The sequence below is a fragment of the Sparus aurata genome, chromosome 3, assembly GCF_900880675.1.
Source record: "Sparus aurata chromosome 3, fSpaAur1.1, whole genome shotgun sequence".
NCBI lineage: Eukaryota > Metazoa > Chordata > Actinopteri > Spariformes > Sparidae > Sparus > Sparus aurata.
The window spans coordinates 19,879,278-19,934,476 of record NC_044189.1 but is presented as its reverse complement, the minus strand read 5'-3'; the positions used below and the strand labels follow the sequence as shown (position 1 = coordinate 19,934,476).

General features: G+C 44.2%; 6 protein-coding genes across 7 annotated transcripts; all 6 read right to left on the bottom strand.

Annotated features, from left to right (window-relative positions):
- Positions 1 to 5,291: 5,291 nt before the first annotated feature.
- twist1a (twist family bHLH transcription factor 1a) lies at positions 5,292 to 7,271 on the bottom strand. The gene is made up of 2 exons (XM_030411414.1): positions 6,132 to 7,271; positions 5,292 to 5,759 (listed from the first exon to the last, which is right to left on the bottom strand). The coding sequence occupies exon 1, from the start codon at positions 6,700 to 6,702 to the stop codon at positions 6,160 to 6,162; it is 543 nt and encodes a 180-aa protein (XP_030267274.1). The 5' UTR covers positions 6,703 to 7,271; the 3' UTR covers positions 5,292 to 5,759; positions 6,132 to 6,159.
- A 2,244-nt stretch (positions 7,272 to 9,515) lies between these two features.
- Positions 9,516 to 10,612, bottom strand: LOC115579388 (protein Fer3). The gene has a single exon (XM_030412899.1). It carries the CDS (start codon positions 10,345 to 10,347, stop codon positions 9,883 to 9,885), a length of 465 nt encoding a protein of 154 aa, XP_030268759.1. The 5' UTR covers positions 10,348 to 10,612; the 3' UTR covers positions 9,516 to 9,882.
- Positions 10,613 to 22,745: 12,133 nt separating this feature from the next.
- polr1f (RNA polymerase I subunit F) lies at positions 22,746 to 25,589 on the bottom strand. Its single transcript, XM_030410006.1, has 4 exons — positions 25,266 to 25,589; positions 24,343 to 24,484; positions 24,040 to 24,248; positions 22,746 to 23,868 (listed from the first exon to the last, which is right to left on the bottom strand). The coding sequence occupies exons 1-4, from the start codon at positions 25,565 to 25,567 to the stop codon at positions 23,370 to 23,372; spliced, it is 1,152 nt and encodes a 383-aa protein (XP_030265866.1). The 5' UTR covers positions 25,568 to 25,589; the 3' UTR covers positions 22,746 to 23,369.
- A 3,875-nt stretch (positions 25,590 to 29,464) lies between these two features.
- tmem196 (transmembrane protein 196) lies at positions 29,465 to 36,725 on the bottom strand. Its single transcript, XM_030411494.1, has 5 exons — positions 36,308 to 36,725; positions 33,620 to 33,676; positions 31,856 to 31,991; positions 30,795 to 30,913; positions 29,465 to 30,178 (listed from the first exon to the last, which is right to left on the bottom strand). The coding sequence occupies exons 1-5, from the start codon at positions 36,470 to 36,472 to the stop codon at positions 30,107 to 30,109; spliced, it is 549 nt and encodes a 182-aa protein (XP_030267354.1). The 5' UTR covers positions 36,473 to 36,725; the 3' UTR covers positions 29,465 to 30,106.
- A 2,250-nt stretch (positions 36,726 to 38,975) lies between these two features.
- On the bottom strand, positions 38,976 to 43,805 carry LOC115578407 (alpha-(1,3)-fucosyltransferase 9-like). 2 transcript variants are annotated; one of them, XM_030411354.1, is made up of 2 exons: positions 43,622 to 43,805; positions 38,976 to 40,760 (listed from the first exon to the last, which is right to left on the bottom strand). In XM_030411354.1, the coding sequence occupies exon 2, from the start codon at positions 40,751 to 40,753 to the stop codon at positions 39,695 to 39,697; it is 1,059 nt and encodes a 352-aa protein (XP_030267214.1). In that variant the 5' UTR covers positions 40,754 to 40,760; positions 43,622 to 43,805; the 3' UTR covers positions 38,976 to 39,694. The 2 variants fall into 2 exon arrangements, with proteins under 2 accessions (XP_030267214.1, XP_030267213.1); XM_030411353.1 differs by lacking the exon at positions 43,622 to 43,805 and adding an exon at positions 41,105 to 41,193.
- Positions 43,806 to 47,601: 3,796 nt separating this feature from the next.
- On the bottom strand, positions 47,602 to 51,124 carry LOC115578482 (alpha-(1,3)-fucosyltransferase 9-like). Its single transcript, XM_030411466.1, has 2 exons — positions 51,085 to 51,124; positions 47,602 to 49,171 (listed from the first exon to the last, which is right to left on the bottom strand). Exon 2 carries the CDS (start codon positions 49,169 to 49,171, stop codon positions 48,086 to 48,088), a length of 1,086 nt encoding a protein of 361 aa, XP_030267326.1. The 5' UTR covers positions 51,085 to 51,124; the 3' UTR covers positions 47,602 to 48,085.
- Between the last annotated feature and the right edge of the window lie 4,075 nt (positions 51,125 to 55,199).

Below are 55,199 nucleotides of genomic sequence, written 5' to 3'. Positions count from 1 at the left end.
TATTTCTCTGACTCTGGAGAGCTCCATGACATTAAAAACCGACCTCACAGGCTGACTGGTTCTTCTCATAATGAGTAAGCTTGCATTTATATGTAATAACTGGCCGCTTTAAAACAACACCTAAAGTGAACAAGTGAAATCACATCTTTACATCGAATTTGCCAAATTTTGGCACTGCAGCGCAGAGAATCTGAACCCTTCGTAGACAAAGAAAACTTCCTCTTCACCCTCAGGTAGTTCATTAACACGTTGGATTAGATGCTGATGGAAATAACAGGTCTGTCTTCACGGCCATGCTCGATGCTAGCTTAGCATTTTGAGATGAGATGGCTCCTATAAGGCGTTCATATTCAGTATCTTGAACATTATAGACTGAAAGGCAAAAAACTGAAGGACATGTTTGCACTAATATAACTCTCATATGAAAAGCAACATTACATTTCAGTTCAGAGGAGGCGCTCAGGTATGATTGTCTTTATTTGAGATCTATGAAACTCTAGCACTCACAAATACCCATAAACATAAACCAACCGCCTGAGGTGGAGATGAAACAGATGATTAGCTCTAATTGAAAGCAGACTTGCAAATCTAGTGTGTGTGTGTGTGTGTGTGTGTGTGTGTGTGTGCGTGTGTGTGTGTGTGTGTGTGTGTGCGTGTGTGTGTGTGTGTGTGTGTGTGTGTGTGTGTATGTGTGTGTGTCAGTCCAGCTTCCTCTCTCCTTCTCTTCTTCTGGTGTTGAGGGTAAATGTAAACTGGCTCGTTTCCTCATACTGGGCGACTTCACAGAGAGATTGCAGCGAGGGAGACGGAGAGCTGAAGGAAGTGGAAAACATGTCGGCCTCTGCTCGAGTGTGTAAAAACCCAAACAGACAGCACCGTGTTCTGATGCAGAGGAGCAAGAAATCCATTTTTACAAAGATTTACAGCTCCTGCTGTGATTTAAACCCGCTCACCGGCCTGCACCTTTGACTTTCAGATCAGTTTAAGGGCTGCAGAGCGAGGAGATATAAACTGTGATAAATGAGCGGGAGAGAGTGTGTGTCAGTCATCAAAGAGTCCATCACAGCACACTTAAATCCAGAGGACCAGATGCCTTCACACTGATAACAAGCGGTCATCCCATTACCTCCAAACATCAAAGTGTGGGTAGCAGGAGCCAAGGAGCAGGAGCCCTCCTCCTCCTCCTCCTCCTCCTCCTCCTCCTCCTCTGTGGAATGTATTTCCCTGTTTGGTAGGCGTGAGAAATCTCCCTGTGTGTGTGTAACCTATATGTGTGTGTGTGTGTGTGTGTCTCAGAGGTGACATTCCTCCGTGTCAGTGCAACGGCCTCAAGTTTAAGATAACATGGCCACGGTGATCAGAGGGTGGGAATCGATTCCTCGGGTCAGAGCTGATGGCTTTACCTTCCGCACGCACGCACGCCGTGATGCAAAAACACTGTAATGCTCCTTTAACCATCCCTCAACAACCCTACAGAGACACACAGAGATCAGTCAGCTTTCAGATTACTGTAGTGCTCCTGAAGTATCTTATTGCTTTAGGAACTTGACATTTGAACAAAACATTAGTAGTCTTAAGTGTTTATTAAGGGAAGGAAAGTACAGTGACGTAAAATGAATGGTAACACCGTCGTGTCCTCCCGTGCTGCTCTGATCTATAAAGTCTTACTTCATAAACACATCCGACAATCTAATTCAGTCCAGACAGACACAAGTTTAAAAGATTTCTGAGGTGGGAAGTTTGCAAACACACAACCATCGAGATGATGAGGTGTTCTAACTCTGCTGAAGAGGACTTGTCATGTTCCGTCTCTGATTAAACGTTTTTATTCCTTGAAGAAAAAGAAAAAGCAGACATGGCAGAAGGCACGGCAGTCCCTAAGACCCTCGCCAAATCTTTTAGAAGATATCTTAAGGTTCATCAGCACCTTGATTACTGCTTAAGATTCAACAGGAAAACTTTGGAAAACAGAAACACAGATATTTTTTGTGTACACGGATATATCAGTCTAAAAGAAACCACAGTAATGGTCGGACAGAGCAACATAAAAAAATCCACTTTTACTGACCTGATTTTCATTCAAATTCTGAATTTTAACCCTTTAAATGTCTATCAGGTCACGTAATGCTGATGATTTATAAGGGAGAAAAGCATAAAATCACATTGTTTTTACCAAATAATACATGCTACCTGAATTAATCTTTAACCATCATTGCAGCTTAATGTGTCTCTGTAATAAGCAGTATCAATGATTTTTATGCTTCATTAGTTTTTTTGTGCAGTGACAGAAAAACAGATAAAACTCCCTCTCAACTTGCTCGTGGCCAAAAATGTCCACTTCCTGTTTGCTTCTGCAAAACACTTTATTCTGTGAGCTCACCTTCCACCGTCAGTTCACCGTCAGTTCACCGTGAGTCCGAGAAATGACCGAGTTCGAGCCGTTTTCCCGTTTCAGAATATGAATGAAAATCAGGTCAGTAAAATTGGATTTATATATATATATATATATTATATTTATAAATATACAGAGACAAATATCTGTCTGCTGTGATTAATGTACTCTGTGTTTTTTACACTTCATCAGTAATCAATGACTTGTTAACATATGACTGAGGGAGGTGATGATGGAGCAGTTAACTGAGTTTCACTGTACGTGTGAGTCATCAGAGAAGACTGCTCTCCACTTCATTTACATGCATGAGAGTCGATGGGTTGGGCTCACCTGTAAGTAGCTCCACCCAGAAACATTCATGTTGCCCACCTACCTCCTCTCTCTGTTGGTATAAATATCAGCCCAGGACAACTCTCCTCACTGACCCTGAGTTTCCCTCTCCAGACTGTGTCAGAGACCTGCAGACCACCTGAAGCCACAAAAGCAATTTTAATTGCTACTTGAACGCTTTTATTCCTTGAAGAAGAAAGAAAAAGCAGACATGGCAGAAGGCACGGCAGTCCCTAAGACCCTCGCCAAATCTTTTAGAAGATATCTTAAGGTTCATCAGCACCTTGATTACTGCTTAAGATTCAACAGGAAAACTTTGGAAAACAGAAACATTAAAGAAGCGTACAAACGTCTGAGGCTGGCTGTGCAAACCAAACCATCAGATGGGAACGTGCACGCACAAGTTAACACAGCCTGCAGCGACTGGACTGAGGACACAGTTGCAGTTATCACTAGACATTTTGAGGGTGTATTGGCAGATTTCCACTTCACTGATAGCACAAACTGGCAGGAGGCCTGGACCATGGCAGTGAACTGGGTGAAGAAAGAGATGGTTGATTTTAATTTGGATGTGGCAGTGAGAGTTGAAGTAAAGCTGAGGGAAACATTCCATCAACTGGCAGAGGACGACGCCCTGTTTTAAGGCTCCAGCCTTTCAATGACACTTTACCAAAAGCAATGTTTCAAACCGTACGTGACCAAGTACACTGGTCTCCACGAACGGCAGCACACATGTTGTCTCACTGGAGAGATATGTTGCAATTTTAATTAGCCATGGTAAAATGTATGTTTTCTCCTGTGGACAGAGTTCTTCAGCTAATTCTAAAGTCTTGCAATGGCTTCTGGTCATTCTGCATGTAAGTGTCCCTGCTCCGGGAAACTTACTAAAGGCATACATGTCTCATTTTCGGGCCAAAGCAGACATGTCTGAATTATTCCCTTTTTTCAGTTTAAATGATTTGTATTTTGTGGCTGATCTGAGGGGGGATGCGTCCCCCTTGTCAACCTGCCGTCACTCTCCATCAGCAAGCAGCAGATAGTGTGTGACAGATCAGCTCCGGCGCACTGTGGAGTCCAGCCGGGCACGGCTGCTGTACGATCCGGCTGCCCGGTTTGTTTTTGATGAACGCTGCAACAAGCTGCACAGAGCAGATCGCGCCAACAGGAAGTCAGAGACACAGGAAAGGTGTAGAGCATCCGGGCAATTTTCAAAATAAAACGCCATGTACAGACTCCCGATTGTATAAAGACTAAAAATGACCAGATCAACAAAAGTTTGCTATCTATGTTCTAAAAACAAAACGTTACTTTTTTGTTAGCATTTCTAAGTGTGTCTGTTCAGAACATGGTGGCTCACGTTATGTTGCCAGATGTCATTTGTGTGCTTGTTAGTAGTTAGTGAGGCAGCTGTTACATTTCCTGAATTTAGACGGTAAAAAATGCCAAGGAGTCATGTGAGTCATGTAAGTTAAAAGAATCCTGCTTGTAGTGTGTTGTGAGAAACATGAGAAAACCTGCCTGAATAAACTCAGTCCACTGCTACAATTTAAAGGTGTATTTACTCATTAATTTAATACAGTTATAAAAAGACCATTGTAGTGGGGAGAGAAGGAAGATAACTGGATAAAATGGAGTTGTAGAAATAGAAATGTCACAGTTATGGTTAAGGCGTCCTGCAACAATGTCCTCTGGGAGGCGTACAGAGGTGTGTCAGGGCAGGTGGTGCTCCCATTGGACCATCCCCCTGTTAAACATTAACAAATCACCTACTATATATATATATATATATATATAGTATATATATATGTACAGTAGGTGTACCTGTAGGTACCTGAAACCTGAATCCACAAAAGCAATTTTGATTGCTACTAAAGAGATGATTAATGTAGACTCAGATCTGAATGTCTCCATTCACTGTTGATTTGAGGGACATCAGTCACTTCTGCTGCCTCTTTCTCTCTGTGAATTATACATCATTGTGGGTTTTGTGTGGAATAACTATCTTGTGTTGATCATTTGAGAAACACATTCCTTTACTCCAGAATTCCAGGTACACCTTCAAGGAGCCTCACAGGCTGTTATTCAGTTTGCATCTTGACTCCGTCCGCCCCTCTTCTCAGTCGGAGCTCTGGGGGTTCGGCTGCTGCAGCACCTGCAGGAGACTCCCCTGCTGACCTGTGGCTCGGAGGACATCTGGGAATATCATGCATGCCTCCCACAGCTCCACATTCACCCTGTTCAAACAGACCACCAGCTAATTATGGCTTTCCCAGATCCCTGAGCTCAAGGAATCACTACAGAATGAGCCAGGAGTATGAGATGTTGTCTTTGCCCCCCCCTCGGTTTAGTTAACTGGGGATTCAGCAGCGACTAAAGAAAATAAACTGCCTGTAGGCTCAAAGTGCTGAGAGTCTGGGAAATGAGTTTGTTTCAAAAAATGTCAGGTATTTAAAACTGTTTTTGTGATTCAAATGAGCCCTCGTTCCTTCAGACAGCAGTCTTTAACACGACCAGTTCATCGCCTCCTGTTAATAGAGCTTCAGCTGAGCTCTATAATGAAAAACAATGATACTTTCCATCTTTTTAATTCAAGATATTGCCAAATATTTACAAAACTCACAATGTGCAGACACCAGACCCATTCAGCATTTTGAGATATTCCAAAAATAAATAACTTTTATTTGAGCAAGCAGGGAAAAGGAATTTCGCACATGTATAGAAAAATAAATACAGGATACTTCATTTGCTGTGAAACGCTGTCACAGGGAATGTGGAATGAAATGTCATTTTTCTCTCCTGTTTCAAAACTGAGCAGTCCCTCAGAGCTCATCTGGCCTTCACAACATTCGTAGTCGCAGTGGTCTTTGTTTCTTCATCTCCGTCCTGTCTGTCCTAAGTGCTCCCCATGCAAACATTACAGTCCGTGCAATGGGAAATATGAAAAGCCCGCTCTCCTCTGCAGCCAGTGGCTGAGCCCGTGTCAGTGCTGAGTCTGAAGAAGGGCCCGCCTGATCCACACGTTCTTCAGTCAGACAATCTGTGAGAGAAACATTATTTTGATTTAGACAAACATCCATTTTATAGAAATGTATCAAGACATGTATCATGTGTATGATAGACTGTAAGATAAGACGTCGTGTTGGGCTCTAACAGGAACACGAGTCTATGTTTGGTTACAGCTCTGTTGTGTAGCCTAGTGGATGGTCAAATCTTGCACTCCCCTTTCAAGAAGAAGTAAAATAGACTACATTCATTTGAGAGACGTTTTGGGGAGTTTTTCAAACAAACACTGCAGCAAAAGTCTCCCTGTTTGAACTCTACCGCTCGGAGTCTGTGCGTAAATGCGCACGGGAACATTTGGAACCGCTCGTCTCCCTGCAGGATGTGATGTGAAAGCCGCTCAGCCTACCTGCTGCTCCATCCAATCCATCCTCCATCTAGTGGGACGTGGTGGACAAGGACCACGTGCCCCCCATCCTCCAGACCGAGAACGCGTAGCTCAGCCGCTCGTGCGCCACGTAGCTGCAGCTGGCCCCTCGCGCGTCCAGCTCGTCGCTCTGCAGAACTTGGCACAGGAAGTCGATGTACCGGGCCGCGAGCTTCAGCGTCTGGATTTTGCTCAGCTTGTCCGACGGGAGGGTGGGAATGATCTTACGTAACGACGTGAAAGCCTCGTTGAGGGACTGCGTCCGTTGCCGCTCGCGGATGTTGGCCATTACGCGCTGCGTCTGGAGGTCATCGAAGGAAGGCTCCGGGCTGCTGCTGCCTTCGCTCCCCGCGCTTCCGCCTCCTCCTAAGTCGCAGTTCTTTCTGCACTTCTTCTCGGGGCTCGGACTCTCCACGTCTCTCTCCTCGTCGTCGTCCGCGCTCCTCCTTGTCGCCCGCCGCTTCCTCGCGCCTCTCCGCGGCAGCTGACGGTCAGTCTCCTCCTCGCTGTTCCCCGCGCTGTCCATTATTGGGGAGGAGTCCTCTTCCCGCATCGTCTCTTCCAACACTTTCCCGTTATAACCCCTGACCTCAATCCACCGAGCCCTCTACAGCATCAACAAACACGGCAGGTAACACGAGCGCGGCCTGAGGAGAAGGTGTGAGCTGGTGTGACGGTAAATCTCGTGCGCCACAGAGAAGGAGAGGTGACTGCCAGAGTGGGACGACGGGCTCTTATAGGGGGGAGCGGGCAGGAGGATTTTGGGGAGCGCTGTGATTGGGTGAGGAAGGGTGTAATATAATACTGCAGCAGTGGGAGAGTTCTAGCTATAATATCAGGAATGGTGTTTAAGACATGCAGGCTCCTTCAGACAAGACTGTGGACGGGGCTGTAGTCAGCTGTTGAATCATAGGTGAAGATTTGTGAAAGAACTGAAGTTATTTCTACCCGGACTGAAGCAGTTTCCCGCAGCACGGAGATCTCTGCTTTAAGGTGTCTGTGTGGTTTTAATCAGAAGAACAACAAACTGTCGTCATGACAGATAACCTGAATAAACAGACTGACCTGAGAGGACAAAAACAGTTTACACTGTTTCACTTCGTTTAAATGTGGCGGACCCTGCCACCTTCATCTTCCCCCGAGAACAGCTCGTTTATTCACTGATGGAGACAATTAATATTTCTGAGTTTGTATTATTACCTCATTAATATTGTGATAATAAAAACTACACAGTGCTCCTTCAAAGTCTGATGAGTGAAGTTTGCTTCTGTCCAGACTCATTTTGTCCCTTTTTAACGTCAGAGTACAAAGTTCTGCTTGTGCTTCTCAGTTGCATAGAAATAAATCAGAGACACAGAGATTCCTCCTCTCTGCTGTTTGGTTGGAGGCCTCGAGTCTCCCTGTTGCAGGTCTAGACGCTGCCCGAGATGGGAGCAGTGGCGGCGGTGAAAACACATCAGACCTACTGAAACTCAGGAGGTTGTCACAGCAGGAGGTCTGCGCTCGTAAGCAGACCGTGCTGTTTATTTTCCCGCCAGCGGCCCCGCGCTGAGGTATGCACTTAAACGGGTCTGACTCCCGCAGGGATCTGGACACCGCGGCTCAGGTTTAAAGGCGGCCCGTCCCAGGGAGCTCTCAGGGCGGATCCGAGCTCACAGCGGGGTCGCTGAAAGGCGGCGTACTGCTGGAGAGCCATGCAAACACTGGAGGTGATAAAGATGGAGAGGGAGGGAGGGGGAGGAGAAGGAGGGAGAGAGGGAGGGAGAGAGAGAGAGGGAGGGAGGGAGGGAGAGAGGGAGGGAGAGAGAGAGAGAGGGAGGGAGAGAGAGAGAGGGAGGGAGGGAGGGAGAGAGGGAGGAGAGAGAGAGGGAGAGAGGGAGGGAGAGAGGAGAAGGAGGGAGAGAGGGAGGGAGAGAGGAGGGAGGGAGGAGAGGGAGGGAGAGAGGGAGGGAGGAGGAGAGGGAGGGAGAGAGGGAGGGAGAGAGGAGAAGGAGGGAGAGAGGGAGGGAGGGAGGAGAGGGAGGGAGAGAGGAGAAGGAGGGAGAGAGGGAGGGAGGGAGAGAGGAGAAGGAGGGAGAGAGGGAGGGAGAGAGGAGAGAGGGAGAGAGGGAGGGAGAGAGGGGGAGGGAGAGAGAGAGAGAGGGAGAGAGGGAGGGAGGAGAGAGGGAGGGAGAGAGAGAGAGGCCACCCAGCTCTGAGGCCGACCCTTGACACAGTATCAGATCCAGCAGATCCCTCCGCGGTTGGCTGGAACCAGATCTGGTACCGTTCGGAGGTGGTCTGTGGTGAACTGTCCACAGGGAGGCTTCACCTCTGATGCGGGACGGTGACGCACAGCGGGCTCGGTCCCGTTTTATTAGGAGGCTCCGCCACAGGCGCCTTTGGGTCCTGGATGTCTCAGTCCATCAGGCCGAGACGGAGAGCAGGTCGTCACCTGGTCCCGCCTCCTTCGTCACACCTCTGACCCAGTTCACACCTCGGTGTCAGAGATAATACTCAGTCTCATTAGTGATTCAGACCCGCGGGACCTGAACTCATTAGCACTGACACTGTTGATAAGAACCAATACATATAGTTGATCTTTATTCTTTCAAAGGATCTGATCCCAGCATCACCTGTTCACAGGCTCACCTGTTCACAGCATCACCTGGTGACAGTCTCACCTGTTCACAGTCTCACCTGTTCACAGCATCACCTGGTGACAGTCTCACCTGTTCACAGGCTCACCTGTTCACAGCATCACCTGGTGACAGTCTCACCTGTTCACAGGCTCACCTGCTCACAGCATCACCTGGTGACAGTCTCACCTGCTCACAGGCTCACCTGCTCACAGCATCACCTGATCCCAGCATCACCTGTTCACAGTCTCACCTGGTCACAGCATCACCTGTTCACAGTCTCACCTGTTCACAGCATCACCTGGTGACAGTCTCACCTGCTCACAGTCTCACCTGCTCACAGCATCACCTGGTGACAGTCTCACCTGCTCGCTGTCCAAGGTGCTGAAACAACACACCTGAGATCACATCTGCCACTGAAGACCAACATGTGCACAAAGGAGCACTGTGTAGTTCTGGAGAAGAATCTTAGTATTTACAATATTAATGAGGTTATTACACAAACTCAGAAATATATAATTATATTTCCCATAACTGAATAAACCAGCTGTTCTCAGAGGACGATTCGGTCCCAGAACACTGTTTGAAGCTGGAGAGGTGGCAGGGTCCGCCACATATCAACAGTGTACAACAGTGTGAAACTGGGTTTCCTTTAAGGTCAGTTCTTTTATTCAGTCATAAAAACAGGAACAGTTTATGAATTTAGTTTGTTAGGTCATTAAAAAAGACCTTTAGAACAGACGGGCCTTCTGATACTACAAAATAAAAGTATTTGGGTAATAAAACCGTCATGGCATTAATCACAGTGTACTCCTCCACTGGCCTGTGTGACTGTGACGCAGAGCAGAACGTGCGGACCATTTTAAAGCATCATAAGTCTGTTTAAGGTAAATATCAGGTGCTATCAGCTGATTCAGGGTCAGGTCTCAGAATGCATGTCATTATAACATTATCCGAGCCAGAGGAGGTTCTGAGAAGTCTGGTGTCTCGTTCTGAGATCGTTTCATAAATTGTCTCATCTCAGAGTTTATATAAAGATAAATATAACGCATTCAGCCATTTCAGTGTCTTTGCCCTCAGTCCGGTCCGGTCCGGTCCAGTCCAGTCTCCACGGATCAGGCCGGACTGTTCTGACTGTTCTGCTCCAGCAGGTCCGTCATGAACGAGATGTAGACGATGGCCAGCCGCAGCGTGTCGATACGGGACAGTCTCTTCTCGTAGGCGAATGTGGGAACTTTCCTCCTCAGCTCGTCGAACGCCTCGTTCAGGCTGAACATCCGCTTCCTCTCCCGCACGTTGGCCGCCTGCCGCTGCACCACGTTGATGATCCTCCTCCGTTTGCTCTTGCCGGGATGTCCGTGCGCTCCGCGGCTGTAGCACCGCGGCGCGCCCATCACCAGAAGCTCGGTGCGCGCCTCGTCTTGCAGGTCCCGACTCCAGGGCCGCAGCTGGTCTGACGGACTGGAGGGGTCGTTATCCACCTGCTGCATGGGCTCCAGAGTGCACCTTTGAGGAAACTCCATCAGGTTCATGTCAGTGACGAAACTGATCAAGGCGGAGTCCCCTAAGCGGCCCTGCATCTCCACATCCAGCCTCACAGAGAGTATGCCACGTTTATATGTCTGCTGCTCAGTCAAAGCTTCGAGGACTGACTGGACTCATTGACCAGACTCTCAGAGCATCTCAACAAGTAAATCCAAACTTCTTCAAATCCGGCCGGAGCACGACAGGGTCAGATCCTCTTTGGCTCGAGTCCAAGCGCTGTTCCTGCTGTTTTAATAAGCCGCCTGCGCCTCCACACAGCGCCGCACCTTTCAGTCCCACTCGGGCTCTAAGTTGAGTCCATTTCTAGCGATAGTCTGCCGGTGAGTGGGCTGAATCCAAGCAGAGGGGGTTTAAAAAGGGCGAGAGGAAGCTGCAGGGCTCTGCCAATAGATGCGCAATCCTCCTGGAGGCCTTTAATGAGCTTCTGGAGAACGGAGGCTCTTGACAGAGGGTCACACAGTCCTGTTTGCTCTCTCCTCTCTGCTCCAGAGGCTAAATAATGACACTTTTATCACTTAAACAGGCCAGGGGAAGACCAAACAGAACATTCCCCAACAGTCGCTATACACCACAAGCTTTTCTGTTGCAAATGAAAGCAAATAAGTGGTTCCCATGGCAGAGTCCAGCCTGCAGGCCGCAGAGAGACACGCTGCTGGACTGTGAGCTGCACACAGGGATGCGCATCAGCTGCTGTTTCTACTGACGACAGCTGTGATAAAAATATCAGGGGTGTGGAGTCTGATCATGTGAAGGTGCAGTATTCACAGTAACAGTGTGCAACAACTGTTAAAAAACTAAAAACTTTAGATACAGATGTGTTTGTGTTGCAGAGATAAAGCTTTTCAAATCTAATGTTAGTATTGATTAGTCAGCCAGCCTGATGACTCAACAGGCAGCAACACGAGTTACATATCCGACACATGTTCAACATGTACGACACAGGAACCGTCCAGAACAGAACCAGTCCAATGAGTTCTGGTTTCTCCAAGTTAAACAACTGACTCATCTCAGCTACGGCGGTTTAAGGAGAAAGAAAGTGCTGTTTGAAGAAAAGTTGCTGAATTCAGCTGGTGGTTTTAAAGCCCACTCACCATGACAAACTGTTCCAGAGGCATGAAAACACAAACGTTCAGACCCACTGGGTCACGGGTCGCCCTGAGACACAACCAGGTTCAGTTCTCACTCTCGTCTGTTTGTTGGCTGGACCGTCAGCAGGATAACTCAGAAACTGCAGATTTCAACAGAACTTGGATGGAGGAGAGGTCTTGACCCAAAATAGACCCCATTCACTTTGAAGCAGATCAGAATAAAGAGATGGATCCAAAAGTTTCTTCTCACTTACTTTGACATTGTTGATTTGTTTGGATGTTTCATTTATTTCTCATGTGGGAATGAAATCAGGTATATTTTTGTGACTGAGTACAAGTTGATGCAGTTCCAAATAAAAATCTGAATGTAGCTGATTCAAATGAGTGTTGGATTTAGGTGGGCTTGAATTAAAGCGGTCTGCTGGGTGGAGGTATGCACTCTACTGCCTGACTGTCAAGTGTTTCTTAATTAACTATAACTCCAAAATGAGGCAATCTGAACTGTGCATAAACAGCTGACAGATGCTTTATAACAAGCTGTAAGAATGTAATTACATATGAGTAAACATCTGTGATGTCAACGATACAAAATACTGTTGTTAAAGATGATTAATTGCAATTGTTGCAGACAAATATCTTCATAATTGCCTCTATATTTCCGTACAACAACATGTTATTGTGCTATAAACAGTTATTTGTTCATATTCTGGATCAGGTGAAGCAGCAGGTGACAGAAGGAGAGTTTGTCCTGTTTGATGAAAATGAAGATGTGACAAACCAACATGACTCTGAGTGTTTCTGTGATTTCAGCCTCACGGCCTCGCGTGTGTGTGTGTGTGTGTGTGTGTGTGTGCAGGAGTGTCCGTCCTGCACACACACACACACACACACACACACACACACACACACACACACACACTCCAACCGCAGTGTGTCTTCTCCATCTCCGTCCGCTGCGTCTTCCTTTTCTGGGCGGGCGGATAAACATGATGGGACATTCCGCCGGTTGTCGTGGAAACGCTGAGAAAGCACAGCTGGGCGGGAGAATATGAGGTAATCTCACCCTGGGGCTGCTGGGTAAATATTGGTCTTAAATAAGGAGTAAAACCCCAAAAGAAGCACACAAACACACACAGAGGGACACACACACACACACACACACACACACACACACACACACACCTTTAGTTTGGGTTTATTCCCAGTTTCATTCAGAGTGGAAACACGCGGGGCCGACCGTCACACAGACATTAATAACGGTCAGTTTCCGGCTCTGCTCTGTTATTTTTGGTTACACAGAGTGAAACTAATGGTAGTTTGACTAAATGTTTGTGGAAGTGAACAGCAGAGGTTTGACAGAAACAACCTCAGTGTGAAACTGACACTGGATCAGTCTGGATGATCAAATCGTTGAAGCGGATCTTCTTCAGTTAAGCGCACGACTTCCAGCCTGACACATGCAGTCTGTCACTGAGAGCTGCAGGTGAGAAGAAACAACCTGAGCGATGCATAAAGGTTCTCCCAGCTAACATTTGTAGCCTCTCGCTGTGGCTAACACGAATTTTGATTCAGCTGATGATGGTGCTAGATGAAGGCTTCATCCTCTGGGGACCATGAATTTATACAAACTTTCATAGAAAGTCATTCAAATAGAAACTGCATATTTGGTGGAGACAGGTTGTTACAGTATATTATTTCTTTTAATATAACACTCAGTTTATCATTGTAGTGACAGAACCGACCCGAATATATCCAAATGCTCCGGCAGCCCCTCAGTTCTCTGTGTATGCACGATCCTAAACACATGCTGTAGCAGAGAGACCATCTTGATTCTTAACCCCTGCTGGATTTGAGGTTAATACATCTTTTTAATTCCACAGTAAAATCTGAGTGGGCAGCTTAGGAGGAGCCGACTTGGAGCACAGTGTGCTGGGAAACATGACGTCTCACATGATGATGATGTATGGAAGGAGAGCGTGGATTTCCAGGATGTGAGCTTGGTGTTTTCACGCTGCAGCAGTTGTCATATAGTAGATTGTTTTAATATAGAGATCACTGGAGACCAGTACGTGTCCAGTGAGTGCTGGTGAGAGCAGCCAGAGCTGTTCTCACCATGTAAATCTGTCTCTGCTCCTCCTCTGGCTCCGTCCTCAGTGTGCTGTAAGAACACAGCCAAATCTCTCCCACCACCGCTGTAAATCTGAAACTAGACACTTCTCTCTCGTTCTGTTTCTTTCTCAGCTTCTCTCCTCCAGTTTTCCCTGTTACCGAGCTCTTTCTCTCCACTCACAGCACAGCCTCCGCTCATGATGCAGGATACTTTTGTGTATGAATATGCAGGAACTGTTTCGGGGTCTCTGGAGCCTGAAAGTTTAAGAGGGAGGGAGTCAGAGGGAGACGGGGGGAGTGCGGGAGATGAGTTTAACTCCTGACCTCTGTCGCTCTGTCTTTCTTTCCTCCTGTCTCTCTCCACACCCAGGAGCTGACTCATTGGCTCACTCGTCCCACCTTCCCCACACCTCGCCCTCTGATTGGCCGGGTGCTTTCGCCGACAGCCAGTCACGATGTGTTTACACGGCTGGGTGGCCAGTGAAATGTAGGGTTCATGCATGCCTGTGTGTGTGTGTGTGTGTGTGTGGAAGTTGGAAGAACCCCAATACCACATCATATATCAGCTCCCCCCTCCCCCTCCCTCCCCCTCCCCCAACTCCTCCACCGACTCCTCCACTCTTCCTCCCCTCGCCAAACCGCTGCATGCCCTCAGCTCCTCCTCTCTCAGTTATCCGTCCCTCTCTTAATCCAACCACTCAAACCTCTTAGCTCGCCCTCGCCACTGCCACACTGAAAACACACACCCACCATGTCAACACCTTGCCCCCTCCCCCTCCTCCTCCTCCTCCTCCTCCTTCTGCTGTCTGAGTAATGTCTGTGTTTATTTTCTGAAAAGAGGTCGCCCTTCTTTACTGTGTATTTTAAGGGTGCCATGTTTCATTTGTTTAAACAGTCATATTCTCAACTCGGGTGTATGGTGAGATGCTTGATGGGTAACGGGGAGACGAATGCCGCTCCTGATGATGATGATGGTGATGATGAATGATGCCGTGTGTGTTTGTCTTGTGTATGGGTGCAAGTTGTGATCTGTTAAATCAGTAGTTTTTCCTTTTTGCACTGTGATCACTGACATGATATATGATAGGTTAGACCTTGTTTTACTCACTACACTGCCAGAACTGCTTCTGAACTGAAGGGAAACGTTAACAAGCAATGAAAAATAAAACTGAAGTTTTGAAGGACTCAGTGTTTGTCTTCCCAGCTGGACTCCTGATCAAACGCTGGGCTGGAAGGAAACCCAGAATAAATGTTCCCACTGTACGTTTCTGCAAACCATGTATATGTTGAAGCTTTACATTTCTTTGTGTTGCTGCACCATACTTCAAAAAGTGAGCTTTAATGAGCTGATGTCCCAAAAAGGCAGGCTAAGGAAAATACCAAAGCAGTACAAAAACTGAGGACAAACAAGAAAACCATGAGGAACAAATCTGGAATAAGGGAACACCCGGGGAGCAGGGATACACAGGAGATGCACAGACGGAAAACAGACGAACATACAAAGAGCGAGGGAACAACAGAGGCTCAAATACAACGAGGGGATGAGGTGCAGGTGGAGAGGGGAGGGGAGGAGAAGGGGAGGAGAAGGGGAGGAGAAGGGGAGGAGAAGGGGAGGAGGAGCACAGGAGCACAGGAGGCAAACAGCACACAGGTGAGCAGGAAGTAGAAAGTGACAACAAGGCACAACTACAAAATAAAACAGGATGTAACTATCAAAAAACCCAAACCATGTCAGTATCCACTTGTTTCACACCATGTGGCTCCATGTTATCTGGACATTTTATGTCCCACCCATGAAATTTCAAATAATACATTTACAAAATACAAAATCATGCAGTTGTTGTGTAACTTAACTTGTCCAGAGACCAACTCTAAATAGAGAAAAAATGATTTGAAAATATTTTTATAAATACCACATAAGTCTGGAGTACACCCTAATATGCTACGTCTCTCTTGTCTCACACTCTTGGTGCCCAAATTGAACTCCAATAAAAACTGTCAAAATGACATTTAAATCTACTTTCTTTTGTATAATTCTGTTCATAGATGTCTCTTGTAGATGGGGAAACATGTTTTTAATGAAACATAATGTTTTAAATAAGTATTATTATGTAAGAATCCCATGTCCCACAACTTGCATGCAACCCTGATACCTTAAACTTTTTAGCATGATAAAAGAAGAAGAAAAGGGTTCGCCGCATGATAGACAGGAAGTGACATCATCAAACAGTTTCCCAACAGCATAGGTAGAGCAAAGGTGTGTCCTCTCTCATATTTCTTTTCATATTTCAAAACATTGTCAGCCTTGTTTGAATGTCTCACTTCACCTCACACAACCCTGTTATGCATATTTTCAGAATGATATAAATACTTAAAAACTTTACTCTATTTATTTACTTATGTAAGTTTGTCATCTTGGTAAATGCTAACAGCTAGCTAAACAGCTAGCATAGATTTGTGAGAAAAAGCTAAGATTAGCATGTATTAGCAACCCTGTTACTGAGTGTTGGTATCAGGGTTGCACACATATCAAATGAAACATGTAATACAAAAACAATCTTTTTATGTCTGAGATGAGCCAATAAAGCCTTTTTGTAGTTTAATACCTATTATTGATGAATATGTGACAGAAAATTGTCAAATAGAAGGTTCATTTTTTGAAAATTCCGAAGCCCAAAAGTCCTCCAGTACTGGAAGGACTCGCCTGGCTCGGCAGCCGCGTCAGTGTGACACTGCGATCAGCGACTCCTGACACGAGCGTCAGCTCACGATCAGACACAATATGGTGGTTTGCAGAAACACAACATGGCTCTTAAAGTCGTCACTGCACCTAAAGGCATCTAATCGTCTTTACTAAGACACAACACAGTGTTTGGGCATCCTGCTGCATATTTTGTAGAAAAATGCTTTATATCCACTTCCTGTCCCAGAGAAGTATTTCTACCTGAGGTGTGGACGACGACTAACCCTCTCATAGACTTATGCTTCTGGCTCAACTTCTGAATCCCACTAAACCTTCCAGAATTAGTGCAAAGTCCTTTAATGCAAAAGGACTTGAAAACAAAATGAGGTTTCAGCAGCTCTTCTCTGAAGATGTTTTCTTGTGTGTTGTTGCTTTATGTGTCCTGCCACGTTGTAAACTCCATGAACCTCCATTAAAGTCTGTCTATGTCTTAATTTAATCAAATGAACTAGACTGAGGTTGCTGATTGCCTTTAACCACAGTGTGTAATGGAGGTAGAGACACATTTACTTTAGTGTGTCGAGTCCAGTGAATGGAAATATATTTGTCAGAGTCCAGGCGTCGCAGACATCAGAGCGCTGAGCTGTTCTGGACAACAAGCCCAAGAATTCCACTGTTTCACAAATACTGGAGAAATTCTTGGGAAATGTCATCTTTAAAAAGTGAAAGTGAATAAAGAGATAAACACGTCAACACAGGAATTTGGGAAAATACAAGATTGAACTTTAGGTGACATGCGTTACCAGAACACATGCAGATGTTTACAGTTGTTATTATGGATTATAGGTGTTTTATAGTTACTCATGTGGCTGTAATGTAACTACACTCTTGAGTCTTATTTGAATGTTCAGATAAATTTGCTTCTGTCTTTTGCAAAGATCCTTAAACTGACCAGGAAGATCTCTGTGTCTCTCCTCTGATGCTAAACATATTCCTCATTTGAAGAACGCTCTAATTTAAATCAGCCTGCCTGCCAGAGTCAGTGGACGGCTGGATGAGCAGGAGAGTTTCTTTCGTCTCAGCATCAGTGGCTTTACAAGTGCTTTTCCAGCAATCAGCTCTAATGTACACATCATCAGCAGCAATTTGGCCACCCAGGTTTCACTTTCCCTTCAATACTCCCTTTGCTTCTTGCCATCTTTCCTCTACCTTCAGCTCTGCTCCGCAGTGTCACGGGGTTGTCATAAAAATATAATAATAAAATATTTAGTTGTGTCCTGGGTATTGTCCTGCAAAGCCACATGACTAAACATGAGCTCATTTTTTCCAGACCCAGAAGGTTTTTTTCCTCCTTTTGGCATATTTATTCTTCTGTGGTTTTGGGAGGTTGTGGCTGAACGTCTGATGATATGCTGTGTGTGTTCCTCTTCTTACCCCTCCTCTCATTAGTCCTCCACACATCTCTGCCTCGATTTATATGCAAAAGGTAAAGGGAGAGATAAAAATACATTATTTTACATTAGCTTGATGTTCCACAATAAATCACTTTCACATTTACTTGTACTTCCACATGATTTGACTTCATTCTTTGAATATTAGCTTTGTCTCTGGGGATGAAGTTACTATTATTAATACTGTAGCTGCTTAGTTAAGATTAAAACTTTATTCCATATTTACCTTTTGTCATTTCCCTGCCGTCTTCCTCCACTGCTTTGGGTGTAGGAGTTTCAGTTTGGTCTGAACACTGTCTAGACGCCTATGAGCCTCCCATTACCTCCTGATTACACTGAGCCCGATTAATCTCACTGGACTGGCTGGCCGGGGCAGAGTGCAAACACACACACACACACACACACACACACACACACACACACACACACACACACACACACATACACACACACACACACACACACACACACAGACACACACACACACACACACACACACATAATTAATCAATGTTCAAAACAACGGAAAAAGCAAGATATGAACCATGTGAAAACTTAATATATTAGTGATTCGAAGTGCGTTCGTTGCAGATGCAGTGTTGAACCTTTTGTGTGAGAACAGAGATGAACTCTGGTGGATTTTGTTCAGCCTACAGAGTGACGACCAAACGGCTTCATGGTGTCACAGTGGGCAGTAAAGACTGATTGTCCTCTACACAATGTTAACGTTACATTTTGGCACAATTTACTACACAACTGAAGAAGCTGGATAATATAGATCACCATTTTTAGATGGATAGGAAATATATCAAAATGTTCAATAACAAATAACTGGGGATCCCTCAGGGCTCATTGTCAGGCCCCAGATTATTATTTCATATAAAAGATAGAATTACTGTATGGATTCTGTTTCTTTATTGAATTCACTGATGATACTTGATTATTACATTCAGTTGAACAATGAGGGAGTAGGAAAGGAACTAATAGCTGCAGATGATAGCAGATAATAATATTACCAAACTGTTTAATTAGAGCAAATAATAATTTATAATAAGAGTCAGGTTAGCCCCCAGTGTTCAAGATAGGCTAATCAAGCTAATCAGCTGTTGGCTGTAGCTTCTTATTAAAAGCAACTCATGGAACTTTCTTTCCTTAAATAACAGCTTCAAAATCATCAGACATCACATCTGACAAATTGTTAAAGTCCCTGGATTGTATTTGCACTCAGAAACTGCAGGAGGCGCCAAATCGTACAAATTCCACTTTCCGCATATTGTTGCTTTAAGGGGCATCACGTTCAATCTGACCAGCTTGTCAAGAGGCCAGAAAGCTTCAGGAACCTCCCACCAACGCCTGCATTACTTCAGGTTTCAGGCTGCATCCAACAATTTTTGGAACTTCCCAAACAGCTAATCTGAGAATTCCCGCTCAGGCAGCGAGTTTCCAGCTGTGCTGAGGTGAGTAAGTCTGTAAACTTCTCTCTCTTGGTCTCCTTGTTCATTCCTCATACAACTGCTTTTGCTTTTGATTTGACAACCCAAGTTCAAGTATTTGAATGTCTTCCAGGAGAGACTGAGTGAAAATATTGTCTTTACCCTCTCTTACTTCTAGTTTTTCTCACATAAACCGAACAAACTATTGCTTTAACTTCAAAAATGATGCGGTTGCACAAAATGGAAAACTTAGTTGTAAGATTCTAAAACTTGGATTTATGTAGCTGACGCTCCTCTAGAGAACGTACTTTGTTAGTTTCTACCTCTGTTCACCTCCACAGTGTGACAGCACACAGAAGAAGATGTCAGTTAACATAAGTATTAATAATAATTAGTGTTATTGGTGTTATCAGCTCTCATTGGACTAACCTGGAGGCAACACACTCCTCTACTATCATCTTCATTTCATTTAATCAGTTGTTTCATCAACACGTTCACTGATGGCTCCCCGGGACATCTCAAAGCTAATATGTGTTCAAATTGGACACACACACACACACACACACACACACACACACACACACACACACAGAACCAAACACAACTCCCTGTCACAAGAAACACCCGTCTGTCGTCTCCAGGGTTACTGAGGGCAGGACGGTGGGTGTCGGGTGCCGAGGAAACAAACTGAACTATGGGAATCCAACTCACCAACCAGCAGTGATGTTTACTTTTGGGGTTAACAGTGTGTGTGCATGTGCTCTTGCATACGTGTGCTTGGACATTGATCCCCTGGGGAAAGTTTAAAGCTTGAGCCCGTCTGTGTTAGTTGGGCTATTTGCCTACCTGAGGGAGCATAAAAAACTGAGATGCAAAGCAGAAGTGCCAAAAATCTCTCAGAAATGCCTTTGAAAACACCATAAAGGGATTTCACGGATGTCAGTAGGCCTGTGAGAGATGGGCTTTGATACGACTCGGCCCTGGCTGGGCCGTGTTGGAGGATATATGGCCGCAGTTGCACAGCTCTGACTGGTGGAACACTTAACGTTTTATGACCTGCTGCCATTTGGGGCTCTGGAATGGAGCAGAGTGCCGACCACATAACTAATTAGGCCTGGCCAATGGGGGTGTGCAAGGATGGGGATTTGTGGATTGTGGGTTTGTGGATGTGGTGTGTCTGCATGAGTGAGCCAGTGAGTGTGTGGCATGGGTTGTTGTGTGTGTGTGTGTGTGTGTGTGTGTGTGTCCTGAACCTGGAGGATTGCGTCAGGGAGCCGTTTGTTCTCCGTAAAGACTTCAGGGGCTCTTTCAAGTTGGAGCCGCCAGGCCTGGAAACTCTGACACGGGAGATAGAGACACTGCCAGTCCACACACACACACACACACACACACACACACACACACACACACACCAGAGACCACTCCCTGAGAGCAGAAGGAGACGGAGGTGTATGAAAAGATAGTCTGGCCTGCTCAACAAAAACAACACTCCTCCTATTGTCTCATCTCACTCGCTCACTCGCTCTCTTCTTCTCTCCAGCCGAGGATCATGAAGACAAACGACCGAGCCTCGATATGAGAGTCCAGTGGCAAGACGGGCGGGGGTGTCAGAAGTGGAATGTGTGTGAACTGCACACCGCCTCCTATAAATCAGGGAGACGAGGAGGAGGAGGAGGAGGAAGAAGGATGGGGGAGGAGGGGGAGTCCATGTGAGGGAGTGATAGCTGGAATGACAAGATAAATGAGCGGTGATGGGGGGGGGGGGGGCACACAGGTGCAGGAGAGGTGCACCAATGATAACGCAGACGAGGTCGAGGGAGGACAAATGACAATGAACCAAAAGTCCACTTGAACTTTACAGGAGTTTAAAAAAAAACAAAACCTCTGTTAATGTTACGATTGCAGGTCTGAAGTGTTTTTTGTGTGTTTGTAGAGTTGAAACACTCGAGGCCGCTCAATCTGAGGTCACAGAGAGCATTCTGGGAAAACCAGGACCGGTTTGTAATGACTGTGTTCTGTGTGATTACATTACAGCACATTAAGTTTTATTTCATGTTAACGTCCTTCTGCTCAAGGCTAAAATCTGGTAACATGAGCTTGTGACTGTTTATTTTGTGTGTGTGTGAGTGTGTGTGTGAGAGTGTGTGTGTGTGTGTGTGTGTGTGAGTGTGTGTGTGTGTGTGTGTGAGTGTGTGTGTTCTACTTGAAGCAGGTTTTGCACATTTCAATGACTCTGCAACATTAACAGCACTATTCTTATTTTAGTACCACTCTGCAGAATGGTTTATTAGTTGTAATTATCTTTGTCCTCCTTACAAATCAAACTTAAAGATCAGTTATAAAACATTATGAGACACACTATGAAGTTTTGAGGCATTCATTTGAATCAGAAGAGAAAGATCTTCATTCACTGTTTTTTATTTTATGTCAAAACAAACTGAACACACACAGTTTCTTTCTGTTTTACTTTGTTTATATGTGGCGGACCCTGCCACCTTTCTAGCACCAAACACTGTTCTGGGACCTTATTTTCCTCTGAGAGCAGCTCGTTGAATTCAATTAAAGAGAAGGTAAGAGTTTGTATTATTGCCTCACTAATATCTTTGTTTTATTCATTTATTTTGTAGTTCTTCTCCGGAGCTACACGGCGCCTCTTTAAGACAAACGTCTGGGTTGTCAAGTTGTAAAAACCCTGTTGGTGATGATGCAGATATGAATGTAGGTATCCATTAAAGGAATAGTTCAACATTTAAGGAACTATCCGCTCTCTTGTTACATGAGAAGCTTGATGCAGCTCTCACGTCCTTTCCCGTAAGAATATAAACAATTTCTTGGGCTGAGAATGCAGGAAGTAGCTGCTCCCGGCACATAACACCCAGTGTTGTATCTACACTTACTCTCAATATTACACGTTATTAAATGGGCTTTAGAGGCGCTGCTGGGCATGTTTTTTTAAACTTTGGACAGAGCCAGGCTGCCTGTTTACAGTCTTTATGCTAAGCTAAGCTAACTGACAACAGCTTTATATGTTTTGTACAGACATGAGAGATTTAACTCTGCAATAAAGAGATGAGCTAAAACATAAAATATATTGCCTTATATGTCTTTTCAGCTAACGATTAGGAAATGATCACATTCTGTTGTCCTTATGGGTTTCTCCCTTTATAATAATCCTTCCAGCCGTGATTTATACATGTTAATAAGCTATTATTAAAGGCCTTTAATTAAAAAGAACAGATGTATATTTTCAGGTGTGACAGATGAAGATGAGCCGAGTTAATTGCAGCTCCTTATCTCTCCTCGTTAGGCAGCTCCAGATAAGCTGTCAGCTCTCAGCACCCCACGAAGAGACTCCCCGCTGGAAGACAGGGTGGAGGGGTGGAGGAGTGGAGGGGTGGAGGAGTAGAGGGGTGGAGGAGTGGAGGGGTGGAGGGGTGGAGGAGTGGAGAGGTGGAGGGGTAAAGAAAACACACGGATCTTTAGGCCGTCTCTCAGCGCTTCATCACTTGACACCCACTCATCGGCATGAAAGAGTTTGTTGTGGAGGGAATTTACATGAAAAACACTAAATGTTGCTGTTAATAATCGAAGAAATGTTACAGATTTCTCAAACTCTCTATGTGAGCAGGATATTTCAGATGATTCTGAATGAAAGATGGAAGCAGCAACTTTTCAAAATACAGAACTCTTTAATTCTTAATATGCACTTTCTGTGGGTTTCAGCTGAAAACAGACGCAACACTGAACAGTGAAGCAGCACAAACACTTCAGGACTGCTTCTGACTCAAACAACTCATTTGTAGGACGCCGAGTAAATACTGCAAACGTCTGGCTGGTGACAACTTTCTCTGTCAGTAGCAGTGTAGACTGCAGAGGCACGCGAGGCGAGAGAGACAAGAGATGTTTCTCAGACTGAGCTAAACGTTCTTCAGTATCTCTGAAGTAGGTACAGAGGATTCATATCAATTCATAGTTTTTCCTCATTTGGCTCCATAATTTAATGCCAGTCGGCGTATTCTGTTCAGCACCATGTTCAACAGGTGAAGTTGTCATGACAGGAGTGAAATCTGTGTCTGTGTCCCCGTGTGATTGTATGAGGCAGTTGTGCTCCCTCATCAGGCCGTACGAGGGAACTGCAGGTGGATGAGCCGAGTCGACCCTGACAGAATCTTACTTTATTAAAAGTTGTGTTGTTGTTGTTGTTGTTGTTGTCTGATCCTTAAGGCACGTCAGGACAGTCCTAAATAATTCAACACAATGAACCTGATTTTCAAACCAGATATGATCATTCTTTTAGGCAAACTGCTCAATGCCACTTTTCCTCTTCTTCTTGGACTTTGGTGTTTCAGTATCGTCGCTAACACCAGATGTGACGTCAGTTTCGTGTTTCCTCTTTTTGTTTGGCTTGTCACTAAGGTAACCGCTGGAGTCGCTGCCGTGGATGTCCGTGGGGGAGACCTCGACCTCCTCCTCCTCTTCTTTGGGATGTTTATCCTTCTTCTTTTTCTTCTTCTTCTTTTTCTCACCGGCTTCATTTCCATTTGCTTCGTCCATTGTTCCGTTCAGCTCTTGAGTCGTGTTGCCATCCAGTTGGCAGGAGGATTCATTCGTGACCTCCGTGTCCGTCTCCGCCTCTTTGACTTTGTCTTTCTTCTTTTTCTTCTTTTTCTTGGGGGTGTCGATAGGAGACTCCTCCATTGGTTCTGGGGTCGGTTCAGTTTCTGGTGGTTCTGGCTCGTCTGCTGTGGCGCCGGACTCTGAGCTCTCACCCAAAGCCAACAGCTCCTGCACCCTGAGGAACACACAGAGAAAACATGGTTATCAATCAGGGGTCAAACGAACCTTGAAAATATAACTTCTAAAACGTTATACAACCAGTTTCTACTGCGAGGAGTCGAGAAAAGAACAAAGAAACGAAGAAGAAAAAGAAGACACGCATCATGTGCAGGTGTGTGTCACTTGCCTGGTCCTGTCCATCCGTCCTCGGATCAGCAGCACCCCCACAGTGTCGGCGTCGAGCGCAGTCACCTCAAACTCCAGCTCTGCTCCGATCCTCGGCCCCGCGTCCCGCCAGGTCTCCACCGAGACCAGGTTGGGTTTGGGGATGCTGGCGTTAAAGCAGCCGTGCACCAGGCAGCCCACGTGGCTCACTCCCAGTTTATTCACCTTACCCTGTCAGAACACAGCCGGAATAAGATAACATGCTCCAAAGAGAGCACAGACTCTCCATCACATCATCAGCTGAGTGCTGGAACTGTAATCTCACCAGCAGCATCTGTCCTTTTATAGGCTGAAAGACAACAAAGTTGGCCTCTATGTCCATGTGGATGTAGCCGCTGTCGTCGTAGATGTGTCCGTGCTGGCCCACGATCCTGATGTTGTCGTAGGCCAAGGGCACTCCCTTCAGACTGCATCGGGTCGAGACAGAACAATACACGGTCAGATTTCATTTCATTGCATTTCTTTATTCACATCAGTTAAAACCATATACAACATACTTTTTTAAATCTGTAATAATCTTATATGAAATGGGACACCCTAGGAAGCTAAATAAGCTTATTAAGAGGGGACCAGGCACAAAGTAGATACAAGTAATAAACAATAATAAAAGATGAAACACAACACAAACAGCTGTCTGTCTGCAAGATGCATAAAGCACTTACACCAACAGTTACTCAGTTACTCTCCACCGGACGCTTTAGTTACCAGCTAGTTCCAAGATTTGAGTCAAAAACTAAAACCAAAACTACAATCAGCTTCTCTTTGGTTAAAACTACAATCAGCTTCTCTTTGGTTAAATAAAGGACGGTTGTGTTAATCTCATAAAATAGTTTGAGGTGGTTAATTGAGCTTTACTTTGACCAGCTGTGACATCACATTACACGTTACACCCTAACATGAACTATTGTGACGATCGATTGTTTGGGTTGTGGACAGAACATGGACACACACTCTCTGACAGGACCGGGCCTGCTGCTGGATCTGGACTTCTGACTCTTTAAGTTCACTTTCCTGTTTATATACATCAAACACTTAAAGTAAACCTGTAATCAGTAAATACAGCATTACACTGTGTTAACTCTGCCACTGTGACGTCACTGTGTTCATCAGCTGTTTACCACAACTGACCGACGCGACTAACTACGTCAGAGCAGCTCGTGTGAGACAGAAGAAGCCCGGTTCTGTTACCTCTGGGAGAACCGGAGCAGTTCGGCCTCCAGCTCCTCCCGGATACCTGTCCGCTTCTTGTTCAGGTACACGGGCGGAAGGCTGATGTGTCTCCGGTGCGCGTTCATCACCAGGCACGAGTACGGCGCTGACAGCAGCTCGGAGGCGGCCGCGAACGACGGGACCGCGCACGGGACCGCGCCCGCGTCTCCGCCCGGTGCAGAGGACACTTCGGCCGGTTGGACCGGAACACCGGCGGTGGAGACCTCCACGGACATGTTCACATGTTTCGGGTCGTCTTCAGCATGCTCGAGGTTCGCCATACTGTTTGAGAAGACCGGAAGAGTGACGACAGAACACTTCCGGTTTGAAGAAGGCTCGACACAGCCTGTCGTCATGTCGTCATGTCGCCGCCTGCCGGTCAGGAGGAGAACGACAGGCAGGATAAGCTCAATAACACATCTGACCATACAGGGAGTAATATTCACATTCACAAACAAACTAAAATACTTTATATCCACTATAAGATTTTATTATTCTGTATTAAAAGTTAGCAAACCCTTTTATAGTAACAAAAATATATATTTTTAATATACTCTCATATTTAAGAGCACATGAATGACCTCATAACCATTTAATTTGTTTTACTGTTCCCTTAATAGTGGTAGAAAATAAGTACGGCATAGATGTGAAGCAAAAACTATTTAATACACAATATCATGACAGCATTATATTTAGTTTAGCTGTTGTGTATGAAAATAAAATAAGCAAAGTCTTGGAAATATGTATAACAAATCAGTTATATTAACATATATAGACAGAAATATCTTTTTATCACAATATCATGTTTGACTGTTGTGCATAGAAAATAAATAAAGTAATCCCTTGATGCCAACAGTAGATATATATAGTATATTAGTCAAGTTTACGTGAGAATATATTTTATAATCATTAGATCAGTTATCAGTTTGTATCTCAAGGAATTTAAGCAAACCCAGAAAATATGTATAAGTTGGTTATTTTTTACATATTTAAACAAACCATATTCAATATTCAAATATTTAGTTTTACATTTTTTATAAAAATAAAGCAAGCAAACTCTTGGTATCAAAGATTCTGTAATAGTTCAGTTATTATTGTATGAACAGGTTGCTGCTTTTACATTTTGCACGTTGTTATAATTTGTAAAAGTGTAATTTTAGCCGTTTAGTTTGACATTAAAATGTAATCTCCAATGTGACGTGTAATTAAATGTTGTATATTTTTGTAATAAAACATTTGTATCCCTCAAAAATCAGTGTATTCTGGTACATTTCAAATTTGATTATTGTATTTACTCATCATAAGTTGGTGAATAAAGCCACAAACACTTTCTCATCCTGACCTGAAACATGCACAACTGAAGCAACACGCTACAACATCAACTAACACAGGGAGGACTTTATTCCGGGTACTCCTTCATGTTAGGCCATGTCTTAATGTCAAAATCTAGAACAATATTTTAAGTGACGCTGAGCTCAAATCCACTGGTGTATATTCAGACAACAGAGCTGGAACCTTGAAACATCCCTGCACAGCGTTACTGTCCACACTGTGCAGAGAGCGCAGGAAGGGGCGCTTAGCAGGAATCCAGCAGGGCAGCCTCAGCAGGTTGATCCGGGGTTCTTCACAGTACACTGAGTCACTTAAATCTTTCCATTTCTTCGCCAACATGACCTTTGTTACATAAACTCAAAGGTGTGTACTGCATAACACTTACAAGGATGCTGTATGCGTACACACCTCTGAGTTCACAACAATTGTGATTGGTCTCTTACGAGCTGCTCATCCGTCAGAGATCACATTGATTCTGTATCCTGTTCTTACCTGCAATGACACGTTAAGATCATTAGGGTGACCTGAGGTGTCAATTAGTGCCACTGTTGCACACGCACACGCACACACATAGACACCTGCACAGAGAAATACACTTGTACAAACACACACAGCCAAATCTAGTGTTACTGTTTTCTGACAGAGCAGCACCACAGGAGGTCACATGATTCAGCATTTCACAAACTCACAGCCACACACACACACACACACACACAGCCACACACACACACACACACACACAGTGCAGTGCAGATCTTGTGCTCTCTTGGGTGCCATGGGCCTCTCCTGTCTGTTGTCACGGTGATAAAAAGTGACGTTGGTTTCTTAGTCAGCAAGAGCACCCAGCGGCTTCTGCTGCTGTGGGCCCTGCTGCACACACACACACACACACACACACACACACTTCGTTGTAACACCATAATGAGGTATTGAGCTGTGAGGTGTTGTCAGAGGAATTGTATATCTTCATTAGGAGTCACAGCTGTGTGTGTGTGTGTGTGTGTGCAGCATGTGACTGTGTGCGATATCCTCTTTTTACTGTTTTACGGCTCTGCTTTGCTTTGTGAAGCACTTTATATTTACAGGTTTGAGAGGCGCTATAAAACACATCTACTCAGACGTTTAACTTTACGATGAGTGTGTGAACGGCGACCTAACAGGCAGGAGAGTGATGGTGGACCTCCTGCCTGTCAGGTCGCACTCAGGGAGCGACACTGTTTGTCTGCCATGACGGCGGCACACCAAACAATGTTCTCAGTGCTCGTGTTCATGTGTAGAGACCCTGGTGATACTACCAGCAAAGTTTCATGTTGTGTCGAGACTTCTTACTGTTTTTAAAAATAGAGATTTTGATGCTATCATAAAAGTGCCCGTAGCACTCCCATTGAAAATTGGCTTGCCCGAAAATGAAACTAAGGTAAATCTTAAAAGTGCCTCTTTTGTCGTAATTATGCTTTTACACAAAGGTTTGACTCATATTCAATCACAAATAAAGCCTCGGTTGCTTTTTGGCGAGAGTTTCACTTTAAACTGAGGTCCCATAGGAACAACCTCCTTTAACTTGCTGCACTTTGATTAATGTTGCCGTGAGGTGTTCAGGTTGTCAGTGCGTTCATCAAAAAATCTACTTTAAAGCAACACTATGTACATTTCTGTCAAAAGAGTCTCTTTTAATCCATCCATCTTCTGTAACCATTCCTCCAAGCTAACCACACTCTCATGTCCAGTGCCGTGTTCCAATATCCATACTTTCCGTACTTACTATACTTAGTTTGAGTACGTAGGGTGTTCCGATATCGATCGCAGTGAAAAGAAGTGTACTTAAAGGACCCGGATGTTGCACTCATAACGGCAAAATCGTTGAGTGTGCAACGATGTACACTTTGCGCACTCAACGGCCGCCATCTTGTCTACGTAGCGGAAGAAGCGGAGCCAGGCAGATGCACTCCGCTCTGATTTTTTTTTTTAAATAGCTTCTGAGACAACAGCGCCTGCAGCGGAGCCATATACATAAAAAGTAAAGCCGTAGATGTCTTATGTTCACCGTTCAAAGCGGGATGTTTCTGGCAGGCGACGAGCTGCGGCGGCTGGCGCGATCGTAATTTCCGGTAAGTGCACCACGGAGTATTAGATTTGGAACAATACTCACCTGCTGAAATCTGCGTACTTAGTAAGTGTGGATAGTGTACTACGTTTAAGTGTACTCATGGAAGTATGGATATCGGAACACAGCACAGGTCTTCAAATACCAAGCCGGGCCTTTAGCATCGGTACCGAGTCCTAAATGTCCAATATGTAAGAAATGGCAACCCGTTTTTCATTCTCAGAACAAATGGGGGCAGAATACCACCAGAGTAACCGCCAACTGCTGCTAACTGCACATTACATAAACATCCTTGATTGTAGGTACTGTTAGCACGTTAGCTCAGTTAGCCGTGCAGTGTGCTTGACGACCAGGGGAGTGTTGGGTTTCACACCACAGGCACCGGATCTTTGGACTGCTGGGAGAAAGTGGTTTCAGGCCCAGTGCTAGCCAGTTAGCATGCTAACTTAAGTTCACATGGACATCTTTGACATGTCGTCATGCCTGTTAATATTATAGTAACTTTTGAATGTTTTAAACTAAAATTGTTACTTATTGCACCTTTAACTCAAAGTGCTGGGATCTGACTGGGAACGAGAGTCAATAATCAACTCTCTCTCTCAAAAATGACTTTAAAAGTTAGATGGTTTGCCTTGAGTCAGTGCCTTGATTATAATTATACCAGGTGAGCAGAAAAAAAAGTCATAACGAGCATTACTCCAAAAATGATCCATGCTGCAAAACCATGTCATATATGTCATACTTTAATTTAATTCACTTTTATAAGAAGCATTTATAAAAATATGTTTGATTTATAAGTACGCCTAGATTCCTGAAATACAAGCATGGATATACAGTACAGTACATTGCACATAATTTCATGTCAAAGCATTCCATTATCAGATGGTACATACACTTTTACTGTAGGCTATTCCAAGAGCTGCATTCCATAATCCCACAACAAGACAGAGAGAAGAATAACTGAGACTGAAATAGCTCTTCATAAACAAGTGAATCAGCTGCATGCTCGATTTGTGCTCATCACTTTGAGGCATCTGATTAGACACAGTCCCTCCTTCCTGCTCATTAGTTTAAAGGCCAGATGATGTCACGCAGATGGTGTCACCTGAATTGTCACCCAAATGGCGGCTCTCTGTCCTCTTTGAATCCATGTTTGCATAAATATTCAGAAGCACTTCTGCCTCCCTGTTGTTTTTCAAAATGTCCTTCTTAAACGGAAGAAGAAGGGCTCCGAGGCGAGAGACTTGCTTTCACTCCCTGCAGCCACAGTATAGTTCCTGTGTATGCTGTAGGACGTGTGGAAAGACAAACATGCTGTATTTGTCGTCTGACAGCAAGTGACTAATGAGCTGTCTGTGTGTGGTTCGCCTTTGTTAACTCGTCATCACGGGGACGATGCCGTGTGTCCGTTGTAGGAGATCTGGGGAATGCCATTACTGGAGTTGTCCAGGATCTCCTGTTAGGGGACACACAAACAAACCTCGTAACTTAGTACTGCCCAAACACTTATGCGGAAATCACCTGAGATCATGAAACATCATTGTAGTGACTTGTTCCTCTCAAATTAAAAAACAACAAAACGAACCTAAGCCACTGAGGGGCTGCTGTTCTGGTACTTAGTAGCTGACGCATCGTCTTCCGGGTCCAGTGAATGAATCAAACACTTGTTGTGTACACCAAACATTTATTCATGCTTGCGCTCTTAACAAATAAGCGACCTCAGCCTAACTATGCACACACTTATATTAACTCTGTCACTTGAATGCAACTCAAACAAAAGGCTCACATGTTTGCCACAACGCAACAAAAGACGATGACGACGACGACGATGACGACAACGACGGTCAAAAACTGTGTGCTTCCCCCAGTCAACAGCACACCTGCTGAGTAATTACCTGTTGTTCAATTTATCAATTCCCTGCACCCCACAGCACAGAGTGTCACCTACTGTGGCATCCAGGTATTACACAGAAAATACACAAACAAACCAAAAAATGGCTCTAACAATCATAGTCCTTGAGCTAAATGTCTAACTGACCAATAACAGGCTCTCTCTGGCTGTCATGTCTTACCTTCTCGGTCATCTCGTGCGAGTGGTGCAGCGAGTGTTCCCTCTCCAGGAACATCCTCTGCTGCTCGGAGCTGGCCAGGCGGCAGGTCAGCCACGTGGATAATGTGCAGGAGGAGATTCCTGGACAAGAGAGGACAAGAGCAACCAGCTGAGGAAACAACATGTGGCTTCTTGTTGAAATGAAAAAAGAGTGGGATGTGCCTCTGTGACGGCAGCGAGGGTTTGTGTGTCCAGACTGAAGTTCATGGTCCTGAGAGGATGAATCTACTGATTTTAGTGATCTTCTTACTAACTCTACCAACAGGGTGAAGTTTTCACTCACCCACTGAAATGTCTTAACCACTATTGGTAAGACTGTTTCATGAGGAGCCAGTGCCACCAAAATATATTCTATTTTGTCGACTATACCTGAAAACAAATGCCCCGACTATACTTTGTGCTAACTGGCAAATTTTAGCCTACATATGGCATACATACTAAAGAAAGATGGACAACATGTAAAACATTACAGCTGTCAAACATCAGCATGTTAGCATTGCCGCTGAGAGTCGCCCTGTTAGTGTAGCGTCAAAGTGTTTTTACGATGAGTTAATGAGAAACCTTTTTTTGGAAACTGTCTTAATTTTTCTTTTGTGAGTTTATTTTGTTTAAGTAGAAGATGAAGTATTAAACATCTCCTGGCTGAAACTACACAGATTATTGGACCTCTAGAGGAACAAAGTGGTATCACATGCTAACTTCAGCAGAACATCAACACAGTACACAGACAGCTTTAAGATAACGCCAACACGGTTCGGCCATGTCACATCACACACCGTCAGGACCATGAGACACATTCTGGGGGAGATCCTTTAAAAAAGTGTTTGATTTGATTAATGGAGGAACATTTGACTGTGCTGTCTCCTGTGATCTGAGTTATAATGCAGGTTTGGGATAATCGACAGTATAGATCAGGCTAACCTATATCTTTACAGAGACATACTCTAACAGCATTGTATTATGACGCCATGCCACATACGGTGGGCTGTATATTAATGACAGTGTTGCGTGCTGTTTGTTTACCCAGACAGGCCAGAGTCATGGCAGCCAGATGGATGGAGTGCATAGAGTCTGGTCGTTTGTTCAGCGCCCGAACAAACTGGAAGTTGAGGATGCCGCCGATCAGCCCACAGATACAGCATGCTGAAAACAGGATCATCTGCGGGCCAGAGACGGAGAGAAAGGTTTATGTTGATGCAAAGGGCACAATTGATATCCTATCAACAAAACAGTAAACAAGCTGACAGCGTGTGATGGGACGGGAGATATACACAGCGATACTGAGCTCCCATCTCCATCAGTCGGCTGTTTTTTGGACGCCGGCTGCTCTGATGAGTAATGCGAATCAGTCAAAATAAATCTGATTTCCTATTAGAAAATTGGATCGCTCTCAAAGCAAACTGTCTCTTCCAGAAATATTGCACGCTTGTAAATATGCTTGCATCACTCACTGGCCGTATTTCTGCTTGTGTATGTGTGTGTGTGTGTGTGTGTGTGTGGCTGATTTTACTCTCAGTATTTAATCATTCAATCACATTTTACGGATTCCTTCCTTAGAACTGCAATCAGCAACTCACGCCCAGTATGAGAATCTTCCTGTTTCTCCAGGGGAAATGATGCACTGTCGTTATTTTGCAATCAGTATAATAAAATCCAATCGATTCAATTCTACTCCTCATTTATCGTGTGTGTGTGCATGTGTGTGTGTCTGGGAACTCAGGCTTTCGTTCACCGCTGCCGGTACAGATGCCTTTAGTGCCTTTAACCACATGAAAAACGGGCATCTCCAATTTCAGTCATTACCCGGTGAAGTGTGGAAAGCGGCTGGCAGGAGTCCGGAGCCAAACCAACCTAATGCAATCATCACCCCACAGGCTGACAGGGAGGGAGGGAATGGAAGGAGATGAGGAGAGGAAGATGGAGAGAGTGAGGGCATCCAGAATGAGATTGAAGGCAGATGGATGGGAGTGATGGGAAAGGAAAGGCATGAGGTTAAAGACGGCGACAGAGACAATAGGTGGGGATGGATAGGATGAGACGGAGGGGGAGAAAGGTTGAGGGATGTCTCTGTTACAGCCGATTGTGCTGACATCGATCCATCATTAGTGCTCTCCCCATAGGAGACAGAGACAGTCGGAGGGAAACAAGAAGACTTTGTCACACAGAGAGACCGTGAGGCCATCGGCGGGCAGAAGAAGAAAAAAGAAAAGATGGAAACGACAGAAAGAGAAGAGAGGTGACTGCTTGTCTCCTCTGGTTTCCTCAGATGTCTTTTACAGAGAACACTGTGCTGTATGGCCCTGCTGTGGAGGAGGGCAACACACACACACACACACACACACACAGATATTTACATACACCAGACAACATGTATCAGTCAGTGTGTATCAGTGGTAACAGGGGATCTTGTTGCCGAGCAGAAGTTAAAGGCAGGGAAGGACATTCATGAGACAGATGATTACTGAGTCTCATCTCCAGATTGTCAAATACCAAAACTTTGGGTTAGAATTTAGTGCAGAATACCGACCCATAAGGTAAAGTACTCCACAACCTGGCAGTGAGACTTAACAAGCAACTATGTTTCTCCAGAATCATCTTCCCCACCAGCGCTGAAGTTAACCAGCTGCTGGCTCAGATGTGTGTCACACCACTGAGAGCCGTCTGTGTTTGCTGCAGCAGGAAGCACTATTCAAACAAAAAGGCCAAAATCAAATACACAGAGAGAGGTCAACAAGAGAGGCTACAGGCTGTCACCAAGGGAAAAAGACAGCTTATAAATGTACTTACAATGAGACCCGTCCTCTTTCGAGCACACAGCACTCCGCACATCCCACAGACCAGAAACTGGAGGGAGACAGAGAACAACACATGACTACATGAACATTTCCAAAGGTGTAATCAGTTCAAATCACTGGGTAAGAAACTATGTCAGACTATCTTCTATCGTCCCTCCTCTCTCTCCGTCTTCACAACAGGAAGGGTGAATGTATTCTTTTCACTCGGCTATGCAGATGCAATTTTCTCCCTCTATAAATAGAGTGTGTCGATGTGGGCTCGCAGCCATGTTGTCCTGGATGTCAATGATTCAGACTGAACTGGAGCAGCATGCCGGTGTCTGACGCTGGCAGAGAACACTTACAAGTGGGACAGTGCAGTGAGCTGAGGGCTGCAATGTTTCTCTGGAAGCTGTCGTCAGGGTGTGTGTGTGTGTGTGTGTGTGTGTGTGTGTGTGTGTGTGCGTGTGTGTGTGTGTGTGGACTATCAGCCATATCTTCATCACAGGAGGGGGTTTTGCTAAGCTGGCCGCTCTGGAAAGTGGAACTTAAAGGGTAACTCCACCAACTTTCTACATAACAGTGTGATACAGGCCTTCAGCAGTGCTACCACATTATGTGAAGTTTTAGTATAAAGCCTCTTGTGGCTCCACAGGAAGCTGCATGTGATCTGATAAACTGCCACCAGTGACGTCGATCTGTGGATTTTGCATTGCGGGGGGAAACAGGCATTATTCTGGTTCTGTTGTATCTATTTTTAATCATTTGTTTTAAAACCATCCATAATGAGTCCAGCAGTGTGGACAGCTTTTAATACCTGCAGCCTACATTACCCACAATGCAACTTTATCAGCTTTAAATGACTTTTCTTCATTTTATTGTGGGACATAAGATAAAAGTTCAAATGAGAATTTGAGCTTCTCATTATTCCAGGATACAATAATACAAAACTTTCTAGCACTGATTGGTTTAAACAATAATTGAGGCTTTTGATGCAGAATTGACACAGTCAGAAATCATGATGGATGCGATCAGGAGTGTATCAGACGACCCTCCAGTTATCAAATCATTGCATGTTAACTTGGAACGATAATAAAACAAATAACAGAATTTATTCCATGTGAAGAGAAACTTGAAATGTTCAGATGAGTATCAGATCTGAACGAGGATCACTTTCCCTGTTTCAGCAGGATCTATTTGATGTTTTCTGCTTCTAGAGATAGATAGATAGATAGATAGATAGATAGATAGATAGATAGATAGATAGATAGATAGATAGATAGATAGATAACAGCGGCCGGTCAGTAAGTCTTAATGACTTCCAGCTCCTGAGAGCAGATCTTTGGTAATCAGGAGACGGGTGGCTGACTCAGCATTCAACAGCTGTGTGGTCGGAGCACAGGGACCTCTCGTTGCAACATCTCAAATATACAATTTATATATAATGTGATATCACGAGCTGCTTCCTTTCTGTTTGTCTGTCTTTCATCCACATATTAACACCTTGTGAGTATCTAATCTTCTCCAGACTTTGCTGGTATGTTTCTCTCTGCTCCAGGCACAGCACTGTTACCCCGGCTGCAGCAGTACTTACTGTAAAGTAGCATGATTCAAGGTCATATACAGCTACTAAAAATACATGAAACTCAACTTTTCATTGCTCAGCAGCTGCATCAAGACAATGAGGCTTACATTAGCAGTGTAACAGGAGGAGACGTGCAGGACAGTGTGAGGATGATTGTGCGTAAAAGCTTTGACCCTCCAGAAGCACAGAGCAACAACTGAAGCATGAATTAATGAAAGCAATCTTTAGATGTTTACTTCCTGCACGAGGCCTCTCCAGCATCTAATGGACAAACACAACCACATGTTCAGTCTTCGCCTCCTCTGGGGTTTCCATACTAGGAGGGATGAACCAAAGCTTCCAGCCAGTGATGAATATTATATCAACAATCACACGAGTGAACAAAAATCAGTCTGATACTTGAATGTATCTGAAAACAGGCGTTTAACTTTGTGCAAAACCAACAAAATGATACAACGAGTCGCGCCAGAAAAAAGTCAGTTTGACGAGTTTTGATGGATGAAGTTTTAGTGGTTAGTTTTATATTGATATGAAGTATTTATTTGAATATCATTTTAGAACACAGCTTCCACAGGCAGGCTAACATCTGTTCAGCCAAAGTCATAATAAAACCACACTTAACCTAATTCCATAGAAGGATCTTTCCCTTTATGAGGACAATTACATTCATAAATGTAAAAGGGGCACAATGTAGTTTTAGAGAAAGAAAATCCAAACTGAGTATCAATGAGGTAATAATACAAACTCAGATATATTTCTTTTTTCATAACTGAATCAACAAAGTTCTCAGAGGAATATAAGGTCCCAGAACACGGCTTGAAGCTAGAAAGCTGGCGGGGTCCGCCACATATAGACAAAGTAAAACAGCATGAAATTGTGTTGGTTTGTTTGTTCAGTCATGTTCAGGAAGAGAGTTTGTTTGTCCAGGCTTCATTAAAATGTCTTCTCTAAAATGACACAGTGCGCCTTTAATACTCACTCAGTCACACCAGGGGATCTGAAAACATACTCACAGAGGAGGACACGTAAACATTCCGACAGTTCCCCCAACTTGTACCTCTTCCTCTACCCACCATGAATAAAGAAAAGTAAGTAAAAGTTGTTCTGAGGACGTACACAGAGTCCGCTCCACACCGGGGACGCGTCGCCCTGCTGCGGCTTGTGCTGGCCCCGGACCCAGCTGATGCCCACAGCCCCCAGGACGATGCTCGCCACACCCAGGCCCACCTCCACCACGGACAGCAGGAGCAGGCTCCACAGGATCTTGCGGCTGGAGCACATCCTGCCCCGGGCATCTCTCCAGCTCCAGCAGGAGGAGGCGGCAGGAGGCGGAAGGATGGGCGAGAGAGGAGTCCCCTTCTCGGTGCTCCGAGGGCGGCGCGGCTCTACTGCTTCATTCCCGGCTGGAGAAGAGGGGATATCCGAAGAAACAGAGGTCCAGATAGAGGAGAAAGGTTCGCAAAGTGAACAAAACTGGCGGAGAGGAGCAGCGGGCTCTGCGGCGCTGCGCTCCAAGTTCCTCCGGCTGCTGAGGCGCGTGTGTGCCGCCTGGCGCTGTCCAGGGTACTTAAGGACCACTGCAAACACACACACACACACACGCACGCACACACTCACACACACTCACACACACACACACACACACACACACACACACACACACGCACGCACACACTCACACACACTCACACGCACGCACACACTCACACACACACACACACACACACACACACACACATGCTGCACGAAATCGCGCGCTCTCACACGCGCGCCATCCTGAGCCAGGCCTCCGCCCTCATGTGGAAACACTGAACACACGATGGAGTGATTATTATAAATTATGATATTAATTATTAAACATTAATTATTATAAATACACTGACACCAAATAAACTACGGGGCACCGATTGTGAAGTTGTGCATGCTAAAATAAATAAACAGCAACTTTTTGCCACATTTAGCAAAACAACATGTATAAAAAACACATGAATTTTTGAATGTTACTTGTTTAATCGGAATTAAAAATCTAAATCTAAATGATAAATGCTAAATGTAAATGTTAGATATAAATGTTAATGTTAAATATAAATATAAAGATAAATATAAATGTTAAATAAATATAAATGGTAAATGTTAAATCTAAATGTCACGGGTGAAATTAAATATTTAGCTAATATGCAGATCTACAGTGCCTGTCACCGGGAATGAGCGCTTGCCGCGGTGTTCTTCGGGTAGTCAGTGGAGTGATTGTGCTGCACTGTTAGCTACATCTCTTCACCTGCTGTCATCCTGCCAGCATGTCCAGAGATGTAGCTGGAAACTTTGGTAGGGCTGTTGATACTCATATGGATACACTCCGTCATGGATGCGAAACGTCACAATCGGCGCCCCGTAACAAAGAACAAGTCAGGCAGGTTCACAGCAACTGTCGACAACAAGACGAGTCAAAGCACACAGAACTAACACATGTTGCTATTCGTACACATTATTATCCAAGAAATATATAAGATAGAGGATAAAGAATCAACTTTAATGAAATAAAACACATTGAAATGAAGAATGAACAATTCGAGTAAGTTGAGTAAAAGAAATGATTACTTAGGTAAGAGTGACGTCATCCCTATAAATACTACTTAAAAAGTATCTCAAGCACCAAAAGTACAAGTTAAAGTAAATGAAGCGGATATTAACATGTATCTGCTGTGTACTTGTGGTAACTTGGCGTTGGTGTTGTTAGCCTGGCTAATTATCAGCTCTCATATCCAGCATTTTTCTGATGATCTTAAATTTTGATTTTATGATTTTAAATATCTGACACAAATACACAACAGATAAGATCAATCAGTTTATGAATGATGCAGCATGAAGGCTGCACAGCATCTAGTGACTATAGTCAGTACAGTAGTGAAATACTCCAGTAAAGTAAAGTATAAACTTAAGTACAGCTTACTTTGGCACCACACTTTGGTGCATAGAAACTGAATGACTCTCCACACATCATTATCATAACTGAATTGGTCTAAATGCAACTGCAAATGATTCCCTTCATCTCTCATGGATCAGAACTGGATCTGAAACATTCCCCACGGCAGCAGACTCAAAGATTTTCTTTATAAAATTACAGCAAAGTAAAATATTCTGTTCCAGCTGTGAACTCTAACCCACCTGCTGCACCTGTCAGAGGGCCAACACCTTGTTCCTTAGGGCCAATTGTTATGTTTGTAGCTGGTGACATGCAGAAGCATCATACAGAAACAAGCGTGTGAAACTGGTTTTTGTTCCATTCTTACTCAACACTTAGTTGTCAGATCACGTACACATCTCCAGTTTTCAGTCCGTTTGCTTCTTTGTCTCCGTCCCAGCTGGAGGAAGTTTTGATGTAATTGTGCAATCGCCCTGTGATCCTCACTCCTTATCACCTTGTAAACAGTCAAGCCAACTGAGTCTCTTCAGTATGTTTCATTTCTGCGTTAAAATGTCTGAAAATGAACTTTGATATATAATTTGTTCATATGTTGTTATGTACTTACATTAACCCAAATCCACTTTACTCTCATTCAGTTATGGAGGCACCAGGAAACAAGTCAGTATTGTCCTTTATGATGGGTTTTTCTAATAAAAGGCCTGTGTCAGCCTGTGATTCATATATTTAGTTGGTTTAGTTTATTTATTTATTTAAGTTAGGTTATCCAAGAAGCTAAAACCTAAAAATGACAGATGAAGCAGGACTAACCATGTAGAAAATATTGAGGTATCCACGAAATACGAACTTAATTGTCACATGTAGTTAACTGTGCTGATGATTAAATAGATTTTAATATGAATCAAGTATATAAATACACATTTATCCACCTTGTAAGTTCAATTTAACACATTCCAGGTCATTCAAATTGATCCATTATAAATACAATATATAATAAAATAATACACAAGTACAAATGAGGTGATTTTAAAAGATGTATTCACTCAATACAAGGTGAACTTTCTTCTCATGGTATCAGCTTAAATTGACTCTGAAATGACCAAACTCTGTGACATACACATTTGATAATTAAATACTTTTATAATGATTTTAGATACAAGCTAGAAGTAAAGCAAAAGTTTCACATCTTCTTGAAAAAGTAAAATAATCCCTTGAAAGATTCATAAAACATTTTGGACATTAGTGGTGAAGCACAATCACAGAGTCTATACAAACCATCTTTTAACCCAAATATATTTACTTTACCATCCCTCTTCTTCAGCTCCAAAGCTATTTATTTAATGTCTTTCTGATGTGTGGATACACAACATAAAGAAAACATGAATTAATACCTACAACAGGTGTTTAAAGGAAGTACTGGACATAAACTCCATCTCAATCAGTCTAACTGGAGAATCTGGGAAAAGCACAAACGGGACACAGTCCAATGTACAAGAACAATAAAAGAGGATTTCTCCTCATAGCACGATTCTAATTGGTCTTTTTAATCAGTACAGAGGAACAGTAGACCATTAAACGCATCACTCAAAGAACCACTTGTTCAGATTTTTAACAACTCTGTACTCCCTGTGCAAGGCCACGTGACGACAGGCCTGGCAGATAGCGTATGCAAACTGGTGCTGCTCGGTGAGATGACGTCTGGGCGTATAGAACTGCCGCCAATCAAAGTATCTCATATAAGCCTCATTGTCTTCATCCAGCTTCTGGATGAACTCAGCCAGTGTTGCAGCATCAGGAAAGTCGTTGACGTGAATGAAGGAATTTCCTGGGGCAAAATCCTCATAGTTCATTCTCGGTGGGCCCAAAACTATCGGCACGGTGCCGACTGCAAGAGGCCCGTTGAACTTTTCTGTGATGTAGTCTTTGTGAATAGAATCTTCAAAGGAGAGAAAGAATTTGCAGCTGCTGACAGTCTGGAAATAGTTTTCACTGTTCATCATCTCTTCAGATGAGCTGTCAAAGATGTCCACCTTAATGTGCTTTTCAAGCTCTCTGTAGTAGTTTAGCCCAACGTCTGATTTATTTAGCAGCTCAATGCTTTCCACAATCCAACAAACCGATCGCTCCTTCGTGGGCAGCACAAACTCCCCATTGGCCTCGTTCCCGGTTCCTAGTTTCCAACGTACGTGGATATCGGCGTCCTTCCTGTAGCTCAAGGTTAAATTAAAAAGGCCTTCAATGCCTTCTATCTTGCGTGTGTTGGATGGTGAGTCCATGTTAAACCAGATCCACCTCTGTAATCTGGTTCTGGGTGAGCTGGGAAGGTTGGACAGGTCGTCTTCAATAGCCTTATGAAATATCAAGATGTCTCGAGCTTTGGAGTATAAAGCTCTGTCATCGGTGAGGTGGCAGCTGTCAATATTAAAGAGCGTCTTACAGTCCTGAAAATCAAACTGTTTGTGGTTAGGCCAGAACCACAGCAGCAGTAAAGGTTTTTTCAGCTGCCCAGGATTAGCCGGATGAGGGTAACATCTCGGAGTTGGTGATGCCTTGTAGTACATGAAAAACAGGACCACGAATCCAGCCATGATCAGAATCACTGTCATGGTGGCATTTAGAATACCAGAAATGGAAGCCATGGTAAACCTGTCAGTCAAGAAGACGACTGCATTATTATCATTGGAAACACATCCCATAATCAATTATTAACAGTGTGCCACTTTAAAATGTTTTTGAAGTTACACAGAGTTTAGCTATTTAATCAAAAGTAGCAGCAAGTAATTCAAGCATTCATAACCTTAAAGTTGCCTACAGTGTCTAAAACAGTACCAGTAACCACAGCAAACATGAAAAGCCTTGACGTTAGTTTGAATTAGATGAGCATACATTTCATCACCACAAAATCCTCCTCCACTAAAAAGTGGTGTTACTGATCACTTTCAGAATGTGAAATGTGTAAAGCAAAGAGAAAGTTTGGTGAAAATACTCACTCGTGCCTCTGATCGGATAATGACACTGCTGCTTGTAAAGTGAGCTTGCAGCTCAGCAACAACCGAAGACTGAACAGGTCAGATCAGTTAAGCTTCCTGGCATTTTGTCTCTATTGTTATAGGTCACTCCCATTAGAAGCCATGGTTTACTGGGGCCTCACCCACTCAACAGACACTACTGTGTCGGCAGGTGAAACTTTGAGATTTCACTTTGAAACAATCTATTTTCATAAATATTGTGTATTTGGTTGTGATTCAGTATGAATGTGTGAGCCAATATCAGCAGATGTTCTATTTGGTTTTCATGAAACACCCATAGAGATCATGAACAACACTGTAACCTCTGTCTCTTTACACAGATTCTATGAAGAACTTCCCCCTTGACAGATACTCAACCAGCTGATTTGCATCAGGGAAATCATGTACTGAATTCATGTGAAGGCGTCAGAGGGAATAAACTGCTCATAGGTTTCTCTGGAGGGTCCCTGAACGACAGGGGCCGTCCCTGCTGCAAGGGGTCAGTTACCTTCTTTGTGATTTAGTCTGCGTGGATCGAGGTCTCTGTTTCTCTAAACAGAGATGTGAGATGTGGAGATGCAAATGGACAACAGACGCTGGAGGTTCAATTACATAAAGCAGTCTTTCCAGAAAAACAGAGTTTTTTTGTGATTGTTGTGGGCGAATTCATGTGCGATGGAATATGCGGGATATTTATGCAGTTTTATGCGATGAAATTGTGGGAACTTGCAAAAATTGTGGTTTGATAATAAGAGAAAAAAAAGTGATTCCCCCAACACCCTGTTCTCACGAGGCTACTACCTTAATGTAAAGAGTCATTTCTCATTACTTCCTATGATAAGCAGCTCACTACATCACAGAAAGTGCTGCCAATATTTAAGTTCTTGTTTTATTTCAGACCTTAATAAAAACATGGCTCAAACTTACAAAACATTGATGAGTCAAACAAGTTCTGTAGCTTTACAAAAGGAATATGCTACAACTTCTGTAAAAATGAATAAAGAAAATATAAAAACAATAAAATGTGTTTCCTGTTTTACAGAGGTAGCTGTACAAAACATCTTCTGTTAAAATAAGTGCTTCCAATGCACAAAGTGCATCTCTTACTGTACCGTACATTTACATACACTAACATACTTACAACTGTAAGGTTTTTGAAACTAGTATGATTTTTTTGTTGGCAAATGAGACTGATTTGCGGGCTTCATCATGGCTTCATCATGGCTTCATCGCGGGGTTTGCAGCTTTTTGATGATGTTCACGTCACTTCATAACGTTCCCATGGCAACAGGGGGAAATGGCTGCTCTTGTGTGAAGCAAACGCAACATTTTTCAACTTTCTGCTATGATATATGTGACTTTGGCAACGAAAATGAGGGGATTATGAAATCATGCAAGCCTGCATATTTCGCGCGGAAATCGGCAATTTATGCGGTGAAAGTGCGGCGTTTTTGAGAAAATGCGGCCCCCGCATAAATATGCGGACTTTGGCTGATTATGCACTGAATTATACGATCGCATGATCGCGTTTTTCTGGAGGGACTGATAAAGAGTCCAAAGCACAGCTGATGAGGCCAAAAGCAGGTATTGTTGTAATGAAGAGTGTTTTGTAGGAAGCTGGTGCAGTCTGATGTGGACGCAGAACAAGAACCGGATGTTAGATCTCTTTGATAACTAGATGCTGAGTGGCAGCAAATATCGATGATAAAGTTGACCTAACCTCTGTTACTTGTCTAAGTTCGTCCTCGATGGAAGTCTAATAGACTTGTTGTCACTGTGGTGTCTGCTGAAGTATTTGGCAGTGCGAATAAATTAGCATCTGATTAATATATTTTGAGTCTGATATGACTTTGTGTTTGATTTCCAACTGCACAATCTTCTAAAATAGAGTGTAATAGTGTATTTGGTTCTCCTGCTTTTTTTTAGTTTTGTTCTTTTGTGACGAGCCCACCTACTCTGTCTGTGATTGGTTGCTTGTATATTGACCTGTACCTGTATCAAGGCAGAGCTGAAGAAGACCATATGTTTCTAAATCTAGTACAGTTTATGATGTCTTATTACACATATGCTACCAGCAACGGAATACATGGTAACTGTTTCCAGTATATTCATGTATGGGTTTTAAACCTTCAATCGACTGGCTAATCGACAGAGTAAAGGTGGCCACTACAGGATGAATACAACTAAAAATATAGTTGATCCGTGTGTTGTTATAAGCTTTACTGTTCCAGAGGTATGTTCATGTTCTGCAGGAAAACAGAAGCAATGCCACACCACAGTAAAAGTGACAGGTTGAGTTCAATCAGGAGAAACCCGTGAATGAAGCAAAGATTAGTTCTGTTGTTTAGTGCTGAGGACGATTTGTCTTTGGAAGGTCTGAAATGCAGAGGCAGGAAGAGTAAAGCGCAAAAAACAAAATGGTTCAGTTGAACATCAGGGGAATTGATGGAGACAGGCAAGTAAGCAGGTGGTGACGGTGGCTGGGTAGAGTGGTCTCACCGGGTCACTGGGATTTAGCTGGAAGCACCGAAAGACCGGAGGAGGTGACGGTGTCAAACAAAGGCTTCCAAAGATGAGCACAGGAAACGTCCAAAACATCAGAGATTAAAAAGCAAAAACAAGAACATGTGAGTAAGTCACAAAGACAGTAACCTGTACTGAAGAGTCACAAGTACGGTACGGTACGGTACTGTAGAGGAAGTTGATGAGACAGAATGAATAACAGGTGCACTTCCAGGCTGCAGTGGATAACCACGCCCAGCACACACACACACACACACACACACACACACCTACACACACACAGTGACATGATATGTGATACCTGAGTCCTGAGATTGTTCCCAAGACCTGTACAGCAGGAACTGTGAGTGTGAGAGAGGGAATAATTGAGGCTTGTCTGGATACGAGGGGGCGTTTATGTGATATTGGAGAATTGTGTGTCGGGGCAGGAACATAACACAGCACATCACTTTCCCTTAGTCCTGCTTTTGTAGAGAGCAGTGGTGATCGCCTATTTAAGACAGGAGTCATGCTAAGATTTTACAGAGCCATTGGTATTGTAGAAGAAAGTAATTTTGCTGTTATGACTCTGCTGTTATATTGAAGAAGTTGTGGAAAATAGAAATGGAACAACTTCTCTTTTTGACTGCATTTTTTAGCCGTTTATTTACCAGACTCTGCTAACTCTCCTAGCCCCCCAACACTGTGGTTATTCACTGACGATTATAGCGTCAGTCAGCTGTCACAGTGAGAGGGAATCTAACCGGAAGGTGAATTATGTCCGTTCAGTCCACTACAACATTGTCTTTGTATTAATTGGTGACTTCCCTTTTACTGTACATGATGGTGAGCTCAAAGCCTTTTATATTGATTAACACACAACTGATTCACACAACTGGGAGTCACTTGTGCATAAAGCATAATGCAAATCAGCCCAGACTGTGGAGCAGGTTCTCCCAGACGCCCTCCTCCCTGAATCCAAACCTGTTGATCGCTGTTACCTGCATATGAGACTGGGCAGAAAGTCACTCTGGCCAAAGAGAGCTTTGATTCCTTGTTGTTAACTTCTGTCTCATCTGAACCAGCCACAGAATTGGAGCTGAAGAATTATTTTTTCTTCCATCTTTCAGTATGCAAGACAAACACATTGAGCTCTTCTAGCAGGTGCTGTCATGATCAGTTCATGCCACAAAAAACCCCAGACGCTATTTTAATGGTGAATAAAATGTGCAAATAACAGCGAAGCAGTCCAGAGCTTTGAGAATGTGTCTGTTTTTGTTGATACTAGTGTACCTTTCCCTCATATCAACAACAACAACACCATAAAATGATAATAATAATAATAATAATAAAAATAAAAATAATAATAATAATAATAATAATAATAATAATGATATAATAATGCATTCACTTGAAACACTTATGTCTAATCTAACCATGCAGAAATTTGGCTTTGGTCAAGTGTATCCATCCGCTTTTGCTTTGAGGTTATATGTTCTGCATCCATCCCATTATAGTAAAAGTTAAATTGAATCTAACTCAGAGTTCCAGCAGCAGTGAACAAATGTAATGTTAACACCTCTTTCCAAGAGCAGTGATGTGGATAACTCAGTGAAAACACGTAGTAAATAAAACCAAAGCAATGTTCATGTCAACAAAACATTGTTGTTTTATTAAATACTTTTTGATTGGTCCTTTAATATTCATTATATTATGTTGACAGTAGTTTGAGGATGTGAATACAGTTCCGTGTACAATTAATAAGAGAAAACATAATTTTAATGTTGCTTAAAAAATCCAGTCATGTGTAGCCTTGGGGTTGGAGTTTGTTTGGATCCAGATGAGAGTGTTAAGCACCACAAAAAGTTCTTCCACCAAGGAGTGTGTTAAGTGTGCTCTGGTGTCTCTCTCTCTGTTTGTCATAGGACCCTCCTCCCTCTCTACCTGAGCACACCTGAGGGTAATAGTTGCTCAGGTGGGGGAGGGGTCTCTCCTCACCTTTGTTTCCCTTGTCACAAACAGGTTTGGTTAAAACCTCCATGCATTTAAGGTGCTGGAGTTATCTTAGTTTGTTGCATTCCTTTGAGCTGGAGGTTACCAGTAGTTGAGTTATTCGCCTCTTCTGTTTTAGGTTTAGTTTCCGATTGGCAGTCGAGGATCTGTGAGGAACGACAGCTCACTGCGCGGCCGGTCCCGCATCGTCTCATCTTTTGTTCTTTTTGGCCGGGATCTTCAGCCCCCTTTGTTTGTTCTTGGTTTCTTTTGAGAATTATTTAACAAAGCCTGGTTAATTGTTTACATTGTGTGTGATGTCCTTAATATGTTGCATCCTCCAACCCCTTTGAGCCCGGTGTTTGAATTATTAACAGAGGCCATAACATATTGTCACTGATCGTTTCAAAGTAGTAAAGTTTGGTCAGAATACCTCCTCATGCCTTTAAGCTGAACATGATCTTGCTGTTTGGAAGGTGAGTGTGTAGATACTCTACACCGGCCAGACTCAGTACGTTTACATGCACAGTTTAGTCAGATTACAGTCATAGTTCGACTCTGCTACTCAATCAGACAACTGCAATTATCCGAGTATACATGCCTGTGAGAAAATCGAATTATTGTCTGGATCATGTCATACCCGGTACGCTAGGTGGCGCTGTACCCATTTCAACTAACAGATAACAGAAACACCTCCGGCTGACCTCTTTACCTCACCAGCAACAACAAACTGCCTCGGTATTCCAGAAAGATGGCGTACGAAGAGCAAGACGAAGCTACATCTTTGTACATTTCATATATGGTGTACATGATAATTACACACACTAGATGCACAATGGAGCTCTTTCTCTCTTTCTTTCAGTTATTTCGGAGGAAAGACGTCGCCGTCCTTCTACCTCCGGCTCACGGTCCCGGGAAAAAATCTTGCGCCTGCGCAAAAACACAAAATCCGATCTGATCTGATAGAACGTATACATGCAGGAGTAATGTGACTATCAATCGAATAATCTGGGTGTTTTAATTCGACTATGAGAAATCTGATCCGGGCCGACTGTTGTCAGACTAAAGCCTGGTTTATGCTTCTGCGTCGCGGTGACGGCGTAGCTACGTCATCGACCCTACGCCATCATTGAGCATTCGAAGTTCTGCGTCGAGGGAACGCGTTGTTCTGCAATTCACCGCCAAGCCGCTAGGGGGGTGTGGCTGTGTCTTTGTTTGGTTTCGGGGGGTTCATATCGGATTCCTTGGTTTTCTTCCGGTCAGACAGTAAACAATGGCAACTGAGATGGAGCGGGTGTTTTTGGAGATGGAGCTCGTGGATATTGAACAACAAATGCTCGTACCACAAAAACTTCAAAAATGGCGGTGTTGTTATACTGTTGACCGGAAAAGCAACTGCCGGGAATGATGTTCTGAGCAGACCAATCACAATCCTTGCCGTTCGCGTCTCGACGCGCCGACGTGACGTGTAGTCAGGATTTTTTGGAGGCGCACGTCAGGCTACGGCGTAGGGTCCGCGTAGGGGTCTGCGTCGACGACGTAGCTACGCCGTCGCCGCGACGCAGAAGAATAAATCAGGCTTAAGGTGTATACATGCATCTTAGAAATCCCATCATAGTCGGACTAACGCAGTAATTTGGTTTTCTCGAGTGTCATGTAAACGCGCTGTGTGAGACCGAACCGGTCTGACAGGTTAAACTTGCTGCAGTTTCTCTCACCTCTCGTTAGCCTTCAGATGTCATGCTTGACTAACCTGACTCCCTGACTTACCAGCTGGACCACTACTGTGTCAGCGTGTCAAACTCTGAGATCTCACTTGATAAAGATGGTGTATTTGGTTGTTATACATTTTCAACTATTAGTTCTACAGAGAAAAATACATGAATGTAGTCACCTCGCCCTTTTAATATTCATAAAGAATACTGTCATTGTCAGAATCAAACACAAATCCCCATGTGGACATTACATGAGCCCAGTCACAGAGATGCAATACCTTTGTTTTAATCCAGCAAAACAATTCTTATTTTAGACAAACCGGATACAACTGACAAGAAGAGAGGTTAATCTGTGTGAGATTTCCTGTTGCTTTCTTCACCTCTGAACATCACAGTTGGTAATTATAACACTGCTGAGAAGCATTGTAAATACACAGTTGTTTTATCATGCGAGAGTTGTTAAATGTTGAAAAAAGTTAAAATTTCATTATAAACATTAAGAAATCTTCAAGTCTATTCAATGGTGGATAATAGAAATTTTACAGATTGATTAACTCTGAATCAGCACCCCCACCACCAAAATATTATTTCTTTCTCCAATATAATTAAACCCAAACGAAGATCTAAACAATACGACTGATCCAACAAATGGTAGTTTTTGGGAAAATGATTGTCTGTTCATGAAACTCAACAGAGTCTTGGCAAATATGTCATCATATTCTAGTTAAAGAACAAGTATGGTTTCATTTTGGTGTTAGAATAGTACTTCTGAAAAGAACCACCGATAAACGTCATTTACAGCACTGTAGCCTGAGTCTCTTGACATGTAGTCGCAGGCGAGACAGATGGGCTGAGTGAATTCATTTGCAGTTCCCAGCAGATGAGGAGTGACTGCGTAGAACTCCCTCCACTCAAAGTAACGCATGTACTCTTCATCGTTCTTGTCCAAGAAGAGCAGATAGTCAGCCAGTGACTTTGCATCAGGGAAATCATTTATGTGAATGAAGGCGTCAGGGGGAAAAAACTCCTCATAGTTTTCTCTGGGTGGACCCAAAACTACAGGGACCGTCCCAGCCACAAGTGGTCCGTTAAACTTCTCCATTATGTAGTCTCTGTGGAGCGAGTTCTCAAATGAGAGGTAAAACTTACAGCTACCCACAGTTGGGTAGTACTCTTCAAGGCTCAGAAACCCTGCATGAGCTGTCCCAAAGAGGTCGATCTTAATGTGTTGGGACAGTTCACGGTAATATTGTTCTCTTGTACCTGTTCCAGTGTTTGGATTGTGGTTGCTAACAATCCAACACACCAGTTTGTCTTTCTTGGGCAGAGTGAAGTCATCTTTCAATTCTGGTTCTCTGACAGTGAGCTCAAACCTCGCCATGATGTCAGAATCTCTTTTGTAGGAAAGTGTGAGGTTGAACTGGTTTTCCACACCTGGTATCTTCCACGTGTTCGTTGGGGATTCCACATTGTACCAAATCCACTTTTGAAAACTTGGACGTGGTTCCTGTGGCATGTTTAACAAATTAATGTCTTTGTTGTAGAAAATGACTCCCTTTGATTTGCTGTAGAGGGATCTGTCATCGGTCAGAACACAGCTGTCAATGTTGAAGTATTTAGAACAATCATTGAAATCAAACTTCACACCAACAGGCCAGTACCACAACAGGACTATGGGCTTTTCATTTGGATAATCTTTGTCTTCGGGCAATGGAGATGCAATTTGGCAGACAGAAGGTGGAGACTCAAAATACATGTAGAATGTAAGAACACAGCAGATCAGGCCAAGAGCAGATATTTTTGCAACGAACAGTCTTTTGTAGGAAGCTGGTGGAGACATCTGTGGAAGCAGAAAAAGAAACTGATGATGGATCACTTTGATAACTACATCATGAGTTACAGATAATCAAATGTACAGTTTATACAGTATAACCTCTATTGCTTGTCCAAGTATACGTGCTAAACACCAATGTTATAATAAAAGCCTCATCTTACATTTTTGCACATCACATAGTGTATTAAATAAAATGTATCCACCGTTTTACGGACCATTCTGTCACTACGTCAGCTTATGGCAAAAAGTTTTTTCATGTGTCAGTGAATGCATCACATGGTGATGTAATTACACAGTTTGGCCAGTATGAAAACTGGCTTCAGAGCCTGGTGCTCCTCCTGGGTGCTTGGTACCAACTAGTTTCCATCAGCAGGTAGCTCAGTTAGAGGTGGAGCTTAGTGGCTCTATAGAGTGATGTAGCATGTAGTCCTAAAACCAGAAAAAAATTCCAAGTATTTTTGCACATCAGGTTCCTTCATCTCAAAGTCTGTGAGGTGTCTGAATTATTTTTCAGTTATCTGCCTGATATAAGGTCTGTGGTTACCACAGCTTAAGACATTTACTCATTTTTAAGACATTAAAAGTCATTATGCAGAACACGGAGACCAGGAGTTCATCTACTAACAAATCTGTCTTTACAGGCGGATTTTAGCTGCAAATTATTCTCTCATTATTCTTTACAAGTTGTAGACTGATCAGTTTACAGAAAATGTGTACAGTAATTATGTAGTGTGACGATTAGTGGTGGTGACATTTAGGACCATTATCTTGCTGAACAAAATGTGTAAGTATCATAAACATTATTTTCCGCGAAATTGGAAAAATCCACTTGAAAAATCCCATAAGCTTTTTGACGAGGGAACCAGGCGGTTGCCTTCAGAAATACGTCATCACTGTTACACTCTGTCTGCCCACACAAGCTCGGCTAACAGGGAGTCACTGCGTTCAACCGAGCTCTGCCTGAGCCACCTCAAAGTGAATACGGCTGCACACCAGACCCAGACAGTCTGTTTGAATACAGAGAGTTGATGTATTTTTCAGTTTCACTGTGACGTGTTAAAAATGTTTCCTTTATTGACATTTTCACACAAAGTAGCGACATCTTTTACGTCTCCCAGCTGAAACTACGGGGCTTTATGGCTGCAGCACAGTACAGAGACATATTTGACACAGTGTCAGTACTGCGAGGTCTAACTTACTGGATTCAATGATGCAGCAAAATTACTGTTTATAACAAATGTTTCTTCATTACTGTAGTAAAGTAGATTTTACAGCTATCTGTACTTTCATATCAAAGTTGTCTCTACTTTCTAATTAAAAAAAGAGTCATTAATTTTATATTTCAGGTCAGACTAATCCTGCTGATTCTACCTTTAAGTTTAATAATCTTTGATGATATAATACGTTGTGAGTTTCAGTAAGCTTTGCACATAAACGGCCAGCTGAAATGAATGTTTTACTTTTACACGTCGAGTACATTTCAGAGTCTGTACTTTGTCACTTTTACTTGAGTAAGGGAGTTGAATCCGAACCTCTTTTTTCTATTCAAGTATCTGCACTTCTACTTGATAGGAGAAAACAGGAAGGAAGAAATCAGATCCCCTGATAATGTATTTTTATCAGGGCTATTATGAAAAGCATCTTGACAGCCCCATAGAACCTGATGTGGAGGGAAAGGGCAGCTTGTGAGGAGTGCTCTATGCAAGAGAAGGTCAGGGTAGGCCAAAGACTAAATATAAATCTATCATATAAATCCAAGCATTGATAACCCTCGTCTGCTGTACCAACCAACTTATGTTATATACTACAACAATGACACAGTGGGTTCAGAAGAATGAAACAAACCTATAAATCAATTACGTAGTGTTACCCGACAGACGTTATCACCCTTAAGAGAAATTAAAACATGCTGTTTTTACCTTTCCAGAGAGAAAAAGGGTTGAGTGTCTCCTTTTGGTATCCAGTAGAACTCCTGTGACTTTTCTTAAAGACTGAGCCCCTCAGCCCTGCAAGACAAACCAGATGCACCTGCTGAACACGTTTTTAATTAACATGTTCCTCTATACTGCTCACTATACACCTCTTTCATGATGATGATCAAGATGCTCCTGATGATGCAGCACGATGATACACTATTTGCTCTCGGACTCAACAAGTGCCCTCTGTGTTGGTATTAACTGTATTATTAGGCTGTTATTACTAATCTCCGAACGCTTCACAAGCATGCTTTGAAGAATGTAGTCTGACGGTGTACCACAAGGAATCATCTGTGTTAGTTTACTAGCTAGTCCACTTTTTAGTGAATGAAAGTGTATTGTAAGAATTCTTTAGGTTTAAGAGAATGCAAGGAATGTCACACTTGTGGGGGAAATTAGATGTGGACCCAAACGCAGACACACATGTGACGCAGGATGGGGGGAAACAAAAAGTGAGCTTTAATTAACAAAGCTGAATACAAAAACAAGCAGAACCAGAAAAAACAAAAAGGGTCACCAGAACAAAATCAAAGTAGCAACTTAAGGCCAACGCAAGTACAAACAATTTCAGGACCATGGATGGGTTTGGGGCAATGCATTTCGAATACAGTGTTGTTGGACCTCTGACAGCTGTGTGAAATTGATGAAAAACGGTATAATATGGGACCTTTGATAAAAAGATGTTTAGCATTTTTTATGTAGGTAGATCATTTTGACCTCGTCATTTTAAAAGTAGCTTACAAGCTAAAAAGTTGTGGGCACCCCTGCAGTAGGCTGCGAGTATCATATCTGCTGGGTATCATACCGAGGTCGAGACTTACCTGTCACAGTGAGTCATTCTATAATAAGGGGTACATTTCATTTCAACCAAAAAGTCAAAAACTAGATATTTCCATAATATACACCCTTAATGTTACGTGCCAATGAAACAGGGAACCCAGATGCGGACACAGACAGGAGGCAAAGGGGTAGAGTTCAAACCAGATAGTTTATTGGAACAAGCTAGGATCAGAGGCTGGGCTGGGATGGTCCAGGCGGGGAGTGTTCCAGTAGGCTGGATCCGGAGCGGGGTTCACGTGGCAGACGAGGGGAGCAGGTCCAGAGTGTCAGGGGGCCGGAGAGCAGAGCAGGGACTAAGGTCTGAAGCAGAGATCAAGGTTACAAAAGGTTCAAAGCTCGGAACAAAGTACAAGGCTGGAAGCGCAGCATACTGACTTAACAGTGGCTACGATCTGGCAGCGTGGAGGTGGCAGGGCTGAGCGTAAGAAGGCAGGCTGATTGCAGGATTGGGTGCAGCTGGTGGTTACTGCTCTGTTCTGTCTCTGGCACACCTGAAGCACACGCACACACACACACACACACACACACACACACACACACACACACACAGGACAGGGAGAGAGACTGGGGAAGGGACCATTTACCCCTGAAGGTAGAGGGAGTGGCTGAGGCAGATGTGCTAAATTCATTTATTGGCAAGCTTAAGGTCAAATTACTTTTTAAACTTCTTAATGAAAAAAAACATTTGGTTCATTATTTTGTCAACTGTGTTATGGACAAATATTGTGTCATATAAAACATATGTGAAATACAACACATTTTGAAAGTGTTTGAGTCTTTTGACCAGGGGTTCACCAGAGGGTTTTGAGGTTATCACCATCCATCCATCCATCTTCCGCATTATCTGTGCACCTCCCACAGAATGCCACTAGGGACACGGTCGAATGCCTTCTCCAAGTCCACAAAACACATGTGGACTGGTTGGGCAAACTCCCATGAACCCTCGAGCACCCTGCTGAGGGTATAGAGCTGGTCCAGTGTTCCATGGCCAGGACGAAAACCGCACTGTTCCTCCTGGATCCGAGGTTTGACTATCGCCCAAATGTTCCTCTCCAGTACCCTGGAACAGACTTTCCAAGGGAGGCTGAGGAGTGTGATCCCCTGATAGTTGGAACACACCCTCCGGACCCCTTTTTGAATAGGGGGACCACCACCCCGGTCTGCCAGTCCAGAGGCACTGTCCCCTACTGCCACGCGATGCTGCAGAGACGTGTCAGCCAAGACAGCCCCACAACATCCAGAGACTTGAGGTACTCAGGGCGGATCTCATCCACCCCTGGTGCCTTGCCACTAAGGAGCTTCTGGACTACCTCAGTGACTTCGGCTTGAGTGATGAATGAGTCAACCTATGAGTCCCCAGCCTCTGCTTCCTCTATGGAAGGCGTGTCAGTGGGATTGAGGAGATCCTCGAAGTATTCCTTCCACCGTCCGACAATGTCCCCAGTCGAGGTCAAAAGCTCCCCACCTCCACTATAAACAGTGTTGGTGGAGGACTGCTTCCCCTCCTGAGGCGCTGGATGGTTTGCCAGAATTTCTTCGAGGCCGACCAGTAGTCCTCCTCCATGGCCTCCCCGAACTTTTCCCAGACCGGAGTTTTTGCTTCCGTGACTGCTTGTGCTGCTGCACGCTTGGCCTGCCGGTACCTGTCAGCTGCCTCAGGAGTCACCCCAACCAGGCTCGATAGCACTCCTTCTTAAGCTTGACAGCATCCCTTACTTCCGGGGTCCACCACCGGGTTAGGGGGGTTACCGCCACGACAGGCACTGCAGACCTTACGGCCACAGTTCCAGACAGCCGCATCAACAATAGAAGTGGAGAACATGGTCCATTCGGACTCAATGTCCCCAGCCTCCCTCGGGATCTGGTCAAAACTCTCCCGGAGGTGGGAGTTAAAGACCTCCCTGACAGAGGGTTCCGCCAGACGTTCCCAGCAGACCCTCACAATGCGTTTGGGTCTGCCAGGTCTGTCCAGCTTCCTCCCCTGCCAGCGGATCCAACTCACCACCAGGTGATGATCAGTTGACAGCTCAGCCCCTCTCTTCACCCGAGTGTCCAAGACATACGGCCAGAGAGCAGATGACACGACTACAAAGTCGATCATTGACCTCCGCCCTAGGGCATCCTGGTGCCAAGTGCACATATGAGTGCCCTTATGCTTGAACATGGTGTTTGTTATGGACAAACTGTGACTAGCACAGAAGTCCAGTAACAAAACACCACTCGGGTTCAGATTGGGGAGGCCGTTCCTCCCAATCACACCCCTCCAGGTAACACTGTCGCTGCCCACGTGGGCGTTGAAGTCCCCCAGTAGAACGACGGAGTCCCCGGTTGGAGCACTCTCCAGCACCCCTCCCAGGGACTCCAAGAAGGCCGGTACTCTGCACTGCTGTTCGGCCCATAAGCCGAGACAACAGTGAGAGACCTATCCTTGACCCGAAGGCGCAGGGAGGCGACCCTCTCGTTCACCGGGGTAAACTCCAACACATGGCGGCTGAGCTGGGGAGCTATAAGCAAGCCCACACCAGCTCGCCACCTCTCACAGTGGGCAACGGTGTCCAGCCTCTCTCAAGGAGTTGGGTTCCAGAGCCCAGACTGTGCGTGGAGGTGAGCCCGACTATCTCTAGCCGGTACCTCTCAACCTCCCGCACTAGCTCAGGCTCTTTCCCCCCCAGTTAGGTGACATTCCATGTCCCCATGGCTAGAGTCACCGTCCAGGGATTGGTTTGTCGGGGCCCCCACCCACGACTGCCACCCAAATCACACTGCACCGGCCCCTTCTGAACCCTCCTGCGGGGGGTGAGCCTACTGGAGGGCGGGCCCACGTCGCTTGTTCGGGCTGAGCCCGGCCGGGTCCTGTGGTCAAAGACCCGGCCACCAGGTGCTCGCCTGCGAGCCCCAACCCCAGGCCTGGCTCAAGAGTGGGGCCCCGGTGACGCCATTCCGGGCGATGTAAACTTCCTCATGGTTTCATATTCATTAGGGGCTTTGGAACCGTTCTTAGTCTGACCTGTCACCTAGGACCTGTTTGCCTTGGGAGACCCTACCAGGGGCATTAAGCCCCGGACAACATAGCTCCTAGAATCATTCAGGTGCCAAACCCCTCCACCACGATAAGGTGCCGGTTCAAGGAGGAGTCAAACTTATTCTAAAATATGAATTTAGAGCTTCATGATGGAAATTCTTAAGTAAGACTTACCTCTCCAGAGACATCCCCCATC

Bases quoted from the DNA above. Each gene is read 5' to 3' on its own strand.
- twist1a (XM_030411414.1), bottom strand. From the start codon at position 6,702: ATGCGGGAAGAGGACTCCTCCCCAATAATGGACAGCGCGGGGAACAGC.
- LOC115579388 (XM_030412899.1), bottom strand. From the start codon at position 10,347: ATGCAGGGCCGCTTAGGGGACTCCGCCTTGATCAGTTTCGTCACTGAC.
- polr1f (XM_030410006.1), bottom strand. From the start codon at position 25,567: ATGGCGAACCTCGAGCATGCTGAAGACGACCCGAAACATGTGAACATG. The intron at 24,249-24,342 runs GTGAGATTACAG...GTGTTCTGACAG, and splicing joins TAAAAGGACAGATGCTGCTG to GGTAAGGTGAATAAACTGGG. The intron at 23,869-24,039 runs GCAAGTGACACA...TGTGTTCCTCAG, and splicing joins GGACGGATGGACAGGACCAG to GGTGCAGGAGCTGTTGGCTT.
- tmem196 (XM_030411494.1), bottom strand. From the start codon at position 36,472: ATGTGCTCCAGCCGCAAGATCCTGTGGAGCCTGCTCCTGCTGTCCGTG. The intron at 33,677-36,307 runs GTACGTCCTCAG...GTCTCCCTCCAG, and splicing joins CGGTGTGGAGCGGACTCTGT to TTTCTGGTCTGTGGGATGTG. The intron at 30,914-31,855 runs GTAAACAAACAG...TCTCTTGTCCAG, and splicing joins CATGACTCTGGCCTGTCTGG to GAATCTCCTCCTGCACATTA.
- LOC115578407 (XM_030411354.1), bottom strand. From the start codon at position 40,753: ATGGCTTCCATTTCTGGTATTCTAAATGCCACCATGACAGTGATTCTG.
- LOC115578482 (XM_030411466.1), bottom strand. From the start codon at position 49,171: ATGTCTCCACCAGCTTCCTACAAAAGACTGTTCGTTGCAAAAATATCT.